The 70,169-nt window shown below is 46.8% G+C and overlaps 3 protein-coding genes and 1 long non-coding RNA gene across 12 annotated transcripts; all 4 read right to left on the reverse strand.

The window, feature by feature from the left end:
- Positions 1-5,921: 5,921 nt before the first annotated feature.
- Positions 5,922-33,835, reverse strand: Fam71f1 (family with sequence similarity 71 member F1). Of its 8 annotated transcripts, none has more exons than XM_040728696.1 (9): positions 31,396-33,833; positions 26,799-26,904; positions 25,599-25,992; positions 24,183-24,362; positions 20,898-21,150; positions 17,627-17,748; positions 13,805-13,848; positions 10,136-10,303; positions 5,922-6,360 (listed from the first exon to the last, which is right to left on the reverse strand). In XM_040728696.1, exons 3-9 carry the CDS (start codon positions 25,754-25,756, stop codon positions 6,278-6,280), a joined length of 1,008 nt encoding a protein of 335 aa, XP_040584630.1. In that variant the 5' UTR covers positions 25,757-25,992; positions 26,799-26,904; positions 31,396-33,833; the 3' UTR covers positions 5,922-6,277. The 8 variants fall into 8 exon arrangements, with proteins under 8 accessions (XP_040584630.1, XP_040584625.1, XP_040584629.1 ...); XM_040728691.1 differs by having other exon boundaries at positions 24,183-24,367; XM_040728695.1 differs by having other exon boundaries at positions 5,922-6,430; positions 24,183-24,367; positions 31,396-31,788.
- Positions 33,836-33,901: 66 nt separating this feature from the next.
- On the reverse strand, positions 33,902-35,472 carry LOC121133049. 2 transcript variants are annotated; one of them, XR_005869790.1, is made up of 3 exons: positions 35,061-35,472; positions 34,355-34,458; positions 33,902-34,254 (listed from the first exon to the last, which is right to left on the reverse strand). It is a non-coding gene; the product is annotated as an uncharacterized LOC121133049 (long non-coding RNA). The 2 variants fall into 2 exon arrangements; XR_005869791.1 differs by having other exon boundaries at positions 33,902-34,257.
- Positions 35,473-45,084: 9,612 nt separating this feature from the next.
- On the reverse strand, positions 45,085-54,680 carry Fam71f2 (family with sequence similarity 71 member F2). Its single transcript, XM_040728669.1, has 5 exons — positions 54,400-54,680; positions 51,613-51,794; positions 49,260-49,509; positions 47,860-47,978; positions 45,085-45,429 (listed from the first exon to the last, which is right to left on the reverse strand). Exons 1-5 carry the CDS (start codon positions 54,550-54,552, stop codon positions 45,240-45,242), a joined length of 894 nt encoding a protein of 297 aa, XP_040584603.1. The 5' UTR covers positions 54,553-54,680; the 3' UTR covers positions 45,085-45,239.
- Positions 54,681-60,685: 6,005 nt separating this feature from the next.
- Positions 60,686-63,379, reverse strand: Hilpda (hypoxia inducible lipid droplet associated). The gene is made up of 2 exons (XM_013119095.3): positions 63,215-63,379; positions 60,686-61,506 (listed from the first exon to the last, which is right to left on the reverse strand). The coding sequence occupies exon 2, from the start codon at positions 61,449-61,451 to the stop codon at positions 61,257-61,259; it is 195 nt and encodes a 64-aa protein (XP_012974549.1). The 5' UTR covers positions 61,452-61,506; positions 63,215-63,379; the 3' UTR covers positions 60,686-61,256.
- Positions 63,380-70,169: the final 6,790 nt, after the last annotated feature.

Raw genomic sequence — 70,169 nt, forward strand, 5'->3', positions numbered from 1 at the left:
CTCCCTTGATGTCATTGACCTTTACCACTTATCATTATACAGCAAGCCAAATGTTCTAGCTAGGTACATCTTATTCATAATGTGCCCCCCCAGCAGCAAACATGCGGTTACAAAATAAGAGATTTGAGCCCATTGATTAGTTCTTAACAATATGAGATCAGCTGAATATATTATGATGCCTAGAGTATTTCAGGTACATGCCAGTTTCTGAGTAATCTGTATATCGGCTTTATTATATGGATTACAGTTATAATCCTTTACTTTATAAGTTCTCAAAATATTGATTAATACCTAACTTTTTAACTAAGTTTCTTTGTTCTTCCTGGGAATTTCTAAATGTACTTCTTTAAGAGGAACTAGAAGTTTTAGATTCCTTTATTGATACTTTGATATTGGAAAATGATCTGAGTGGTCAGATCCTGGTGCCAGAGAAACGTCTGACCTATTTTTTTCCGTGTTCCTATAAGGTTTTTAATGTCTTTAAGAAACCATTTTCTTGGTTCTTACGTCCTTTGGAATATATTTCTCTCTTTTTGGTATTGAATAAGCAATAATCATTAACCTTAGTGAGTTTCTCTTGCTTATTCAGGATGACTACAAAGGCAGCCAGGGACAACTGGAGAAACTGGTTTCTGTAACAGATCAGAGAACTTGGGTTTTTCTGTAAAGGCTTTTGTTCCCAGAAAACTCAGTCATAATCATGACTAACAAGGCAGAACCAAGAGTTTCCATAAGAATATGCATAACAAACGTTAGAGAAGCCTGAAGCCCATGAGCTCCCTAAGGTCAGCACAGGAGTTTGCAATATTGTATCCATGGGTCCTTGCCAAATGGATTGTCTTGACCTTTAAGATTCCTTTGGTATAAATCATAAAATTTCCTCAGAAGGCTGTTTCATTTTGCTTATATGTATATTTTTAGGGATGATCACTTGGTATTGGACAATGGTTTTCGTGGATAATTCCCAGAGGAAACTAAGTCTTTCTCTCTCAGTAATTGTTAATTGCCTATAGTTCTTCATCCAGAGATGGGGCCCCATGAGATTTCCCAAAACCATGTTGGTATGTCAACTGGTGCCATTGTTAAAGCTTATCTAGATAGCTATTTTGTTGAAACCAAGTACTTTTTTTGTAAGAAAGATATTTTCAGAAATAGGTAAACCCCAGTTGAAAGTCAAAGCTTTAGTTAATTTTGACAATTTATTAGTACTGTTTTTCAATCTAATAGGCCAGATTTTATAAATAAATGTAAATATTTGTCCATTAAAATGACTTCCATGATCATTATGTAGTTAATAAGAATATAGGAATACCCCAAGTTACTGTTGAGGTGATGGATATCTAACAAGCAAAGGCTTTGTCCAGTAGGAAAACATAGAACATAAAAATAATCCCAGATTTTGAATGTCTAATTTAGTAAAAGGATAAAAACACAGCCCTTGCTTTTTGAAGCCATTTTTTTGTAAACATTAGTAAAATTAGACCAATACTTAGGAAAACTTTACCATTGCAAACAGGATCAAGCATTAATTTATCTCAGGCCATTGAATTTTGACCTTAAAGTTTCAGTAAACTTTATATTATACTCAATTTAGTTATAGCCATCCACTTTAAGTTTTATTCTCACAATCTTTCTACAATAAAATTCAATCTTCTAAAATTATTCTCATTCTTTTCCATTTTGGAAAAATCTTTGTTTTACCAAAGTCCTTTCTCAACTAAAGCATTTTTTCTTTAACTTTTTTAAATCAAAAATATATCTCTTATGTATAACATTATATCTTTTTCTGACTTAATGGGGTTTTTTGTACTTAGCCCATTATTGTTATTTAAAAAACAATTTTAATCAGATAATTTTCAATAAAACCACAAGAGTCTGTATCTAAAAGAAGAAAACATACACGGTGTCATAGTTAGCTTCAGCTATAAACTTGATACAACCCAGAGACACTTGGGAAGAGGGAACTCAGTTGAGATATTGCCTCCATCAAACTGGCCTTTGGGAATGTCTGTGTGGTATTTTAAAAACTGATAATTGATATAAGAGGTCTCAGTCTGCAGTGGGGAGTGCCACCCCAGACATGTGAACCTGAGCTGTTTAAGTGGCTGAGCCAAGCTAGTGAGAGTGCTCCTCCATGGTCTGCTTCAGTGCCTGTCTCCAGGTTCCTGCCCTGGCGTCACTCAATGATAGACTATAACCTATAGCCAAAAAAGTTGGTTTTGGTCAGTGTGTATCATAGCAACAGATAATCAATCTAGGATAGAAATTGATCCAATTAAAGCAGACTGCCCATTCATTATCTCTTGTTACCTAGGACTTCTGGTTTCCCATTCAAAGATTATCAAATTTATAATAGTAAATATTGCTAATTGAGGGAACTGTAAAACCAAGTTATTGTTGGTTAGCTCTCCTCATTTTTCCAAACTCAGTTGAAAGTCTGTAACTATCTCACAGAAAGCTGGCTGCAGTGTTGGATGGCATTTATCTAATGCTTCCTCCATTTTGGAAACATTGTTTCTCCTGAAAAATCCTAAACAGTGTGATATCTTGTGGATATCTGTTTTGGGTAAGAGTTATATTCTGCTTTGAGGATTAACTTTCTCAGATTTTACCGAGACCATCTTCTCCTGCTGCGTCTCAGGGTTACCCCAGATGTTTACAGAAATGGTAGCGTGCTCAAAACACTGGGTGATCAAACCCTTAGGTGTGTCTTTCTGGACATGCCAATACATTTCTTTCTGCTTCAGGAACAGGGTATGTTTGTTGAGTAGGCTAGAACAAAGTTGGGGGGAAACCTCTGTTGTAGGTCTCAGATGCTGTCTGATGATGCTCTCAGTTTTTGTCTGTGAAGCTAGGGAGGGTCACTTGCTGGGTCGCCAGCTGAGGAGGAAAGTCAATTGGTTGCTTCATGGGCTCTCTGAGTTAGCAAGTTTTGATCCCAGTATCTCACTCCCCTGGACACAGAAGTCCTGCCCCGCCTTGGCCTGAGCAGCTGGGCAGTGATTTTGGAGCCACAGTGAGTAGCTGGAACAGCAGTAGATTCAGGTACAGCCACCGTGCCCACGACTAAACAACACTTGCGGGAAGTTTTGACCATAAAGGGGCATTGGCTACCACTGACGGAGAGCTCATGAGGTGAGACTCAGGCGGGACTAAGGAGGTCTTAAACAGTAGAAAGGAAGGTGGACCCAATTGTGTGGTGTGTTGTTGTGCTATCTGGGGTAAATGGAAAGACTTCCAGGGGAAAAGTCATAAAATGGGTTATCGCCCTGGAAGTATGTCAGTGAAATCTGAACAGATAGTGAATGCTAGAGATTCCCCATGAATAAGGGCCTAGTTAGGAAGGGAAAGGAGATGGAAATGAACCCTTGTATACGAGAGAGATTTTTAAGAGAACAACAGTTGGCAGAGCACATGTCCAGCACTCAAAGGCCTGGGTTGAAGCTCTAGCGTTATACAAAATCAGGTGTGCTTGTACACTCCTGTGTGCAGAGACAGGCAGTTCAGAAATCAAGGTCATTCTCCTCTATATAGCAAGTTTGAGGCCAACCTAGGATACATAAGATCCTTTCTCAAAAACAAATAAAAGGTATAAAAACAATTTGTATGTAACACTTAAAACTGCATATATACTGATTTCACATATAATTTTAAAAATATAAAGAGATGGAAAGATGGTTCAGCGGGTAGGGGTCTTTGCATCCAGTCTGATAACCCGAGTTCAATCCCTGGAACTCACATAGTAAAAGAAGAAAAGCAACATCTGAAAGTTGTCCTCTGACCCCTTCATATGTGATGTGATTTGTGCACACACATAAGCTCACATACACAGAAAGGGTAAATAAATTGAAATAAATTTTAGAGTTTGTGACTTGGAAGAAATTAAGGTGGCACTCAAAAATTAAATGTTTGGGATACGACTGTAGCCCACTGGTAGAGTGCTTGCCTAGTACACATAACGCCCTGAGTTCAATACCCAGGTCAGCAAGATGAAGTCTTTAAAGAATGTCCCGACCTCTGGAAGATGAGGGGAGTGAGTAGTGTGGCATGGTGAGTAAAGGCAATGGAAAGAACAGAGGCTGGAGGAGATGCTCAGGACTCTGCCCAGGAGGCAGCTGGTGCAGCCCTTCTGAGAGACGGGCAAATTAAGGTCAACAAGAGCCCTGCAATTAGAAAGTTGCTAGTAGAAGAAAAGGACTTAGGAGTGACAATCTAAGAAGTGACACCACCAGGGCTGGAGAGATGGCTCAGAGGTTAAGAGCACTGGCTGTTCTTCCAGAGGTTCTGAGTTCAATTCCCAGCAACCACATGGTGGCTCAGAACCACCTATAACGATATGTGGTGCCCTCTGCTGGTGTGAAGGCATACATTCAGTACAGAACTCTATGTAATGTAATAAATAAATCTTTAAAAAGAAACGACACCACCGACTGTACTCAAGGCTCATTAGTCCATCTTGTCTCTGAAAACCACATGTCTGGTCTGCTGTGGGCAGGCATGATGGTTTTGACTGCAGAGGCCGATACCACCCTCTGGCCCCTCCTTACTCTGCTCCTGTGGTGTGACTGAACACTCCACACACGCTTGAAGTGTTTCCTGTGTGCCAGGCACTGCTCTGGACACCGAATGCAGCACTCAACGAAAGGGAGTAAATCCTGTCACAGTGCTTAATTCTGATCTGCAGGGGCAGGTGAGACAATCAGCATTTGAAAAGCAAAAGGGAGAGACATCAACGCGTCCAAAGGAGTGAAGTAAAGCTGAGGAGCAGCGAGGAGTGCTGAGAGTTTGACATGGGATGGCTAATTCATGGACAAAGACACGTCAAGCAGGCGTGTCCGTCTGTCAGGGCAGCCTAAAAGGAAGTGCGTCCGTGTTCCCAAGCCCGAGACAGTAGCAGACCTAGTAAGTTTGAACAAGAGGAAAACTCACTCTACCTGAACACTTTGTCTTCTAATCTGGAAAAATTGTTCCTAAGAGAGGGTGGAGATGTGATGTAACTCGGGCTGTGGAGTGCCTGCCTAGTATGCACAAGGCCTTGTGTTTGGTTCCTAGCACCAAGTAAACTGGAAGTAGCTGAAAATGCTTTTAATCCCAGCATCCATGAAGTGGATAGGTTAGACCCTATCTCTCTCTCTTCCTTCCCTTCTCCCTCCCTCCCTCCTTCCTCCCTCCCTCCTTCCTCCCTCCCTCCTCCCTCCCTCCCTCCTTCCTCCCTCCCTACCTCCCTCTCTCCCTTCTCCCTCCCTCCCTCCCTCCCTCCCTCCCTCCCTCCCTCCCTCCCTCCCTCTCTGTCTCTCTTTGAGATAGGGTTTCTCTGTATAGCCTTGTTGTAAAGGGAAGCCTTCCTGCCAGCCTGGTTCTAGAGCCGCATCAGTCCCAAATAAACACACAGGAGGCTATATTAATTATGAAGCTGTTGGCCTTGCTTGTTTCTTACTGGCTAGCTCTGACTTAAGTAATTACCCCGTAATTGTTAATCTAAGTATGTCTCTTACCGGAGAAGTTTCCGGGCTTCCTACCCCATGGCGTTACATCTTGACTCTCTGTGTTTCTCCTTCCCAGAGTCCTCCTCGACTCCTAGTCCCACCTATCTTGGTTCGCTATTGGCCAACAGTGCTTTATTGACATATACACAGGACTTCCTCCATCACCTTGTCTGTCCTAGAACTCACTTTGTAGACCAGGATGGCCTCAAACTCACAGAGATCCACCTGTCTCTGCCTCCTAAGTGCTAGGGTTAGAGGCATGTATTACCGCTGCCTGGAAGAGACCCTATTTCAAAATCCAAACCAAACAAAAGATTGTTCCTCAGCTTCCAACCCACGGGCAGGTGAACACTCCTGAACTGGGCAATAGGCAGAGGGAGGGGGATGAAGTTGTTGGGGAGCGCTCTGAGCAGAGAGGAAACCACACGTGTCTCCTTGGTTTATGGCTTTACTTTGAAATTAGATAAATAGACGCTTGGCAGGGCATCTCTCAGAGATGTGCTTCTTGTCTAGTTCTCTTCAGCTTTTCTCCCGGGTCTCTTCTGTTTCCTTGTGCTGTTACTTTTCTTTCTGCCTCTCTTCTCTGACTCCCTCCTGCCAGCCTCTGCGTCCTCTCCGGTTTGCTCGTGTCCACAACTCCGCTGGGCTTGCTTCCCTTGCACTGCTCTTCTGGCTCGTCTTTTGGAGAATCCATCCCAGGCTTCCTGCTCGGGCCCGTGGGATGCAGGTTGCTGTATTCTCAGGTGGTGGTGAGGATGCATGGAGAGGCTGACGAGGAGGAGGTGCTCCTATCAGTGCTGTGGTGACTCAGGTTTGCTCCTAGGGGCAATTTCCTCCTCGCTTCTGTCCAGATAGAGTCCCCTGAAACTAAATACTGAAGAGAAGTGCTGGTGTGGGCTGCATAAAGTCTCCCCAATGGGAAAGGATTCATCATATAGAGATTCCTGTGAGTGCCAGAGAGAAAAGTGGCCAATATCATATAGGTTACCAAAAAAACTCTTCTGAGAATGCATGGACACAATAATGGCTTTTGTCTCTGACAGCTCTCAACTGTATAGATGTCATTTCTTCTGATATATACAAATTAAACAAAGTTTAATTCACAGGTATGGTATGAGATTACCAACATGCCTAATAATGAAACCAAACAATTGTGATCTAACACAAGTTATGTGACTGTGGTTTATCTCTCAATAGTGGATCTCCATTTAATTTTTGGACTGCATTTGGTGGTGGCTAACTGAAACCATGGAAAGTGAGGGGTCAGTTGTTCTTGACATTTTAATTTTTAACTTCATTATGTGGATGGAGGGATAGGTGCATGTGAGTGCAGGTGTCTGGAGCTGGAGTTACAGGGAGTTGGGGGTCATCTGAGTACTGGGGACTAAATTCAGGTCCTCTGGAAGAGCGGTATGCATTCCTAACCCAGAGTGACTGCTCTGGCCCCTAGTTACATTTAAAACTTTTCAGTTATATTAATAAATGGTCTTTCACAAGAGTCTCATTGATGTTACTTCATATAATCATATTCATCTGATAGTATTTCATTGATAATACCTAAAATTGTGTTACATTTGCTTTGTGTGTATATTGTATGCAGACCATGAAATTAGAAAGGGATCATGGGAAGGCAGGAAGACATCCTGAGGAGAGATGGGACAATGGAGTACTGGTGACAGGAAAGTAGAAGAGAAAGACTGTTTGGGAAAGAGAGGGGGACAATGGGCATAGGGGAGGGCAGTAAAAGGGGGTGGGAGAACAAAGTATAACGACATCTACCTATGAAATGCCATAGCGACTGCTTGCACAGTGGCAGAATAGCCACTATGGTTTATCTGAGGGTGATCATTTCTAACGAAAAACAAGAAAAATGCCATAGTGAAAGCATAGCCTTGTGTGTTCGCTTAACATTTACTTTAAAAATAAGGGATTTTTTTACAAATACAAAAATAACTATTTTTATGATTTAGAAAAACAAATTAACCCACCTTCTTTGGAACTCTGTCAGACAGGGCATAGAAGGTACTTCCCAATGCTTGTGAGTAAGTGTAGGCCAGATGGGGGCCTTGGAGCATGGAAAGAGAAAGGCCGGGACCCCAGGAAGTTTGTCCTCACCCAGCCCTGCAGTCTAGCTCCTTCTCTCCCCCCCACCATTAACTAAGAAAACACCAGGAGCTCTAGGGGAGAAGGGAGGGAGGACCCACGGGAACTGTGGAACTCCAGGAGAAGGCCCCTCTGCCCCCCCACATCAGGAGAAGGCCCCTCTGCCCCCACACAGCAGGAGAAGGCCCCTCTGCCCCCACACATCAGGAGAAGGCCCCTCTGCCCCACACATCAGGAGAAGGCCCCTCTGCCCCCACACATCAGGAGAAGGCCCCTCTGCCCCCCCACATCAGGAGAAGGCCCCTCTGCCCCCCCACATCAGGAGAAGGCCCCTCTGCCCCCCCACACAGCAGGAGAAGGCCCCTCTGCCCCCACACAGCAGGAGAAGGCCCCTCTGCCCCCACACAGCAGGAGAAGGCCCCTCTGCCCCCCACATCAGGAGAAGGCCCCTCTGCCCCCCCACAGCAGGAGAAGGCCCCTCTGCCCCCCACACAGTAGGAGAAGGCCCCTCTGCCCCCCACATCAGGAGAAGGCCCCTCTGCCCCACACAGCAGGAGAAGGCCCCTCTGCCCCCCACAGCAGGAGAAGGCCCCTCTGCCCCCCACAGCAGGAGAAGGTCCCTCTGCCCCCCACATCAGGAGAAGGCCCCTCTGCCCCCCCACATCAGGAGAAGGCCCCTCTACCCCACACATCAGGAGAAGCCCCTCTACCCCACACAGCAGGAGAAGGCCCCTCTGCCCCCACATCAGGAGAAGGCCCCTCTGCCCCCCACACAGCAGGAGAAGGCCCCTCTGCCCCCACACAGCAGGGAGAAGGCCCCTCTGCCCCCACACAGCAGGAGAAGGCCCCTCTGCCCCCCCACCCAGCAGGAGAAGGCCCCTCTGCCCCCCACAGCAGGAGAAGGCCCCTCTGCCCCCACACACAGCAGGAGAAGACCCCTCTGCCCCCCCACATCAGGAGAAGGCCCCTCTACCCCACACAGCAGGAGAAGGCCCCTCTGCCCCCCCACAGCAGGAGAAGGCCCCTCTGCCCCCCCCACAGCAGGAGAAGGTCCCTCTGCCCCCCCACATCAGGAGAATGCCCCTTTGCCCCCCCACATCAGGAGAAGGCCCCTCTACCCCACACAGGAGAAGCCCCTCTACCCCACACAGCAGGAGAAGGCCCCTCTGCCCCCCCACAGCAGGAGAAGGCCCCTCTGCCCCCCACACAGCAGGAGAAGGCCCCTCTGCCCCCACACAGCAGGAGAAGGCCCCTCTGCCCCCACATCAGGAGAAGGCCCCTCTGCCCCCCCACATAGCAGGAGAAGGCCCCTCTCCCCCACACATCAGGAGAAGGCCCCTCTGCCCCCACACATCAGGAGAAGACCCCTCTACCCCACACAGCAGGAGAAGGCCCCTCTACCCCACACAGCAGGAGAAGCCCCTCTGCCCCCACACAGCAGGAGAAGGCCCCTCTGCCCCCACACACACACAGCAGAAGACCTCTCTGCCCCCCACATCAGGAGAAGGCCCCTCTGCCCCCACACATCAGGAGAAGACCCCTCTACCCCACACAGCAGGAGAAGCCCCTCTACCCCACACAGCAGGAGAAGACCCCTCTACCCCACACAGCAGGAGAAGGCCCCTCTACCCCACACAGCAGGAGAAGGCCCCTCTGCCCACCCCCACATCAGGAGAAGGCCCCTCTGCCCACCCCCCCACAGCAGGAGAAGGCCCCTCTACCCCACACATCAGGAGAAGCCCCTCTACCCCATACAGCAGGAGAAGGCCCCTCTGCCCCCCACAGCAGGAGAAGGCCCCTCTGCCCCCCACAGCAGGAGAAGGCCCCTCTGCCCCCACACAGCAGGAGAAGGCCCTCTGCCCCACACAGCAGGAGAAGCCCCTCTACCCCACACAGCAGGAGAAGACCCCTCTGCCCCACACAGCAGGAGAAGGCCCCTCTGCCCCACACAGCAGGAGAAGGCCCCTCTGCCCCCCACACAGCAGGAGAAGGCCCCTCTGCCCCCACACACAGCAGGAGAAGGCCCCTCTGCCCCCCACACAGCAGGAGAAGGCCCCTCTGCCCCCCCCAGCAGGAGAAGGCCCCTCTGCCCCACACAGCAGGAGAAGGCCCCTCTGCCCCCCACACAGCAGGAGAAGGCCCCTCTGCCCCACACAGCAGGAGAAGGCCCCTCTGCCCCCACACAGCAGGAGAAGGCCCCTCTGCCCCCCCACACACAGCAGGAGAAGGCCCCTCTGCCCCCACACACAGCAGGAGAAGCCCCTCTGTCCCCACAGCAGGAGAAGGCCCCTCTGCCCCTCACACAGCAGGAGAAGGCCCCAGTTCAGGAGCGCCCACTGGACAGTCTGCCCTTCAGTGTCACTTGTGGGGACTCTGGAGTCTCTGGAGATTCCAAACTTTAGAACTTCACTCACTGTGGCCGGCAGCCCATCCTCTATACACAGGATTTGGAATCACCCTGAGGGCCCTAGGACACGGCCCCAATTCTGAGCTTGAACTCCAGCCTGTCCCATGACATCACCAGATCAATCCCATCACCACCGTACCTCCAGTTAGGGACAGCCGTGGCCTGCTGGAGGCAGCCAGAGTGCCGAGGAGCGAGAGGGGTTGCGGCCCAGAGGGGTTCTCTCTTTCCCACTCTCCGTAAGTGAACGCATCCCTCCAACTGAGATCGCGGGTACAGGGGATACTGTCTTCACTGGGAGTAGTTTTCTCTAGTTAAGAAAAGGAATGCATTTGCACTATGGCTCACAGAGCACTCTGGAAGCTAATAGCCAATAGTTGTGGGGAGAGGAAGCTATTATACACAGACATGTCAGACAATTAACACATTCTTGTTTTCATTATTGGTGGCAAATCTCCCGCAATCCCCATTTTAGAGATAAGGACTCTGAGGTCCATAGAGGCTGATTACTTCACTAATGGCCACATTATGAGGTGGCAGTGTCAATATGAAAACTCAACCAAGCTCTCTCCAGAGTGGTTCTTAACCACTCCATCATGTTGAGCAGAGCGGTTCTTAACCACTACATCATGTTGAGTAAATGGTGAGAAACATTGTGGTTGGGACAGGTTAGCTGAGTAAATCTCCCCAAGGATATTCAGTCAGCTAAACTAACAGTGACCTGAAACCAGAAGAGCAAAGCCAGAGCCTATTAGACCCTTTGCCCCTGGCTATTCAAAATGTAACCCAAACCATGGCATCGGTTGGGATCATATTAGAAATGCCTGGCTTCAAGACCTTATGTCCAGGTCTAACAAATTAGAAATAGCATTTTAACAAGACCAAGGGTTGACTTGTGAGCCTGCTAATGGGGACACACAGGTGAACTTTGGGCCTCTGGTTGTCGAGGATGAGTTTGGACCCTATCCAATGCCTATCCACCTCAACTCTGTGCAGCCAAGGTTGGTCTTGCGCTCCAAATTCCTTCTCTCCCTGCCCCCCTCCCCAAGGGCTGGGATTAAAGGCATACACCGCAATGTCTAACTGCGAGTGCATGCATGTGTCCATGAGTGCCTCTGTGTGTGCACCTGTGTGAGTAGGTACAAGTGAATGGAGGTTCTGCCGGAGACCAGAGGCATCCGATCCCCCTCCTCCCTCTGGAGCTGGAGTTACAGATAGTTCTGAGCTACACAAAGTAGATGCTAGAAACCAAACTCAGATCTGGAAGGGCAATATGCATTCTCAACAACCGAGACAATTTCTGAAGCCCCACGGGTTCTGGTGGTCAAACTCAGGTCCCCATTCTTACAAGGCAAGTACTTTACTGAGTTATTTTCCTGCCCTTCTTTCCATCTTATTTTATTTTTAAATCTAGAAGTTCCAATAGAGGGTTTAGAGCATTGTTCAGTAGGAGACAGCAAGAGTCCCAAGAGCCTAGCATGCAACTTCTCTTTTCTACCTGGTCAAGGTACAGAGAACATCCCAGCATGGAGCACTAACATCAGCCTGAGAATATTCCAACATCAGATATCCTGAATTCCTTTTGGTGTTGTTTGAGGCTCCAGTAAGGTTCTCTGTAGTCCAGGCTATCCTGTAACTTGCCATTTAGACCAGGTTGACTTTAAACTCGAGGCATTTCTCCCAACTCAGTTTTCCAAGTACTGTGATGACAGGTACATACCACCACACCTGATTGGCTACCCTGAACTTCTAAGCCTTTTCCCTCCAGCGCTAGCACTCATTAGAAATATTCTTGAGCATTCTGCTTTCCTAACCTCGTAGAATATTTTCAAGTGTGTGTGCTTGTGAATGTGCTTGAATGTCATATAAAAACAGAAACATTGCTTGGCATCGTGTCAAAGGTCACGGCACGTGTGAAAGCAGTCACAGATGTGGAGGAAGTGAGGCCCAGCTCACCTGCCAGGGCTTAGGAGCTGGAAGCTTCCATCTCCATCTTCAGTCTGAATGCAGCCTCCCCTTCAGCACATCTGTCTCGCCCGCTAGGCTTTAGTGTATGCTGTACTTCCTTTTTACAGAGTATACTTAAAAATTCAAGCTGCACGGTGGTGGCACACTTCTTTAATCCCAGCGCTCGGGAGGCAGAGGCAGGCAGATCTCTGTGAGTTCAAGACCAGCCTGGCCTACAAAGAGAGTTCCAGGACAAGCTTCCAAAACCACAGAGAAACCCTGTTTTGAACCCCTCCCCCCAAAATATTCAGATTTGGGGCTTCTCTTGAAAAAAACATCAAGAGTATCCGGCAATACCAGGCTATGTGTCAGCATAGCAGCAGTTAATCAAGCTTTAGCTAAAACAGTCACTGTTTTGGTTGCCTCTGTCTCCACCACTCTAGATTGTCTTCTTAGTGTTGAAAACGGGGTCAGTTGCTACCAGCTTATTTTTTAGATTTACTTATTCCATTTTGTGTGTATGACTATTTTGCCTACATGTATGTCTGTATACCACATACATGCCTGCTGCCCATGGAGGCCAGAAGAGGGTGTCAGGTCTCCCGGGACTAGAGTTACATTCAGTTGTGAGCTGGGAATTGAACCTGGGTCCTCTGCAAGAGCAGAGAGTGTTCTTAACCACTGAACCATCTCTCCAACTCTGGCAACAGTTGTTTTAAATATCGTAAGAGTCAACCATTCCTTTTGCCCATATTCCCTCAGACCTTTATCCATTTATTCCACCTATAGATATATGAGTACGTAAAAAGCTCTGATTTGGATCCTAGCCCTTCTAAGATCTACAGTCTCCCCTACATTTCAGCATGCAGCGTGATGTGTGTGGCTGGCTGGCTCTGAGCCAGCGTGGAGAATTAATTTGTCAATGGTCTTAGGTCCACATATTTATTGAACTCCCATTGTGTCCCCAGCGCTGTGCTTGCGGCTGTAGATGACTTAGAGGCATGGCTGCAATTTAACACTCATTAAGAAATAAGCCTTAAGCCTATAAGAGAACCAGAGAAGAGTGTGAGAGGTTACGAGGACGAAAGGTAGGTCTTGGCGGGAACATGAGGTACAGGGTTTAGGACAGATGGATTTTAGAGTAGCTCCTCAGGGGAAGGAAGTGGGTGGGGGCATAGCTAAGCTATGAGGAAGCATGGTTGAAATTTGACTGAAACAGATGTGGCTGGAGTAGACATGGAATCCGGTGAGCAGGGAAGGTGGGGAAGCTGGTGAGGGACCACTTCCAGAAGACTCAGGGTAGATTAGAATTGGAAACGGAACCAGCTGCTGCTTCTGGAATTTTCTCACATGATCTCATGCGCCCCATCTCTCCTGGTCCTATCACATATGGCAATGACATGGAAGGAGTGAAGAACTCTACCTTTATTGCCTCTGGCACCCCAGCGTGCACCTTGAACGCTGTCTCGGAAGGAGGTTCTATAATTTTGGTGTGCACCCGTGTGACTCCATGCCCCCGAGGGAAGGCAGTGTGGCACTTAGAGAGCCTCTGGTGCAGGCTTCTGAACAAGTCAGTGGATCAAATGGATACTGCAGATGTCAGGGGGAAAGGACTGGCGAGGGTCATTTGTGGAACTGGAAATGAAGACCATAGAAATGTCTCAAAGAAACAGATGAGCAGGACTTGGTGTCAAACTGACTTTGGTGGCCAAAGAGCCCCAGAGAGATACCCACTGTGGCATGGGGATACTGTGGCACTCCTGATGGCATCCAGAAGGCCAGAGGGGGCATGGTGAAGGGACCTGAGTCCTATACCAAACAGCAGCCAGCTCTCCCTGGCTCGCACCCATGCGCCCTTGCTTACCTGAGCTGGTCGTGTTGATCTGCATCTCTTTGCTCCTCCTGGAACTCCAGTCATTTCAGGGTCAAGGAAACGAAGATCAAAAGTTAAAGAGAAAGAATATTGAACTCAAGTGGGTTTTGTTTGTTTTTTGGGTTTTTGTTTGTTTTGTTCTTTTGAGACACGGTCTGGTGGCTCTAAGGTTGGCCTCACACTCACTATGTAACTGATGATGACTCTGAACTCCTGACCCTTCTGCCTCTGAGCGCTGGAATTACAGGCATGCACCAGCATCCCTGGTTTATGGAGTGCTGCAGATCAAACCCAGGCTTCTTGAGTGCTGTGGCAAGCACTCTACAGTCATATTTCAAAGCTTATCCCTAGTTAGACTTTTCCTGATGCAAAAGATTTAGAGACAGATATAAATATGGAAAAGACCAGCTGTGGCTACACTGGGTGGGTGTGATGCATATTATGTTTCCAGAAGAGAAAGGGGAAAGGGAGGGGATGGAGGAGGAAGGGGCCAGAGCCCATGGCTCTGATTTGTCAGGGGAGGAGGGCTGTGACCCTCTCTTGGATCTTGCATCTCAGCCATGCATGCTATTTACTGTTTGGTGGCATGTCGCTGTTAATGAGCAAAGCCTGGTAGTGAGTGCAACCAGCCTGAATCTAAAGCATCATCCCCTGGGACTTTGTTCCAGAAAATCGAGGAAGCTAAATGTCTGTACACAGCAGCTACTGAGACAACAAGGAGATAGACGTGATACTCCTCCGCTTCTTTTCTTGAGTCTCCCTGGCCCATTTTACACATGCCAGTCCAGACCAGTTTAGCTGCTTATCTGGTCTCTCTGAGTCTCTTCTTCCCTTCCAGTGAATTGTCACAGCAACAGCTAGAGTGGCCTTTTCCAAATGTAAATTAGATGAAAGTACCTCCATGAGTAAATTGCAGCTCAGGCTCCCCTCCACTGAAGGTGCAACCTCCTCCACATGGCTCCTCAGGCCGTGCTTGGCCGGGCCTCTGCCTGATTCTCCATGGTCTCTGACTCAATGGTCTTCTTGCTCTTTCCCTAAACCCACCAAGTTTCTTCCTCTGGACAGAAAAGCCTCCGCCATTTGTTTCTTTAACCTGCCTGGCTCTCTACCTTCCCCCTTCTGTTTGTCTAGGACCTATTTCTCTTTCGGGGCTTAGCTCCCTCCAACTTTGCAGAATTAAAGGCTTGGAGATTGGAGGTAGACTCCCAGTAACCCACTTCCGTTTTTCCTTTCCAGATTAGCCTAGGTTGGCTTCAAACCCACAGGAATCTTCCTGCCCTAGCCTCCTGAGTATCGGGATTACAGGCAAGTACCCCCCATCTCAGCCTGAGAACACATAATTTTTGTCTCAGCCTCCCTTGCAGCTAATTTGGTTTGTGGGACTAAGTTACAGCCAGTAACAGCATGAGAGATATGCAAGAGGGTCTCTGGTGGTTTGAATGAGAAATACACACACACACACACTCTCTCTCTCTCTCTCTCTCTCTCTCTCTCTCTCTCTCTCTCTCTCTCTCTCTCTCTCTCCTCTCCCTCTCTCCTCTCCCTCTCCTCCTCTCTCCTCTCCCTCTCCTCTCTCCCTCTGTCTCCCCCTCCCTCTCAGAGGCTTGAGTATCTGAACATGCTGTCCCCAGTGGATGGCCCTGTTTGGAGAGGTTTAGGTACTCTTGTAGGAGGAAGTGTGTCACAGGAGGTGGGCATTGGGATTAAAAGCCTTGTCCACTTCCAGTTAGATCCTTCTGCTTTGTACTTGCATTTGAAAATGTGAGCTTCCTGTTTATGCTGCCATGCTTCCATGCCTGCCCCTAGCTGCTACGTCTCCTAGCCATGGTGGGCTCTTATTACTCTGCAGCCATAAGCCCAAATAAATCTCATTGTATATAAGCTGCCTTGGTCATGGTGTTTTATCACAACAATAGAAAAGTAGCTAATACAGTATCCTATAAATATTAAATTAGCTGGGGATTGTGGTCATGTCTATATTCCCAGTCAGGAAGACCCTGAATTCTGAACCAGCATAGCCTGTTTCAGAAAAAACAAAAAACCCAAAGAAGCCTGTTAAAGGTCTTCTCACTAGTTACTTAACAAGTTTCAGGCCTGCTGTGCTACAAAATCAGTGATTTAATAATTTGATACAGTTCAAAACTTGCTTCTGTATACCTTTGCTCTATTAGAATTCAGCATTAATTCAGAATATGATATTCTTTTGTTTTGTTTTATTTTTGTGTCTTTTGAGACAGGGGTTCAGTGTGTAGTTCTGGCTTTTCAGAGCTGGAACTCACTCTGTGGCCCAGACTGACCTTGAACTCACAGAGATCTATCTGCCTGCCTCTGCCTCCCCCAAAGATGTAAGCCACTATGATCCAGAATATGACATTCTATGTAAACATTTCTTAATTATAGTTTTATGTATGTTATATACAGTAACAATCTTTTGTACAAACTGTTCAACCTTTCTCAAGACAATTAGTAATACACATTAATGTTTATTGAGCTCTCAGTCACATCTGCTTCCTAATCTGACAAACAGCATGCTAAGTGCTTGATGCTTATGAGCTCACATAATCCCAACAGTATCCTGATGCAGCTGGTCTATGAGCCTTCAAACAGTAAGAGAGTACACTTTCTCTGGACCCTTTTGCTTGTCAGCTTACCTCAGCACTATTCGGTTTGCCTCTGGGCTACTCTAACTGGTTCCGATTATGGAAAAAACCCCTCCGTTTGGTTTGGTATGTAGCTGAGTGGTAGGCCCCTTGCTTAGGACACTTGAGGCCCTAAATTCAATTCCCAAGCCAGAGGGAGGGGCTATCTCTCTTCTGTGTGTCAGGAATGGTGGCACCCATTTTCTTGGAGGCAGGAGGATCAGGAATTCAAGATTATTCTTGATTGCACAGAGAATTTGAAGCCAATCTGGGCTACATGAGATCCTATATTTTTAAAAGTTCCTTCTTAGGCCAGGCGTTGGTGGTGCATGCCTTTAATTCCAGCACTGGGGAGGCAGAGGCAGGCGGATCTCTGTGAGTTTGAGACCAGCCTGGTCTACGGAGTGAGTTCCAGGATAGGCTCCAAAGCCACAGAGAAACCTTGTCTCTAAAAACAACAAAAAAATAATAAAACAAACAAACAAACAAACAAAAAAAGAGTTCCTTCATTTTTCTCTCCTGGTGATATTTACTAATTCATTTGTGGTTTTCCTTCTCTGCTTGTAACCCAGACTAATCTGAAACTCATTCTGTAGCCCAGGCTAGCCCCAACTTTGAAACCGTCTGCTTTCACAGTGCTGGAATGACAGATATGAGTCACCACACCCAGCTTCCTGTCTCTCATATCACACCAGATCATCTGTAAGTTCAGGGACATCTCCAGGCATGGAGAAGATAGGCCTGTACCCTGGAGCTTCCCAGGAGACTATACTTTAGGGACAACCTCAGGCGCTCTATAACGTCCAAACAGAAGCCCAGTCAATAGGGAAACGAACCCAGGACACGGCAGAGTTTAAAGCAATGTGGTTATGCCGCTATAGAATTAGATATTGGATCGGAATCTAGCTTTCATTCTTCCATGCCTGTTGCTAACTCATTGTTATTGCTGAAGAAGTGTTTTTGTTTCTGTATACTCCTCTGGAGTCAGGCCTACCTTGCTTGCTGTGTGGAGATAGAGACTAAGGCAATGGGAACTCCAAAAATTGTTCATAGACCAGGCACTGTGTGACAGTGTGTCACGTCCCTAACTGCTTCTTTACCTAGGGTCTCACTGCTGGTACCTTCCAGGCTAGGGAAAAGGGTAGTGCAGGCTAGCCTGATTTAAACCATGTACCTGTACTGTTTCTGCTGATGCAAGTCGGCAAAGATCTGCGAGAGCGCCTCACTCTCCCCCTGGGCCATCAGCTGCATGAGGCTCTCACTGGGCCGGGGACCTTTAGGTTTCTTCCGCGCTAACTATACGGAGAAAGAGCAAACAAAACAACACAGCAGGTTAAGACTTGGCCTCTCTGAGTTTTCTTAACACCAAACTCTAGACTCTGAAACATCAGGCCCCAACCTCTCCCATTAGGCAGCCAGACCAGCTGCTTATGGGAGCAGTTCTCTTTGTTGGTAGCTCAATGTCTGGTATCAATATCCTTTGGTACCTTAAAGATAAGGTCTTCATTGCACACTTGCCAACATAGATTTAGTATTATTAACTTGTTAAGATGAATTTTAATAGCTGATGCTACTTGTTTTTATACTTAAATGTATATATTATGGAAAGTAATATTTAAAAAACTAATTCCTCTAAGAAAAGTCCTATATGCAGTTGCTTTGTGGGTATGTAGTGCATTTGTACCTGTTTATGTGTGTATGTATGTACATGTAGGTGCACATGCACACTCATGAGCACACATACAGAGGCTACATGTCAACACAATGTTTTCAAACCTCGATCATTTCCCACCTGATAGTTTAAGACAAGCCTTTTGCTGGTCTGGCTCTCACTGACTCTGCCCAGTTGGCTGATCAGCAAGTTCCAGGGACCCTCCCCAAGGGGCCCGGGAAATACGGTCCACCTAAAGACATACTGGGAGATGGGGAGAATAATCACGCCATTAATAAAACAGTGTACTTTTACTTCCCAGAAGCCTCCCCACCCCCCACCATCCGTGGCTTGCAGAGCTTCCTGGTGAGGCCCACTCACTCTTCTGTGTTCTGCCGCAGAAAGTGCAACTTTTCCTTTTCTGTTTCTCTCGTAGGGAGAGATCTAGGTACCTGTGGTGCTGACCACGCCTGTTTTGGGCATGACCACAGGTGCGTACGGGCTGTGTGGAATGAAGGGCTGAGGAGAGGGGCACTTGCTCTCTTTCGGGGTTCCAGCCGGCTCTCTAAAGGCTGCGGAGACTAAAGTGGGTTTTCAGTTTCTCACGTAAGCAGTTTGCCACAATAAATAACCAACGGCATCCATAGTGCACTGTTATATTTCCTCTACAATCTCTTCTTCATGTATCACCAAAAGCCAAAGCTCAAAGCCAACACTCTGGGCTTTCTCACTGTTTCTTTGAGGACTCTGCCCCACAACCTGTTATTTATTTATTTACTTACTTACTTATTTATTTTGGTTTTTCAAGACAGGGTTTCTCTGTATTGTTTTGGAAGCTGTTGTCCTGGAACTCGCTCTGTAGATCAGGCTGGACTAGAACTCACAGAGATCCACCTGCCTCTGCCTCCTGAGTGCTGGGATTAAAGGCGTGTGCCACCAATGCCCAGCTGTTATTTATTTTTAATATGGGGAGTTTTATTGGGGGAAGGGAAGGGAGAGGAGAGTGAGAAAGAGACAGAGACAGACAGAAAGAAAGAGGGAAGGAGGAAGAGAGAAAACAACCTACTCTTAAGCAGTTTGCCAAACTTACATTGTTGAGCAAGCCTGATATCTTGGACCATAACTCAAAAGGCGTGAGTAAATGGATAATGAGAGCCTGTCTTAAACAGACACAACACCCTCCACAGTTCCAAGGCCATATTGTAGCTCAGGCCTGTAACCAAGCACTTGGAGCCTAAAGTAGGAGGATCTGGAGTTGTGGGACATCCTGGGTTCTAGAGCAGGATCCTTCCTCGAAACAAAACTCCCATGGTTACATTCACAAGAACACCACCAACAAAGAATTATGTAGGGATACTTTTAACAAAAGTCTGGCTGGTTTGGGAATTTAGCTCCTTGGTAGCATGCTTGCCAAGCAAGGGCAAGGCCCTGGGTTCAGTTCTCAGCTCTGAAAAAAGAGAAGAAAAAAAAAAAAAAGGAAAAGATAGCAAAAGGATGTCAATGAGCAAAGAACTTGATGTTCAGAATGCACGTGAAGCCAGAGGCACTATTTCATATATGAAACCCCAGAGCTCCTGCGGTGAGATGGGAACCAGAGACAGGAGACTCCACAGGAGGTCAAGGGCCAGTTAGCCTGGAGTGCACAGAGGAGGACAAGGGACCCTGTGGCAAGTAAGGAGGAAGATGAAGATTGACACCTGAGGATATCTGTGCCATGGCACATGTGTGTTTCACACACACACACACACACACACACACACACACGGTTGGGGGAGGGAGGGAGAGAGAAAGGGAGAGGGGAGGGGGAGAGATGGTAATAATAGAGAATGGAAAAGAAAACCTCCCACATGGGTTAGGGAGATGGCTCAGTGGGTAAATGTGCTTGTGAGAGAATTAGGATCTGGCCGGGCGTTGGTGGCGCACACCTTTAATCCCAGCACTCGGGAGGCAGAGACAGGTGGATCTCTGTGGGTTCGAGACCATCCTGGTCTACAGATCGAGTTCCAGGAGAGCCTCCAAAACAATACAGAGAAATCCTGTCTCGAAAACCAAAAACCAAAAACCAAAAACAAAACAAAACCAAAAAAGAATTAGGATCTGAGTTCAGATCCCTAGCATCCACATAGAGATCCATCCACAGCAGTGCACACCTCTAACCCTAGCACTGGGGGTGAAGAGTTGAGGAGCAGAGATAGGAGAACTGTTGGGGCTTGTTGACCCCAGCCTAGCAAAAATCCCTCAAGCTCCAGGTTCAGCAAAATACCCTATCTAAAAGGAATAAGGCAAAGAACAATAGAAGATTATACGTGAAGTTTTCCTCTGGCCTCTGCAAGCCCCCACAGTGTATACAGCCATCCAATACACATGCGTGTGCACACACTTGTATATCAGAAAAGTTTCTTTTGGCCTGGCATGGTAGAACAATGCCTGTAATCCTAGTACTTGGGAGCTGGAAAAAGGAGGCTCAGGATTTCAAGGCCAGCTTTGACTACATAAAGAGTTTGAACCCAGCATGGGCTACATGAGATCTATCTCAAAAAGTCAAACTAAAAAATCAAACAAAAAAACCAACAACAAACAAAAAAAACAAGCAAAAGCAAACCCTTTCCGTCTTGTTCATTTTCTGTGAATTGTGGTGATGGTTGGCAGTCGCACAACTGTGTTCCATATGTACTTAGGGTGCTTGGTGCTTACAAATGCTACCGTGTCGGGAAGAAAGTTAAAGCTGAGGGCACCTACTCAGGGCACTCAGCAGCAGCTCAAATCTGAAGGCTGGCAAAAGGAGATTTCTTACCCCAGACTTCCCACATGGGTTGCAGAGGCTCTTGGGTACCAGGCAGTGAGTGACAAGGATGCTAGGGTCCTTGGTGGTGATGGACAGACCCTTCTGCAGAATTTGAACCAGGCGGATCCAAAAAAGGAAGACAGTCTCAGGATGGTCAGGGTGGAGCTTTAGGAAGTAGATCTTCTCGGTGACTGTCCTCAACCTCAGGATGCGTTCATGGTGGTCACAGATCTGGAGCTCCACAAACTTCAAAGGGAGAATTCTAAGGATACAGAAGAAGACACCTGGACAGCCCCATCACTTTTGATGTGTCTCCCCAAGGGTGGAGGCTCTTAGGGGGAGGAAAGAGAGCTCTTGGCCAGTGGTGCTAGACCCTAGGGAAAGCAGAGCTCCCTGGTGCAGTTAATTAAGATGCAGACTTTCAAAGATAATCCCAAAGATTCAGATTCAACAGGTCTGGGCTGAGCCCTGGGACCTGCCTCTCTCACTCCGCCATGATTCTCATGCCAGTGTTCCCTGGGTCCTGTGCCACAGCTGTAGCTCAGGAGCAAGGCGGCCAAACACATGGGATTTGACATTCCCTTGAAAATACAAAGGAGCTGAGTCACCTGCACAGCTTGCTCATCCATTGTAATACTTCCATGGCTCCAAGGCTGCCCAAACAAGCTGGCTCAAGGACCTGACTTAGATCTAACATAACATTAGTCACCTGCGGCGGCGGGAGTACTTGCTACAGGTCTACCAACATCAGAATGGGGAGCTCTGCCATGAGGTAGCTTGGAGCGATGAAAGGGTCTCCTGGACTTCTGGTAACATCTAGAGATTCTTGAGATGATTTACATGTTGGATAAGGAGGCCTTTTGTGGCTTGCATGTCAAATGTCCCCAGAGGCTTATTAGTTTGAACACATGGTCCCCAGCTAATGGTGCCATTTTGAGAAGGTTATGGAACCTTTGGAAGGAGGAGCCTTGTTGAAGGAAATGCAGCACTGGGGTTTTATAGCCAGACCTTATTTCCTGTTCTCTGTTTCCGGTTTAGATGCAACACGATCAGCCAGTTTCCTGTTCTTGCCACCATGTCACCCCTTCCCTGCCACAGCAGGCTCTGTCTCCCTGAAACTTGAAGCCAAAATGAACCCTTTCTCTCCTAAGCTGCTTTTCATTGGGGCATTTTATCACAGCAACAGAAAGGAAAATGGAGCATCAGGAAGGGCCGTTCTACCCCAAACATCATGCTACTATACACTACAGCCCCAAGTGGGACTTAGGCAATTCATTTTACAGCCAGTGACTTGTGATACAGCAATCTAACTAGTTGCACACCCAGGACTGAAAAGAACATGCCTCTTCCCAGTAGCTCTCCAACTGCCAGGTCTCAGGGCCTCGTTAACGTCTTTACCAGAGGCTCAGAGGTTCCCTGCTAAAACAGAAGAGTGAAGCAAGTGTGCTTGGAGACTAGCCCCCACTCCTGTCCATGCAAAGCTTACTTTCGCACAAGATACTCTGTCCTTCCGGTGAAAGACCTGTCTGGTCTCACCTGACTTGTGTGTGTTATATGCAAGCGTGTTTGTCAGGTGTGAGCTTGCCCATGCATGTGCTTGTGTATGGAAGCCAGGGGTCAATGCCACTGTCTTCCTCCATTGCTGCCCACTATTTAAAAAAATGTTTGTGGAATGTAAAAAATGAATTAATTTAAAAAAAGAGAAAAGCAATGTTTGGTTTTTTGAGGCAAGGGTTCACTGTGTAGCCCTGGCTGTCCTGGAACTTACTATGTAGACCAGGCTGGCCTAGAACACACAGAGATCCACCTGCCTCTGCCTCCCCAGTGCTGGATTTAAAGGCATGTGTTATCATGTCCAGTTTGAAATTTTATTTTAATGTATTATTTGTGATGTGTGTGGGGATTTTGTGTGCATTATGGCTGTGCAGCACATGTGTGCAGTGCCCACCGAATCCAGAAGAATGTCTGATCCCCCGAGAATGGAGTCTCAGACAGTTGTTAATTGCTATGGAAGAGGAGCCAGTGCTCTTAACCAGTGATCCACCTGTCCAGCCTCAACCATCCTTTTAAAGGGACAGTTTAAGAAAGAAAAGGAGCCCTTGTTTGGTCAGAGGCAATCATGGTGACTCATAACTGTAACTCCTGTTCCGGAGGATCTGACACCTTCTTCTGACCTCCACAGGCACACACAGGGCACACAGATGTACAAGCAGGCAAAAATTCACATGCACAAAACAAAATTAATAGATTTTTTTAAAGGGGCACTCAAGAGGAAGGAAGTGGGCTAGTGAGTTGGGAGGACAGTCACTCAAAACCCACCAAAATTATCCAGACATTTCTCACTGAACCCAGAGCTTACGGTTTTTCATTTGGCTAGACTAGCTGGCTGGTCCCTAGGATCCACCTCTCCTCCTTCTCCTCTTCATCCTGTTCCTGGCGTTACAGCATGCATCATACTTGGCTTTCTGCATGGGCGCTGATGATCCAAACTCAGATGCTCACGCACGTCATGCCATTTTCCCACGAGACATCTATTCTCCAGCCCCCACCTATCTGTGTATGTGTGTTTTGGGGGAGGTATATGTACATGTGTATGCACAAGCATATGGAGGTCAGAGGTTAACTCCAAGTCTCATTCCTTGAGTGTTATCCACCTTGTTTTTGTTTGCTTGTTTTTGTTTCATTTTCATCGGAGTCTCTCACTAACCCTGGAACTTACTAGTTAGGCTAGGTTGGGTGGCCAGCAAACCCTAAGAATCCACCCATCAATACCTCCCAGTGCTGGGATTACACATGTGTACCACTATAACCTTCCTTCCTTCCTTCCTTCCTTCCTTCCTTCCTCTTCCCCCTCCTCTCCCTCCCTCCCTTCCTTCCTTTCTAACATGGGTTCTGGGGATAAAGCTCAGGTCTCCTCATGTTTGCATAACAGGAACTTTACTGATTGAACTCACTCCCCAGCCCCCAGCCCCCAGCCTCCAGGCCCCCAGCCCCCCCCCCCGCGCGCCTTATCTCAGGGTACTATAATCTAGAGCAGTTAGTAACTGAGTAACATAGTGCATGTTTGGAATCCAGGCACTCAGGAGGAAGAGGCAGCTAGATCAAGAGTTCAAGGCTAGCTTTGACTGAATAGTGGGTTCACGGCCAGCCTGGGCTATAAAAGATTTTGTTTAAAACTAAACTCCAGTTAATGTCACTGCAATGACTTCTCAGTTCCTCCTCATCTTGAGTTCCCACCTCAGCCTGCCCTTTACCCCCCTCATCCCATCCCCCATTCCCATCTGTGCTGCTTACCTCTTCAGGATGATGCTCGGGGCTGTGGATGGTCTGTTCCATGTCTGGCTCTGCCCGTGATGCCATTTGACTCTGGCCATGAGGAGGACGTTGGGAAGGGGTAGGCAAGGCACAGAGGAGGTCACCCCAAGAGCCAGCGTGTTGGAGGCTTTGTAGATTTCTTTCCAATGCCTGCTCCTTCTGACCTGCAATGCAGCCCCCAGGCCCAGCCTGAGCATTTGGCAAAAGCCCCAAGATGTTTTAGCCAAGTTGCTTCACTCAGAACTAATTTTTGCTTTTGATAGCTCTTGATGGCCTTAGAACTTGCTAAGTAGATTAGAACCAGAGAACAAAGGTCTTTTTGCCTCTGCGTCCTAAGTCCTGGGAATAAAGGACTGTAGCCACTTACCTTCTTTGTGGGAGGAAGGCTATGCTGTGTTGAGTGTTTAGCTGTGCCCTTGGCCTCTGTCCCCTGGATGCCCATAGCAAACTCCCACCTAAATTCTGACAACTGAAAATGTCCTCAGATATTGCCAAATGTTCCTTGGAAATGAGGGCTTAATCATTGCTTTTTGACAAGTATTCTAACCTGTATTGGTTTTAAAACTCTAGTGAGTTTTATGGGTGTTTAAAAAATTTTTTAGCTATTTAAACAAGACAAAACGAAACAAAACTGGGTCTTACTCTACAGCCCAGGCTAGACTCATTTTCAAGCGTGTCCTCCTGCCTCAGCCTCCTGAGTGCTGGGATTACAGGCATGAGCTGCCACTCGGATTTCTCTAATAGAATTTACAGGACCTACTGTTAACACAAGAGCAACAGTGACCTAGGAGTTCCTTAGCGTCCACTTTGTGTCTGTGGATCCTCCCTTGACAGCTTCCTGGCCTTGTTTTGAAAACAGTCGTCTTTGTGGTCCTTCCATTGATTTTAGGTTCTGTCTGGTGTAAGGGGAGCCCAGGCCAGGAGATAAAAGCACACAGAGGGCCCCCTAGACCATGTACTTGCTTGCTGTGTTTAAACGGACTTGTACAGGTCACGTGCACAATGGCACCTCCCCGCTAGTGAGCAGACGCTGGACTCTGAGCCCAGGCTTCTGAGTCCCGAGGTCCTATTCTTTGCCAACCAGTACTTGTGTTCCTAGTCCTCCAAGGCCATCTCCTTATACCACCTTCACTTGGTGTCAGGTGACAGACCGGAAAGTGGAATAAATTAGGGTTCCAGTGCCCAATCCTGCACTCAGCCCAGGATGCCTGACCTTCCTGGTTGGGTGTAGGCTTACAGGAGAAACCCTGATCAGCCTTGTGTCTCAGGCCCTCCAGCTCTCCTGCCGGAGTTTATCTTCCACCGCAGTTCTAAGGATAACTCTTTTGGTCCCATCTTAGGACTAGGTTTAGAGGGACCGAGGAGTGCTGGCTGTTCTGAGGCACCCAAGAGTACCTGGACAAAGTTGCTTTCAAACACCACGGAGTTGGGAAACAGGTTGAACTCTGGAGAATGAACCATCTGGCACAGAAGTCCTTCCTCCACACCCAGGCCCACTCCTGGGTTCGGCTCCCCATCCACAGGCAAGAGGCCCCTGAATTTTTCCCAGGCATTCAAGGAAGGGAAGGTTGGATAAGATCTTATAACTTTTACAGTCTTCTTCGAATTCCACCAAGGCTTTCTAGGTGGAACTGATGTCATCATGTCTGCACATGCTCAGGGGCCCTCGGCACAGTTGTCCTGGGATCTGTTTCTTCCCTTCTGACCATGGGCAGCTGGCCAAGGCCTGGGGGGCAGCCAGTCAGCTCACAATGATGAATGGATGACATCATGAAAAACCACAGCAGGCCTGCAAGAAAGGGAAGCAGGGGAGCCTCCCATTTCCTCCTGAGCCTGTATTTGCTCACTTAGGCACTGACATCCCAAGTCCTTCTCTGGGGCCTACATGGAACAGTCACAGAACTTGCTGGGAAAGCCTGAGGCAGGCAGGAAGTGAGGACTGTTAGGAAGTTCTGCTACTGTCCAGAAGGAAGACCTTTCCTGACTCTCAATCATCTCTCGTGTGTGTGTGTGTGTGTGTGTGTGTGTGTGTGTGTGTGTGTTTTACTGGGGATTGAACCCAGGGCCCCAACACATGCTGTACCAGCCGCCCTACCGCCAAGCTATATCCCCAGCTCACACAGGACTTGAACTTGCCATTTTTCTGCCTCAGTTCCTGACATTACACAGGCCTGCAGCATGAGGTTCAAGCTCCCCCCTTTACTTTCATTTGATTGATTGATGATTGTGTGTGCACACATGAGTGAGACTGTCACTGCACATATGAAAGTCAGAAAACAATTATGGGAATCATAATTCTCCCGCTCCACCATACAGGGTCTTCAGATCAAACTCAGATCATCAGGCTTGGTGTTAGGTATATGCCTCTATCTGCTACAGCATCTCACCGCTGAGCAATCTTGCTGGCTTTCTCTCTTGGTGCAAATTATCCTCAACGATGGGAAGATCTGATGTCTATTCAGAACTGATGTTCGGAGCCTCACATGATATAATCCGCCACCCCACCACCACACATCTTGGCTTAGTATGACATCAGCCCACCTCCCACACCCTGCTTAGCATGACATAAGCCCCCACCCCAGTACCCTGACTCACATGCAAGAACCATTTCTGCTTCTAGGAGAGCTGCTGGTGCCTGCTCTCTGCCTGCTGTGGCTGGCTGGTTGCAGTTGCAGGATTTTTTCCCCTTAGGAAGTCAAAACTAAAGGAGCAGGAGAGGTAATTAGTCTCTTACAACAAGGCTGGCTGTTGGAGGGTACCAGCTGGGAGGGACAGCACCATAGCCTCATCTCAGCGATAGAGTATCTCCCCAAGAACCAGAGGAATAAAAAAAATCTGAATTCTGCACCTGGGGTGGATCAAAAAACCAAGCAGGCTGACAACCATTCAAAGTTAGTTTAAAGAGAAATAGTATTCTAACTTGGACAAAATTCTAGGATTTGTTAATGTGTCACTGTCAAGGTCAAATGTGATAAATTTAGAAAAATGGTTTAGCAATCAGATATACAAAGGTCAGGCCTAGATATTATTCCTGTATTTCATTATAAAGAGGCTGAGCATCATGAGGCTCTCCTGGTCTGGTTCCATCAGCCCTCCCCTGGTCACGAGGCTACACCCGCCCAACCACCTGTTACAACTCCCGGGAGAGCAAGGAGATGTCCAACTCACATTCCTCTTTTTCTTTTGCTTACTATGTGAGGGAAAGTGCCCGCCCCCTGTAAGATTCTCTAAGGATGGGGTCATAGACCACGCCCTGTGATTTGCATTCCCCTGGAAACCAAAACCATGGTACGAAGTGATGGTTGTTAATAAGCTGTGCTCCCTTTCCAGTTAGTACTTAGCCAAATCACAGCCTGCTGAGCTAATTCAGGGCTGGGCAAATGTAACCATCGAGACATCCCAAAGACAACTGGGGTGTTCTTTTCCAACTAGGGACACTAAGTCGGCTTCTGTGGTGTCCCTTGACCTTCAGTGGAAGGAGGATTTTGCACTGGTCTAGAATGAAAATTATGACAACACTTTTTGGCTAAACAATTGTGTAAGTGTTTCAAGGTGTCTAATCTTCTTGTTCCCACCATCTTCCAACACCATGTAACGTACCCCAATTCTTCCACTTCTTTCTGTTAAACACAACATTGTTTACAATTATGAAAAGGAATGAAGAAAGAGAAACCAAAGAAATAACCTCAATTTGAAAGAAATTCTTTTAGACATACTTAGTATATCTATTTGATGTTCATTTCTGTAGTATGGAATTACTGACATTTACTTGGACATATGCCATGTGGAATAAAGAGTACATTGTGTGACTTTTCTTACAACTAGGTAAGGTTATGTGACTAATCTATTGAAAGACACATAAGCTCAAGTAAAATTTCTGTGAGGAATTATTTGAGGGAGAAGACAGCCCTCTTTCCTACTCCCTATTCTCATCTCCCTTCCAACCCCCCAACACTGAAATAAAACTTCCATTCCAATCCTGAACTTTGAATTTTTATTAAGGGATTTTTTTTACATGTACTTATTATTTTGTATGTGGGTGTATCTGTGGGGTACTGTAGCACACTTGTGAAGGCTGGAGGGAGCCTGCTCTCTTCCGCCACCATGTGGGGCCCAGGGACTGAGACTGTAGCAAACTGAACCATCTCCACAGCCCAAATTCGGATTTTTAAAGTTAGATTGAGTCAAACCTAAAACTGGCTGGTGCTACCAACATAAAACTCCTATTCGTCTTCAGGAACAATTTTACAGCAAATGATAGTGCTATTTGCCAATAGTTGTAGGTGATAAGGAAAATGAAGTTTAATTTGCAGGCTATCTGAACCTTAGTGTGACAAACTTGTGACTTCTGGGGAGTGTCACTGTTTCCTTCAGCGCTAGAAAATGCTGCTTCTGTGTTCCCGTGTGTAAGGTGGTGCTAGTGTTACATACTCATCATTCTTTGAATATCTGATGACGGTAGCTGTGGTGGCTCCAGGAGGGACATGTTCAAAGTGACCAGAATTTCTGGGTGTCCGTGACAGTGCTGGACCCAGGCTTTGTGCTTCTTAAAGCTTCTATGTAAAGGTTTCTCTTGTTCCTTCCTTTCTCTTTCTCTTTCTCTCTCTCTCTCTCTCTCTCTCTCTCTCTCTCTCTCTCTCTCACTTTCTCTGTCTGTCTGTCTGGTCTACCTGCCTTCCTTCTCTTTCTGGCTATCTTAAAGCTTCTATGTAAAGGTTTCTCTTGTTCCTTCCTTTGTCTTCCTCTTTCTCTTTCTGTCTGTCTGTCTGCTCTGCCTGCCTTCCTTCTCTTTCTTTCTGTCTATCTTAAAGCTTGCTATGTAAAGGTTTCTCTTGTTCCTTCCTTTTTCTTTCTCTTTCTTTTCTCTCTTTCACTTTCTCTTTCTGTCTGTCTGGTCTACCTGCCTTCCTTCTCTTTCTTTCTTTTCTTCCTGTCTGTCGATCTCTGCTCTGTCTGTCTTCCTTCCTCCTTTCCTTCCTTTCTATTTTCTTTCAAGACAGAGTATGACTATGTAGCTTTGGCTGTCCTGGAACTCACTCCGTAGACCAGGTTGTCCTCAAATTCACAAAGATCTACCTGCCTCTGCCTTCCAAGTGCTGGGATTAAGGGTGTGCGTCACTAAATCCTGAAAGAATGTTTTAAAGGTTAGGTCGAGGGAGCATGGAGTTGGTGTTTACTGGGAACAGAATTTCTGTTTAGGGTACATTGCAAGTGAGTCACTTTTGGAGAGCGATGGTTTTTGATGGCTGCACCACTGTGAATATGAGTAATTTCACTGTGCTGTGCCAAAAAGGTTAAAATGGAATCTATCATTAGTGCTATTATTTTAACTATAAAAAGATACCTGGACTTTAAAAGATAAAGTAAACCCCCCACAAAAGTATGACCCCAAATCACCCCAGGCTGGTGGGTATGACTCTCAGTGAAGAATTCTAACAAGTGTGATGCTTGGCTTTTGTTTTCAGTACACAAAAAGATTATTTAAAAATTTTTCAGACAAGATTACATTCTGGCCAGGTTGCCCTGGACCTCTTCATGTAGCCAATTGAGCTTGAGACTTGGCAGTCTTTCTGCCTCAGTCTCCCAAGTTCTGAGATTACAGGAGTAAGCTAACATGTGTAGCTCTAAAACAGATATATTTCTAGATGTCCAGAGGTCCCAGCATGCCCATGTGAATGAGGAACTAACTTAAGCTTAAGCATCATGACCTTTGGGGTCAGCCTGCTCCCTTTAAATGTGTCACAATTGAAAACATCCTTTCTTTCACAAGCAGTACATAGACTCTATAGAATATTAGAAAACACAAAGCTCTTCATGTCTATGTGTGAGCGTGCAAGTGTGCATGCATGAGCTCACATGTGTATGTGTGTACACATGTGCATCTATGTTGTATTGGGGATTTAATTCAGTTCCTTGCAAATACTAGGTAAATGATCTATCACTAAATTACATCTCCAGTCTTTAGACAATAAAAAAGCCCAGAATAGTCCAAATTTTTGGAGAACATTATAATAACTATGTATTGTATGTATGAGTATACATATGTGTAAAACCAAAATACTATATTGAGGCTTTAGTTTTGGTTTTGGTTTGAAATGCAGTCCTAGGTAGTCAGACTGGCTTGAACTTACTATGTTGAGGATGACCTTGAACTTTTGACTCTCTGGGCTCTGGCTCCCGCATACTGAGACTAACAGGCATATCTACCATAACTGATTTCATACTCTATTGTTTCACAACTTTTTTAATCACTTGTTTCATTTAGTCAACAGTATGTTTGTGTTCACATATTTTCATCTAATCTCACCTGAGGGTACATTGCAATTTCCCAAAGCAACTAAAACTATTGTTGCATCTGGCTTGTCCAAATCAGTATCTAACCCAAGAGTTCACCTTTCTCTTCCTTTATTTTTATCTAGTAAAGTTTCTTTCTTAGCATACTGAGCTGGGTGGTGGTGGTGCACGCCTTTAATTCCAGCACCTGGGAGGCAGAGACAGGCAGATCTCTGTGAGTTCGAGGCCAGCCTGGTCTAGGGAGTGAGTTCCAGAACCGCTAGGGCTGTGACACAGAGAAACCCTGTCTTGAAAAACCAAAATAAAATAATGATGATGATGGTGATGATGGAACCAGAATAAGATGGGAAGAGAAAAAAGAAGAAACAGAAGAAAGGTTAATTCCAGCACCTGGGAGGCAGAGACAGGCAGATCTCTGTGAGTTCGAGGCCAGCCTGGTCTAGGGAGTGAGTTCCAGGACAGCTAGGATTGTGACACAGAGAAACCCTGTCTTGAAAAACCAAAATAAAATAATGATGATGATGATGATGATGATGTGATGATGATGATGGAACCAGAATAAGATGGGAAGAGAAAAAGGAAGAAACAGAAGAAAGAAAAACTTAAATTCTCAAAGTCACATAAGAAGCTGAAGCTGGCGTAATAGAAAAATGAGTCAGTGGTATGGATGACAGACTTTCGAACATCCCACAGATGGCCTCAGAGGGGTTGGAGAGACACAGTGACCGGAAGGACATCACCTAGTGTGACAGTTATGTTGACCCAGCATGGCTAGCACTCTTTTGAAGAGAAAAATGAATACAGCTGGACAAAAGTAGACAAAAATAGGAGCAACAGCAAAAAGCTATTTCTGAAACTAAACAAGACCCACTCGGTATGGCAACACAACAGGACTTACCATATTCAGGAGACTGAGTAAATATGCCAGAGAGGCAAGAATGGCTTTGAGAAACTCTGAATAACTGGAATAAAAAGAGAAGCAGCCTACTGTAAATATCCAGAGAGATAAAGCCGGCAGTCTACTGAGCAAAGAAGACAGGATGACCTCAGACTTCTCAGTACTTTTAGATGACACAAGACAATGGAACCGTGGAGAAAGAATGTTGAGGAGAAAAGAATGTAGCCCCAAAATTCTATGGACAGCCTGAGGTTCATTCAATTGTAGTGGTAGCAAAAATAATCTTCAGACTTTAAACACACTAAAGTAAGTGATCATATAAGCTAATTGAAAAAAAATTAGTTGACCTACTTGCTAGCGGTATAGTTGTAAAATGTGGATATTAGAAATAAAATTTAAAATAAAGACATAAATATGTATTGGTAAAGAGGAATAACGGTAGTGAAATAAAATATCATTTAGAATATAGCCAAGCACCCCCTATATCTAGTGATTAAACAAAAACAGTTTTTAATTTTTCTCTCACAAAGATAGGTAGTCCAAAGCTGGCGTATTGTCTCTGCTGTGGGGCTTCTTTTCCGAGCCTCCAGGTGGCTATGCTGGCTCCTGTCATTACATTTGCATTCTGATCAGGGAGAAGAGGGAAAGGAAAGGGAAGGGAGAATGCAGACATTCCTTCTATATGGATGGCATAATCACTTTCACTCCCATTCTATTGGTCAGAATTCAGACACGTGGCCACACCCACATACAAGGAAGGCTGGGAAAGAAGCTAGTATGCAGGTGGCCAGGAACCCACCTAGGACTAAGGATATAATTACTTATGGATGAAACATAGCTGTGGGCAATTAGTCCCCGTGAAGACAGCATGTCACAGAATGACACCTGACTCATATATGAAGAGAGTAATGTTTAGTTTTGTTTAGGCTGGCCTTGAACCTGAGATCTGCCTGCCACAACCTCACCAGTGTTAGGATTATAGGTGCACATCACTATGCTTGGCTAATAATTTCTTAAAAGATGAATTATTATTTATGTGTGTGTGCCTGTGTGAATTTATGTATACCATATGTGCGCTTTTATTGTCTGCCGGATTTTCCCATCATATCATTCTTTTTTCCTCCGCAAGTCAGTAAGAATTTCTGGAAGACATTCCTGGTTGCATGCATACTCAGATCTTCAGTAAGCTACTTCTACTCGGTAGTCTCAGGCACAGTGAAAAAGTTCCTTCCTGGACCAACCACCACTCAGTTGGTGCAAGTAATGCATTTCTATTTTTATCACCCTTCTACTAATAGCCAGCCCCTTACCCCCCAGAAACTTTGTAGTTTTATCCATCAGCACCTGTCCACCCATTCATCATCAGTACAGGTCACAGCTCCCAGTTTTATTCAAGGGGTCACAATTCATCCCTACTGTTACTTGCTTGAAAAACAAACGGTCCCAGACCTGACCAGTGGTGGTACCACCAGGCTGGCCTCTGTGTTTTGTTCTTTTGATTTGTCCCAATCTTTCAAAAAAAATTTTTGGAGCATTCCCTCTTTCTGAGAAGTGCCTGGTGGCACACATCTATAATCCCAGCACTACAGAGGCTAAGGAAGAAAAATCAGGAGTTCAAGGCTCTCCTTGAGATCTGTCTGAACAACAAGGGGTTAAACCAAGAGGGCTTTGATCTAATAAAAGGATTATTCCATTGGGGGACTCACAATTTGATGGCATTATTGCAAAGTGGTAAAAACTAGGAGGTAGGGCCTGCTGGAGGACGCAGGTCATGCGTAGTAGGGGAGGTGAGGGACGGGGCCCTGGAAGACTCCTCTGCAGTCCTGTTTCGTACGAGCATACCTCCTCTGTAGTCCTGTTGCATATGAGCATACCTCCTCTGTAGTCCTGTTTCCCACGAGCATACCTCCTCTGTAGTCCTGTTTCGTACGAGCATACCTCCTCTGTAGTCCTGTTGCATACGAGCATACCTCCTCTGTAGTCCTGTTTCGTACGAGCATACCTCCTCTGTAGTCCTGTTTCGTACGAGCATACCTCCTCTGTAGTCCTGTTTCCCACGAGCATACCTCCTCTGTAGTCCTGTTTCCCACAAGCATACCTCCTCTGTAGTCCTGTTTCGTAAGAGCATACCTCCTCTGTAGTCCTGTTTCCCACGAGCATACCTCCTCTGTAGTCCTGTTTCCCACAAGCATACCTCCTCTGTAGTCCTGTTTCCCACAAGCATACCTCCTCTGTAGTCCTGTTTCCCACGAGCATACCTCCTCTGTAGTCCTGTTTCCCACGAGCATACCTCCTCTGTAGTCCTGTTGCATACGAGCATACCTCCTCTGTAGTCCTGTTGCATACGAGCATACCTCCTCTGTAGTCCTGTTTCGTACGAGCATACCTCCTCTGTAGTCCTGTTTCCCACGAGCATACCTCCTCTGTAGTCCTGTTGCATACGAGCATACCTCCTCTGTAGTCCTGTTTGCATACGAGCATACCTCCTCTGTAGTCCTGTTTCCTACGAGCATACCTCCTCTGTAGTCCTGTTTCCCACGAGCATACCTCCTCTGTAGTCCTGTTGCATACGAGCATACCTCCTCTGTAGTCCTGTTTCCTATGAGCATACCTCCTCTGTAGTCCTGTTTCGTATGAGCATACCTCCTCTGTAGTCCTGTTGCATACAAGCATACCTCCTCTGTAGTCCTGTTGCATACAAGCATACCTCCTCTGTAGTCCTGTTGCATACAAGCATACCTCCTCTGTAGTCCTATTTCATATGAGCATACCTCCTCTGTAGTCCTGTTTCGTACGAGCATACCTCCTCTGTAGTCCTGTTTCGTCTGCTTTGTCCAGTCACCCTCCAGTCCTCTTGGTCTGCTTTTTGTTTGGGTATTTTGTAATTATGAAAAGGCTGACTAACAATGTTTACATTTTTCACACAAAGCAGGGGGCTGGTGGTTAGAGCATGGCTGACCTTCTAGCGTATTCCAGTTCAATTCCACATCCACATGGTGACTCACAGCTGTCTGGAATTCCGGCTTCAGGGATCCACTGTCCTCTTCTGGGACCCCCTGGGCACTGCACACACGGCACACGTAACACAGGCGAAACACCCATTGACATAAAATCATCTTTAAAATGTATTCAAACTTTAAAGGAACACAAACATCTCAGAACATTCTTTTGGTTTAATTCAGTTGGCATCTCATTAGCAGAACGGAGTGAAGAATGCCTAGGCAAACTTGCCCTGGTTGCCCTGGCGTGTTGCAGTAATAACTACAGAAACAAAGACTTTGGGAGCAGGGTCCTTTAGAGCATTGGTTCTCAACCTGTGGGTCTCAACCCCTTGACAAACCTGTATCTCCAAAACATAGCAAATTTACAGTTATGAAGTAGCAATGACGATACCTTTGTGGTTGGGGGTCACCACAACATGAGGAACTGTACCCAAGGGCCACAGCATTAGGGAGGTTGAGAGCCACTGCTCTAGAGAATGCCTATCGATGTAGAAGACAGCCTCAGTTATGCCTTGCTGTACGAGGATGCAAAGACACGGGTGACACAGATAGCAGCTCGTGAGCAGCTCCAGGGGCTCAGCTGGAGGGAGCTAAGGTTGGATGGCGAAGAAGCACTGGACCCTGACCCCATGGGCAGGAAAGGAGTACAGGGACAGCCCTCACCTTCAGTGACAGCCCAGAAGAGACAGATGGGGACCAGGCTGGGGTGACTAGATCAGGACAGAACCCGCGAGTGGCTCTGAGGAAGGCGCACAGAAGAGCTGAGATTGTTCTTAGAAGATGGAGCCAGCAGAGCCTTGCTGGCCCGAGAGCCCAGAGCAAGCTCTGGCACGAGCTGAGCTAAGGAGCCCAGAGGAGTAGTTCCAGTGGGGGAGAGGGAGGAGTAGGAAGATGTGGAGTTGATGACTCAGTGAGCAGAGACTCGGGGAAGGGCAGGCCAGTCTGCCAACATGATGGCTTTCAGTCTTGTTCCACTAAGTCTACTTTTTATGACAATCATTTTGTCTTACCCTTTCATGGTGATCAGAATCTACTTGTACATATACATGAAAATATGCCGCTCCAACTGTACCGTAAAAGAAAATCCATAATAACATACGCCAGTATGTGAATGCTCCAAGTGACTCTACTAGAAGTCATGGAATAGAATCAGAAATGAATCTATCTAGAAGACAGAAATTACCAAGGCAGACTCAAAGCTGTACTGAGGCTAGGGATATGGTTCAGTTGGTTGAGGGCTTGCATAGCAGGCTGAAGCCCTGTGCTGATAGACTAAGCATGGTTGTGCTGTCATCCCAGAACTCATGAGGCAGAGTAGGTGAACGAGAAGTTCAGGGTCATTCTCAGATGCATAGAGAATTTGGCGTTAGCCTGAGCTATATGAGACCCAGTTTTGTTTTGGTTTAAGGATAGATTGGATTTGCTACTCAAAACCAATAAAGTTCCATAACAGACTGATAGCTGAGGCTCAAAATAGTCGAGTGAGTGTCATTGTCTTAGTTAGGGTTACTATCTGGTCATGAAACACCATGACCAAAGCAACTCGGGGAGGGATTCATTTCACTCGCAGTTCCATGTAACAGTTCATCATCAAGGAAGTCAGGACAAGAACTCTAAACAGGGCAGGAACTTGGAAGTAGAAGCTGATGCAGAGGCCATGGAAGAGGGTTTGCTCCTCATGACTCACTCAGCCAGCTTTCTTACAGAACCCAGGACCAGAAGCCCAGGGAGTGGTCCCATCCACAATGGGCTGGTCCCTCCTGCATCAATCACTAATTTTAAAAATGCCCTGTAGGCTTGCCTAGAGTACCACCTCATGGTTCCCTCTTCCCTGCTGATCTTAGTTTGTGTCAAGTAGACATAAAACAAGCTCAGTACAGTCTTCATTGTTAAATTAATACGATGTTTGGGTTAGCAGACTCCACTGAGGGGCCTACACGCCCTGGTGTTGTGCCACTTGGTGGCGTGTTTGGTTTGCTTTATGATTTTTTCTCTTGGTTTAGAGGCTGCACAAGAATCTACTAATTTTTTTTTTTTTTTTTGGTTTTTCGAGACAGGGTTTCTGTAGCTTTGGAGGCTGTCCTGGAACTCACTTTGTAGACCAGGCTGGCCTCGAACTCACAGAGATCCGCCTGCCTCTGCCTCCCGAGTGCTGGGATTAAAGGCGTGCACCACCAACGCCCGGCCGAATCTACTAATATTTTAATTATCATCTGCAGCTCCAAGCCCCCCAGTCAGTGCCCTGCCTGTCACTCAGGTTGAGACCTGGAAAGCCCCTGCTTTGCTGGGGTCTTGATGTGTAGGTTTAAACTAAGTCTCTATCATTCTATTTACCACCAAAACCTGGAAGTCAGATGTGGGGTGAATCCTGCTAGATCAGAGGAGGTGAGAAGCAACCAGCTGACCTTGATTTTGTCTGGAGACCCGGACTCCTCACTTGTCCTAAAACCAAAAGAAGTGCCAAAAGCTAGTCCCACCCTTTGCTTCCTTTTTGTCTTCTCTATCCAAATTTCTGACTTCTCTGTGGCTAATTCTGGTCAGCTAGTGGCTGGCTCCTCCCCCTGATTCAAGGTTAACTTTCTTAACAGTCTTGGAGTATCACAGTGCGATCACATATCCTGCAACGGCTTTAGATGGTATTGTAAAAATGTGTAGGATGGGTTTGCAATTTACAGGAAGAGATAGCAATTCCAGCAATCTCCTTATATTTGGTTCCTATTTCTTGGGCTTAATCTGAGAAGACGAGCAGGAAGAGTAGGGCCTAGGGAGAGTGGGCTTCTGCATTTTTCACTGGTACAGTTCTTCAGGGAGACTCTGGGGTTAGGAAGGGCAGTATCAGAGTTTTGTCTGTACGTGCTAGACAGAGGCTGGCTGAAACTGAGTCATCTGGGTGAAGGGTAGAGAGGACCAGGATCCCAGTCCTCACCAGTGCTGACTCTACTCAGCCTGTACCTGCTGAAGACTGGTGTCCATGGCTCGCCTGTCTCTCGGGTGCATTAGCCCAGAAGAGCACTGGCCCTACCATCTGCTGGACCTGGAGACTTACCAGCTGCCCACAGTACAGACCCGTGCTCTCCTGGTGGTCCTGGGCTTTGCTTTTTTCACTTGTGGAATACAGTTATTAGCAATAGAGATCGAATGCCATTATGAGACTTTTGATGGTGGATGTGGAGACACTTTCAAAACTGCCAAATGCAGGGCTGGTGAGACAACTCAGCAGGTAAAGACACTTGACACACACACTTGACAACATGAGTTTGATTCCTGGAACTCACAAACTAGGAGAAGGCAACTGATTCCTGCAAGCTGTCCTCTGACTTCCAACACATGCATTATGACATCTGTACACACACACTGGATGATGGCACACACCTTTGCTTCCAGCATCTGGGAGGCAGAGGCAGGTAGATCTGTGAGTTTAATGCCAGTCTAGTCTACATAACAAGTTCCAGGTCACCCAGAGCTACATAGCAAGATTATGTCTCAAAACAAAGAAACAAAAACCAAAACCAAATGCACACAATAAATAAGTACATATTTAAAAAGAATGGCAAGCATTTGCAATTGCAATGTCCTGAGTATGTGTGTGAAAGCATCCCAAGACATTAAGTACTATATTACTACTGCATCTGGTCCTTGAATGGCATCCAGGGGAAGGACAGGTGTGATGAAAATTCATTTTATTCTTTGTCCAGGGCAATGTGCTTGAACACTTTAATGGGGCAATAAAGCCCCACTTAAGATAAATTGTCTGTGTCATTCCTTTGTGTGCTATCAGAAGGTAGGATGCCTTCAGATATTCTGGCAATTATTAATATCTCAGGACAGTGTTTTGTTTGAGCATAATTCAAAATTTAATTTTATTGATAGTTAATGAAAACCAATATCTGCATCTGTGGCAAGACAAAGCAATGGATTTATTTGTTCTAAGTCAGGTAGGAATCAAAGTCAGTGAAAACCAGGAAAGCCCTCTTTGAGATTATCTCTAGATTTCTGCATCTGTGGCTGCTTTCATGTCAGTAATCTTCAAGTAATTCATTCAAGTAATTCAAGTCACTACTCCCATAAATTAGTGACCATAGCCTTAATAATCCCAATTGCTTACTTTATTTATATTTTATTATATTTATTTGTGTGCGATTTTATTACACTTATGTGTGTGTGTGCATGTGTGTGTGCATGTGTGTGCATGTATGCGTGCGTGCATTCGTGTGTGTGCGTGCGTGCGTGTGTGTGTGTGTGTGTGTGTGTGTGTGTGTGTGTGTGTGTGTGTATGTGGTCAGAGGACAGCTTGTCATAGCCAGCTCTGCAGTTCTCTCCTTCCACCAGTCCCGGGGATTAAACTCGGGCCTCAGACTTGACAGCAGTACCTTTTCCCACTAAGTCACCTCTCCAGCCTTTATATGATGACGCCATTGTTGCTCCCCCTTTGTAAACCGTGGTTTTCAGTTGCTCCAGCCTGGTCCCCTGTGACCTGTGCTAAAATAGTTCAAGAGGTGAATGCGGGGCATGGGAGCCTTAGTGGGCCCCTTGGAGGGTGAGGGGCAGGGGGTGGACGACATTGGGCAGAACTTACATGGAAGGGAGATGTATTAGAAAGGGAGTGGGGGAAGGAAGGGGAAGGGAGAGAAGAAAGAGAAAGAGAGGGGGCAGAGAGAAAAGAGAGAGAAGGGGGGAGAGACAGAACAGGCAGGAAAAGAGAGAGGGCAGGTGGGTGGAGTTTGCCTCTTAAAGGGCCAGGGTACTTAAACCTGCCATGTGCAGAGCAGTGAGAGGTGGGGTGAGGTTTGCCTGGATTGCAGTAGCTTGTTTCTGCAAATCAGTGACCCACAGTTCTGGGTGATCCATTGTGAACCTTGGCTGGTGGAGGACATGGATCAAAACTGCCCATTTCTCTGCATTTGGTGTTACCAGATACCCACTCCATTCTCTGCATTTGGTGTTACCAGATGCCCACTCCATTTTCTGCATTTGGTGTTACCAGATACCCACTCCATTCTCTGCATTTGGTGTTACCAGATGCCCACTCCATTCTATGCATTTGGTGTTACCAGATGCCCACTCCGCTCTCCACTGTCTCATTAACACCAGGGAAGCAAGCCAGTAAGCAGCACTCCTTCATGGGCTCTGCATCAGCTCCTGACTCCAGGATTCCACAGTTTGAGTTCCTGTCCTGACTTCCTTCAGTAATGAACATCAATGCTGAAGTGTAAGCTGAATAAACCCTTTCCTCCCCAACTTGCAATAGAAACCATTACTATGATAGCTCTCAGACTTCTCAGAGTTCTGCTGAATATGGCATTTAAGATGTTTAACTAAAAAAAAATGTTTCCCGCCGGGTGGTGGTGGCATACGCCTTTAATCCCAGCACTCGGGAGGCAGAGGCAGGCGGATCTCTGTGCCTCCGAAACAATACAGAGAAACCCTGTCTCATAAAAACCAAAAAAAAATGTTTCCCATGACAGACAAAACTACTAACTCCCAGAGGCAGCCCTTACGCCTCTTCCAAAGAAGACAATAGGGCACAAGCCTATAGTAACTCTAACCATTGGGCAGAAACTGCCTCATGCCTTGCCTACTGCCAGGATCCTGCTCAAACTGTGAACAAGGTCACTGGAGAATTGACTGTCCCTCTTTGCCACCAAGGAAAGCCACTCTCAAGTTTTTCATGCACAAATAAGTCTGTTAGATCTGAGACTGGCAGCTAAAGGCCAAGCTACCCTCTGTGGTAATGAAAGGCTTAACGCTGTCCTGTGTGACGGCCTGTGAAAGACCAATGGCCTCTACCCTCAAGACCATCATGAAGGAGCCTGAGGCAACCATCCAGGTAATTATGTCTCTGTCATTTTTAATTGATAGAGGCCATTTGGATTATATGTCATGCTCAAATTTATCCTCAGATCACTGATGATATTGATGTCTAACTGTAGCAATAATTGCTCCTCAGTGACCAACCACCTGGTAAATTAGATAAAAAAATGAAGTTTATAGTCAGGCAGTGGTAATGCACACCTTTAATCCTAGCACTTGGGAGGCAGAAGCAGGTGATCTCTGTGAGTCTGATGTCAGCCTGGTCTACAGAGTGAGTTCTAGGACAGCCAGGGATACACAGAGAAATCCTGTCTCAAAAAGAAAAGAAAAGAGAAAGAAAGAAAGAAAAGAAAAAAAAAGAAAGGAGGGAAGGAAGAAAGAAAATAAAAATAAATTTATAAAGGTTTTGAGGGTCTAGGAAAATGATTTAGGATGCAAGTTGTAAAGGTCTGAGGAGGTGAAATCTTAAATAAGTTACAAGAGTCTAAGAAAGTAACAGAAGGTATATAAAGGTCTGAGGATATGAAATCTTAAGTTGTGGGGGTCTGAGAAGGTGATTTAAAGTGTGTAAATGTAAGTCATAAAAGTCTAAGAGAATGATTCAATATATATACATACATACATACATATATATTTGCATATATATATCACTTTTAAAAGTGTATCGGATCTCTTTCCCTCTTTTGTTTTGTTTCATTTTTTGAGACAGAGTTTCTCTGTGGCTTTGTCCTGGAGTTTGCTGTGTAGACCAGGCTGGCCTCGAACTCACAGAGATCCGCCTGCCTCTGCCTCCCGAGTGCTGTGATTAAAGGCGTGCACCACCACTGCCCGACCTCTTCATAATGTTCTTTTCCTCTATTGTTACATTAAGATTTCAAAAGTTCAAGATTTTGACATAATGGAGCTAAGATTTTCCCCTAAACTCCTGAACTTTACCTTCTGTTCCTAGTCTACATTTGTTTCATCAAATTTCCAATCAGCCAAAAATTGAAAACTGCTCCAAACACACCAGCCTCAAAACTCAAAAAGTGGGCCTTCAAAACTAGCAAATACTAAAAAAAAAAAAGACTAGCAAATACTGGACTCAATGAAAACTGCTTGAATCCCAGCTTTGGACCAGCGTTACAGATGCCCCAAAGCTACCTGAATTTCACTAGCTCCAGATGGTCCACCAAAACCTGGACAGCAAACCAGATGTACCTGTCCCCTCCTGGTCTTTGTCTGACATTCCAGCTTTCCTGGGCCTGACAGCAATGCCCTATTTCAGCTGAGAAGCAGTTACAGAAAAACAGCATCACCCCTTATCATTAACAAAAGGTGGATCTCTGTGAGTTCAAGGCCAGCTTGGTCTACAGAGCGAGTTCAGAATAGCCAAGGCTGCACAGAGGAACCCTGTCTTGAAACAAACCAAAACAAACAAAACAACTCCCCCTGAATTCTTCCCTTAACCCCTTCTCAAGGCAATCTCAAATTAGGCTCAGGGATTGTTGTCCTGCTAGCTGTAATCCATAAATCTTTTAATTATAATTGGCCTTTTCCCAGGGGTCACAAACTCCATAACAGTTTTTCTAGCTAACACACATCATTCTGATGAATTCCTTTGGTTAGAGTGAAAGTTAGCTTCTCTTTTGTGTATCTGATTTCAAAATGGCATCTGTTCTTAGAGTTCATAGTTCCTCTAAGGAGACAGACATGGAAGAAATAACTATAATATGATTAGGAATGCTACAATCCTATGCATACGTGAACCATACTAGTAGCAAGAACTCCATCACCAGTATCTTGGAAGGTATAGGAAAAGCAAGGAAATGAATATTGGATGGAGTGAACATGTATGAAATGCCTAGGCAGTATTTAAAAACAATTCAAATTTAGGAATCCACCCACAAGGAAGGTGGCATGATGGATACATAAGACTCCGTGGAACTGGCAAACAGAGAGCCTGTGGTTATTATCGAGGTGTCAGTCATTTCAAGTCAAAGAGTTTTGTTTTGTGAAGAAGGAAGTTCTGGCAGGTATGTACATGCTTCAGAAAGGTTGCTCTGTTAGACATGTGTCAGAGGAATGGTTAGAGAAAAGATCACAAGCTCATCCAAAGGGTGGGCTGCAGCCGGGCATGTAACACATGCCTGTAATCCCAGAACCTGGGAGCCAGCAACAGTTTGAAGCCAGATCTGTCTCTATCTGTTTCAAGACAACCAGCATTGCCAGGCGTTGGTGGCGCACGCCTTTAATCCCAGCACTCGGGAGGCAGAGGCAGGCGGATCTCTGTAAATTCGAGACCAGCCTGGACTACCAAGCGAGTTCCAGGACAGCCTCCAAAGCCACAGAGAAACCCTGTCTCGAAAAACCAAAAAAAAAAAAAGACAACCAGCATTACACAGAGACACCCTGTCAAAAACAAACATACATACAAATGTTGTAAGCTTTGGAATTAAACAGACTGAGTTAAAATGCTGGCTACGTACTCCCTGTGTGACCTCAAATAATCTGTCTGGCGTCATCACTCACAAAATGCGCTAAGGAGTATCTGTCTCTTGTGGCCTGAGTGAGAGAGCTTTGGGAAAACCATAGCAGAGTAATTGCATACAGTGGGTATCCAATGATGTCATCTGCTAACATTGTGGTGATAGTAGAGTTTGACCAATGGGATTACCACTGCAGGTCAAGTGAGTGGTGTCTTCTGCTAATGTTATGGTGATAGTAGAGTTTGACCAATGGGATTACCACTGCAGGTCAAGTGAGTGGTGTCTTCTGCTAATGTTATGGTGATAGTAGAGTTTGACCAATGGGATTACCACTGCAGGTCAAGTGAGAACTGAAAGAAACATAAACCCAGATAATGGAAGTGAGGATGGAAACTGGGTGTGGTGGCTCATACTTGTAATTCTAGGAGACAGGAGAATTGCCGTGAGCTCAAGCGACAGAGTGAGACTTTGTTTTTAAAAATGGAGTGAAGATAAGCATTCTTTAAGTGTTCGTGAGTGCAGGGTGTCATACGATTCCCACAAGGAGGATTTTGAGAGTTAAATATATATATTAAATATTAACAATGATACTGAACAGGCATACACTGGGAAGTATTGTCACTCTTTATTATTAGTCTCACGTGGGTTCAGCTTCTAGATGTTTAACAGCAAATGTCTGCTCTAGCTTACCTTCTATTGCAGTGATAATGCCATGACCAAAAGCAATTCAGGAAGAACACAGTTCATTTCAGCTTACACTTTATCATCAATGGAAGCCAAAGCAGGAACTGAAGCAGAGGCCATGGGGAAATGCTACTTACCGGCTTGTTCCGTACGGCTTACTCAGCCTGCTTTCTTATACAACCTGCTAAAGGGTGGCACCACCCACAGTGGGCTGGGCTCTCCCACGTCAATCATTAATCAATAAAATGCTCCACGGGGAGAAAAAATGCACCATAGGCCCATCTGATGGAGGCATTGTCTTGGCTTGTGTCAAGTTGACAAGAAACTAAGTAGCACAATGTCCAAAGGAAATTTGGTTTGCTTATGCTTTCCATGGAGGGAGGAAGAAAGCACAGACATTAGATGTCATCTCAGTATCTTGTATAATCCAATCTTGCCATGATTTACTTCTCAGATTAACCAAGCCTTCCCAGGAAGGGGTAACCATGCTTTCCCCTGGCATCACACACGATGAGACATACGAACAGGCAGGTCCTCTAACTTTTATTTAGGGACTGAGTGGCAAAAATGTCATGTCAATACTAATGGCCTTCCTTTGTCTTTAAAACAGAGTTCAGTAGCTGCCCTAAGTTGTCTCCAAGGACAGGAAACTTGTCCTTTTCTCTTGTTCTCTGAATGAGCTCAACACCACACACCAAACAGGGCACCAAACATAAATACTTATTTGATGTTTTTCTGTTGGCTTAGCAATTGCATATGAATCTACTGATATTTTAATTATTGTCTGCATCCCAGGACCCTGAATTCAGCAACCAGCCTGGCCCAGCTCTGCCACAGCCGCCATATGTCAGTTTAAACGTCATTATTGTTCTATTTACCAACAAAGACTAGGAAGTCAGATGTCGGAGAAGTCAAGAAGCAACCAGCTGACTTTGCTTTTTGGCCAGAGACAAGGCAAGTAACGAACCTCTTCCCTTGTCCCATAGCCAAAAAGAAGCTAAAATTCTAATCCCTGCCCTTCCCGTGTTTCCTGTCTATCTAAATCACTTGTTTCTCTATGGCTAATTCCAGTCAGCTAGTCACTGGCTCTGCCCCTTGATTCAAGGTAAACTTTATTGATGTCTGGAATGTCACCAAACTCACTACAAATTATGGTGGTGTACTCCAGGTGAATAGTCCTAATTGTCCAGGAGGTGGGAGCAGCTTTCATTATTCCCTGCACAACTAGAGATATTTGCTCAGAAATCTGCAAGACACACGGTCTCCCATCTTACTTTCCCTAAGTCCCAGGAGGGAACAGTCAAGACAGTCAGAACTCCTTTGATAGGGAGTCACCACCTCTCTTATCAGAAGCCACATTTCCATTAGTAACCCAAGGGCATGCTGTTGGGCTTTTACCCTAACACAGGTTGTTGAGTGATGAACCCCCTTGAATTCTTACTTGAAATGCATGAGGTTATCTCCTAGCTGGTTGCCATCATGCTCAGGATTTCTGTATACCAGAGTCCTGTCTCTGCCTCCCACCGTCTCTTTGACAACGGAAGTTAGAGCTCCCTCCTTTGCACTGGATGGCTTTGCTTGGCTTAGATGCTTGGATTTTCAACTGGGCAGGCGATGTCTTCCGTCATATCTATTTTCCTGAGGAATGAGTGGCGGATTCCGAGCCAGCCCTTAGCCAGTTGTCCAAACACAACTCCCCCAAACACAAGCCGCAACAACAAGCATTCCATTGGAGGTTTATTGGTGGAAGTAGAGGAGCATCTTGGCATAAGCACCATCTCTTCTCTCCCATGGTTACTTGGTCCACCGTGGGAAGCAGCAATATACGAGGCAGAGCAAACTAATAGGAGACAGGGCTGACACCCATCCTGGCCAGGTGTTAGGGTCCCAAAAAGTTCTCTCCTAGGGAGCTGGCTACAGGAACCTGGAGGAAGTTTTCATTTGGGTCCTCTTGTTCCCAGAGGCTGTGGGTCAAAGTAGCTCTCATGGGCATATTAACTGACGATGCCACCAGTGGGGGTGTCTTGCAGGTGTTGGAGTTGTCTGTTTCTGGAGTAATATCAGTGTGTCTGTGGGAGTCCAAAGATTTCCAGGTCATAGAAAGCAACAGAAAAGAAAGAAAACGTGGTTAGCCTCCACTTAAGGGCTCCAAAAAATGGCTCAGCTATTAAGAACACTTGCTACTCTTCTAGAGGACCTAAGCTTGGTTCCAGTACCTATATGGCATCTTACAATTGTCTATGACTCCAGTTCTAGGGGATCTGATGTCCTCTCCTGGTCCCCACAGGCACTACAGGCAAAATACCCATACACATTTAAAAAAATCAGGCTGGAGAGATGGCTCAGAGTTTAAGAGCATGGACTATTCTTCCAGAGGTCCTGAGTTCAATTCCCAGCAACCACATAACTCTCTAAATTGAGATCTGGTTCCCTCTTCTGGCATGCAGACATACATGTAGGCAGAACACTATGTATGTAATAAATAAATCTTTTTAAAAAGACCTACTTAAACAAACTATTTTTTAAAGGCTGAAGAGGGATTCACTAGTTAAGAATAAATACTTCTCTGCCAGAGGCCAGTCCAAGTTACACAGTGAGTCTTTGTCTCAGAAAAAAAAGAAAACAAACAAAAACAAACCATGTAGGACCTGATGGTGCATGACTTCAATCTCAGCACTGAAGAGGCAGAGGCAAGCAGATCTTTGTAAGTTCAAGGCTAACCTGGTCTACAAAGTGAGTCCCAACCCAGCCAAGAGCTAAACAGTGAGACACTTGTCTCAAAACCAAAACCAAAACAATACAGGAGTCTATTAATCCTGTACTTGGAAAGTGGGGGTGGGAGAGATCAGTAGTTCCAGTCATCTCCTGTCTTAAAAAAGACAAAAACAAGACGGGCAATGGTGGCGCACACCTTTAATCCCAGCACTCGTGAGGCAGAGGCAGGCGGATCTCTGTGAGTTCGAGGCCGGGCTGGTCCGACAGCCTCCAAAACAATACAGAGAAACCCTGTCTGGTAAAAAAACAAAACAAAACAAAACAAAAAAACCCTACAAAATAACCCAAGAAAGCTCCTATGAGAAAAAAATCAACTTAAATCATTAGGAAATGGAAAAAGAAGGGGATGACCCCACCTCCCACTAGGAAAAATAATGAAATATTTTTATGATCTCATGTATATGAGTATTTTGTTTTCATGTGTGCCTGTTCCTCACTTGTGTGCCTGGTGACAGAGGAGGTCAGAAGAGTGCATTGGATCCCTTGAAACTAGAGTTACAGACAGTTGTGAACCACCATGTGGGTGCTGGGAATTGAGCTTGAACCCTCAGGAAGAGTAGCCAGTGCTCTTAACCATTGAGCCATCTTTCCAGCTCCAAAGAAAGGAGGCTGAGGCAGGAGGATTACAGAAAGTTCAAGCCTATTCAGAGTCGCAGGGTAAAACCCTGAGTCAAGCAAAATAAAGCAGGGGCAGCCCTGGGGTGGAGGTCAATGGGTAGTCTTTGGCTAGCATGCATGAAACCCTGGGTTCCAACCCTAGCAGGAGGCAGGAGGATGAAGAGTTCGAGGTCACCCTTAATTATACAGTGAGTTTGAGGTCATCCAGGATGACAAGAAGCTCGTGGAGGGGAGGAGGAGAGGGGCCAGGTTGAGGGTCTCAAGAAGGCATGTATGATCAGGCATTGAGTATTTTAATTTCACAAGTGAGGTTGGTTTTGCAATCTGAAAGGACCAGCTTTTCTTATTCTAAAAGGGCACTATATTCTATAGAGACTGTCCAGAGAGGCAATAACAACAACAACAACAAACTCCTCCTGCTGGAAACAAAATCACAAATTAAGAAAAATTATGTTGCTGGCAGTGTATGCCTTATACTTGCCCTGCACATGGGAGTTCAGACTGTGGCTGCTTGTAAGGGAATTAGTTGAAACTTGGAGATAGGAGTTGTCTTTGGTCACTGTTCATTTTACACAAGAGGTAGAAAAGACACATCAGAGGCTTGCCCAAGAGGCCTTTGTGAGCTGGGATTATCCAGTCAGTAGCTGACTGACTTTTTGTCATTGTTTGGTTGTTTTTTGTTTTGTTTTGTTTTTTGAGACAAGGGTTCTCTGTGTAGCTTTGGAGCCTGTCCTGGCACCCTAATAGACCAAGCTGACCTTGAACTCACAGAGGTCAGCTTGCTTCTGCCTCCTGAGTGCTGGAATTAAAGGTGTGCACCACCACCACACGGCTGCTGCTTTTTTATATCCTAACTCACATTTCTTTGAGTTAATTTACCCATTTTTAATTCTTTTTATTGTGTATCTGCCATTTGGAAGCTGGAATTATCTATGGAATGAACAGAACCTGTTTTCAAGCATAAGCTTGCAACCAAGTTTAGGGACAAAGTCATATGGCTGACTGTCTAGAATAGAAAGGACTAGAGCTGGCTGGGTAGAGGGCATCATAGCCCCATGAATGCAGGCTGGGCTGAGGGATACTGGAGCTGACAGCAGAGGACTCACCCGTCTCCTGTGAGCTGGTGTCTTTTTGAGAGTCCTAAGAGGCTGCTGCTGGTCCGCTCAGCTGCCAGCAGCATTATGGTCTCGCTAGCCTGGGAGGATGACGGCAGGCTGCTTTCAGGCTGTGTGGGGAAATACAGGTCAGAGGGCTCTGTGACAGCTGAGCGTCTGTGCTCTCCCTGGCAGGGCTTGCAGCAATTTGTGGGACTGACTTCAGTTTCACACAACAGGCCGAAGAACATTAAGTCACAATATTGCTGGGCCAGTAATGGGAACCTCTAGCAAGAGCATACCTTCTCTGATGTGCTGTGGAGGCCATGCTCTCCAGAGGGCCATAAATGGACCCTAGAGCAGCTGGTCTCTAAGAGCTGCGATTCCCGAAACTCCAAAACACACACCTTCACGAATGCAGGGAAAGATATCAGCTTTAAGATCTCACATTTGGAGCTATCATCTACCAAGCTTTCCTCCTGTGCTTCTGCACTGGGCAGGTCTGGGAAGACCTTACACCCCAAGGGAGCTCAGCATAGTGGTGTGTGCTTGCAAGCCCAGCATTCGGGAGGCTAAGGCAGGGGCCAGCTGAAAGCATGAGGGAGACCTGGGCTACACTGGGAATTCCAGCCCAGCCTAAGATACCAAGAGAGACCTGTGTCAGCAATAGCACACACATACACTAAATAAATAAATGACAGGTAAATATAAGAAGACAATAGCTCAGTGATAGAGCAGATAGAACACTGGTCTAGCATCGAGCATGCTGGCTGCCCTGCTTCTACCCACAAGAAGAGGGGAAGGCAGGAAAATCATGAGCTTGAGGCCAGCCTGGGCTATGTAGTGGGATCCCTTCTTTACAAAGACACAAAAAAGGATAAGTTTATAAATACACATGTAACTGTGTTCAATTTACCAAAAATTAGGGATGTCCTTTACCTCTCCTATTAAGAGTCACTCAAATGCATTCTACTGTGGTAAGGCAATGATTTCTTAATAAGGAAAAGTGCCCATGATAGAATATAATTTTTAAAAATATTGACACCATTGTTTTCAGTAACATACATACTTGCCCCTAAGATCCAGGGGGATTGGTTCCAGGATGAAACGTCTAATACTAAAATCCACCATACTCAAATCCCTTATTCAAAAGGCACAGCTTTTGTGCATGTCTCACATAACACAATACTATGCAAACAGCTGCTCCATTGTATTGGAGAGGGAACAATATTTTTTTCCTGAATATTTCTGATCCAAGGTATTGAGTGGATTCATAGATGAGGGACGTGTATGTATGAAACGCCAAGTGTCCATTTGCATGTGTGAACATTCTATGTGTATGAATATGTACAAAAAATACACCTCTGTTCATTCCTCTGCAGACAGTGGGGGTGGGGAGTGTCCCTACTTACTGTTGTTTCAGTGGAGGAGTTGGGTATCTTGGGCACTAGGCAGTGAGTGAACTGGATCCTCGGGTCTTTGGTGGTGATAGACAGACCTTTCTGTAAAATTTTCACCAGGCGGATCCAGAACTGAAACACAGCCTGTGGATGTTTCTCGTGGAGCCTCAGGTAGTAGATCTTCTCAGTCACCGTCCTAACCCGAAGGATGCGTTGGGCCCGGTCATAGATTTGTAGCTCCACGTACTTCAGGGGCAGGATCCTGGGCACAATCGGCAAATTTGTGTGTTGGTGCCTTTCGCTGCTGCCTAGAGGGTGCTGAGAGGATAGAGCTCCTGCTCTGAGGGTGGGAACTGATTCCCCTCTGATTATTTGCAGGATCTTTGTTCCTTAGTAAAGACTTGGCATGGCAGTATATGCCTAAATCCTGACACTTGGGAACTGAGAGCCTGAGCTACATAACTTTGTCTCAAAAAATATTAAATAAAAATAGTCTGTCCCATCAGTCACCACTATTGCTATTGTGCATAATATCTCAAGTCTCATAAATCCCTTGAAGAAGGAAAGATAAATATTATTAATTATGCGTTTCAGACTTTGTAACAGAGGTTGGGGAAGTATGGTGAGTTAATGGGGGAGGTGACTCGGTAGATTAAAGCACTTGTGCAAGCACGATGACCAGAGTTTGAATCCCCAGCACTCATGTTTAAAAAGAAAAAGGTCAGGCATTGTCACACGGGCCTGTGATCTCAGGGCTAAATGCGGTAGATCCTAGGAGCTCAGTACCAGCCAGCCTAGTCAAGCCGGTGAGATATAGCTTCATGGGATATAGCATAATATGACAAAGTGGGACACCCAACACGTCCTCTGGCCTTGCACTCTGACATGAACACACACATGCTTGCACCTATCCAATATCACGCATGCGCACGCACATACACACACACACACACACACACACACACACACACACACACACACAGTGAGAAAGGCACAGTGATGATCCAAGCACTTGGGAGGCTAGTTAAGAGGATTAAGCATTTAAAGCCACCCTCAGCTAACCAGTGTAAGGCAAGCATAAAATGCAGGAGAACATGTTTTAGAAAACAAAACCCAACTTAAAAAGTTCAAGGTTTGCTCAAGTTGAAATCTTTGCAAGTAGGAATTGGAACAAAGATTTCTTAACTCATTTCTAAGCCCTTCCCTCCATCTTTGATTCCTTGAATCAATGAGTGAGAAAGGTGGGTGTCTTGTATATATTGAGGCCTTGTGGTTTTCTGTCCTTTTCTTTGATCCTCCATCTCCATCGCCCATGTTCTGGGATGAAAAGTCTGTGCCATCATGCTCAGTTTATACAGTGCTGGGGATCAACCTAGGGCTCTGTGTGTGCTAGGCTTGCATGCTACTGACTGACCTACATCATTAATCTTTTCTTTTTCTTCTTTTTAAATATTTAGTGTGTGTGTGTGTGTGTGTGTGTGTGTGTGTGTGTGTGTATGCCCCATCTTTGGAAGTTCAAAGTTACAGGTGGTTGTAAGCCACCTGACGTAGGTGCTGGGAACTGAACTCAGGACTTCAGGAAGAGCAGCAAGTCTCTTACCCACTGAGTCTCCCAGTGTCCCCACTCTTTTCTGAGACAGGCTCACCACGCTGGGATTTGCATTATCTGTTTTCAATCTCAATGGCTCATAGCCCTACTCGATTTTAATATCTCCATCTTTGGGATGGTGAGATGGCTCCAAAGGTAAAGGTACTTGTTGTTAACTCTAATGACATGAGATCAATCCCCAGAACCCACATAGCAGAAAGAGAGAAGCAACTCCTAAATGTTAACTCATACACACACACACACAGAGAGAGAGAGACAGACAGACAGACAGAGAGAGATAGATAGAGAGACAAAGAGACAGAGATAGAGATAAACAGAGACAGAGACAGAAATAGAGAGAGAGACAGACAGGAAAGAAAAAACAGGAAACATTTCATTAGCCCTTGTCTTTAAAAAGAAAATATCTTCTCTTTGAAAAATCCCCCACATCTACACTGACAAAATACACAGAAGCCAAGACTGTCATTCTGTGAGTTCTAGGACAGCCTGATGTATATAATGGTTCCAGGCACGCCAGGGTTACATAGGGAGACCGTGGCAAAGATCCACAGACACTGAGCTGGAGACAGGAACTGCGTTGCATCCCGCTCTGAAGCACTGGTTGCAAAAGACACTGAGTAAACGTGCATTAAGTCAACCGGGGATGAACTCTGCAGTGCTTATGAAGAGCATCGCCCTTTCTTCCCAGCTGAAACCTGCCTGCACAGTATGCATGTGCCTGTCAATCATCCTACAGCCCTCCCTCCCAGCCTTTACCTGCTGAGAGTGATGACGGGGGCACCAGGTGTGCTACAGGTGGAAAATGGACCATGAGGCCAGGTGACGTTGGCCATCAGGAGGACATTGGGGAGCGGCAAGGATGGCACTGAAGAGGTCACCCCAACGATCATAGTGGCAGATCTTTCATAGGCATCCATCCAGTTTCCTTGCTTAGTGACCTGGAAACCAACCCCAGACACATGGGTCAGAAAGAGATGACAGATGGGTGGAAGGACACAGCTATGGGACCACTTCTGCTTGGTGAGCTAGACCGTTACCTACTGCTGGTCCCTTTCATTGGTCTCCGCAGACATAGTCTGTGGACAACAACAACCCTGTGTAGTACTGCTTTGCACAGAGAAACACATCTAACTTTGAAAAGATGCACCAGTCACTTGGGTAGGAGTGAGAGTTGAGGCAGGAAAACCAGGACTTCGAGCTCACTTTTGGTTTCATATGGAATTACATGGCAGCCTGAACTACATGAGACTCTGTCTCAAAACAACAAACAAACAAAAACTAGAAAGATGCTTGTGAGAATAAAAGCTGGGTGGCACTGGAAATTTTACCTTTCCCTCCCTGGGCCAGAGAAATCAGCATAGTTTTCTAATGGAAGGGAAGGGAAGGGAAGGGAAGGGAAGGGAAGGGAAGGGAAGGGAAGGAAGGGAAGGGAAGGGAAGGGAAAGGAAGGGAAGGGAAAGGAAGGGAAGGGAAAGGAAGGGAAGGGAAGGGAAGGGAAGACAGTTCTACAAGAGGAAGAGAGTAGACTGGAAAGGCCCAGCAAACTCAGGCGGAAGGAGGTTGGAGAGCTTCCCTCACATAAGAGAGGGCAGCTTGTTGCAGGGTCTTAAACATCAGAAGGACCTCTTCTGCATCCCAAAGTAGCTGGGGACAGTGACAGGGCAGGGACAGTGGATGCCCAGCATAGGGGCATTGTCTCTGCTCACACCAGAAAAGCACTAGAGCTGTGACCACTAAGGAGACGTAGATGACATGTAGAGATGTCTGTGTTCCCAGGACCAGCGTTCTCCCAGTGTTCTAGACTCTGCGGTCTGACAACTGTACATCCCATGTGGGAACTGGGGGACAAGGGGAAACCCCAAGGAGGACTGAAATTGACTCCTCCCAGCCTGACTAGATAGTGCTTCAAGAAAAATGGATTCTAGCCAGGCAGTGGTGGCGCACGCCTTTAGTCCCAGTACGTGGGAGGCAGAGGCAGGAGGATCTATGTGAGCTCAAGTCCAGCCTGGTCTACATAGTGAGTTCCAGGACTACCAGGAGTATGCAGAGAAACCCTGTCTCAAAAACAAACAAACAAAAAATCTGATTGGAGGAGAGAAAAAGAAGTAACATTTCTTAGAGCCCATGCTATGAAATAGAATCGGTAGTCCCCACAAAACAGAGGACAGTATTCACTGAAAGTAAGTTCTCAATGCATGCTGGGAACTAGTCCTGCTTTGGGGTGGCCATAGGGTGGCAGTGATGTAGAGACCAGGGGAGAGAGGACCAAGTGGGTCTCTCTTGGGTCACGTCGAGCCCACTCAGAGAGTCTCAATATCGTCAATGTTAGATCATGCAGAACAAAGTAAGGGAGCAAATCCACTGCCAAGATAGCATGCATAAAGAGAGATGACTAGAAACTGAAATGGCCTGGATTCCGTATTACTGCTCCCCCCCCTACCAGGCTTGCTAGTTCATCCCCCAGGAACATAGGTGTCTACCTGGGGCAGTACAGGAAAATGGAGTATCAGGAACCTTGAACATAGTTTTCCCAAACTGGGACCATGGAGGGAAGTAGCTTATTGCAGTGAGAGCCTCAAATTTAATCCTAGACCCACCTGGAAAGGTTCCCACCTTCTCCCCTAAAGCTCCCCGGCTCAGCTCTTACCCACTTGTAACCAGTCTCTCCACCTTAACCTGGGTGCCTTAAAGGCCCTCTGCCTGCTACCTCAGCAATACCCACAAAGAGTGACCGAGGGGACCCTGATGTCTGGCACACCGTTCTCAACTGCCAAAGTCCAGCGAACATGCCCTGGGTGTCTGTAATCACACATTGCTGGTCCAAATGGTCTTGGATAGAGCTTGCTTAGACAGTTACCATTGATAATGGTTGAATGGATCTCCTTGTACACCTTGAGGCTCCTTTCAGGGCTAAAGAAACAGCTCGGCCATTAAGAGAGTTTACTGCTCTGACAGAGGACCTGGAGCTCAGTTCCCAGCCTCCCAATCAGACAGTTCACAGTCGTCCCGGGGATCTGATGCCACCTTCTGGCCTCTCAGCATACTGTATTCATGTGCACAGGTACACATAATTACACATACTTAAAATTTAAATAAACAAATATTTCCAAAAGAAAAAAAAACACCCCACAATGTTTCAAAGCTCTTAAATTGAGCGTACTGACATACACCTTTAATCCCAGCGCTCAGGAGGCAGAGGCTAGAAGATCTCTAAGAGTCTGAGGCCAGTGTGGTCTTCATAGCTCTAGGTCAGCCAAGGCTACACAGTGAGACCCTGTCTCAAAATAAATGGACGACAGCAAAAACGCAAAACAAGCAGATAAACAACCTCTTTTCTTGTACCAGAACTTCTTAACTCTTTGCTAGAAGTCTGCAGGGAATTCCCTCACACAAAGGAAAGTGACCTTGGAACCTAGACCTCTGGTTTCCTCTGGCTTCGGGGCCTCCCTGGTCCTCAGGACCTTCAGCATCCATCTTCTAGCTAACCTGTGGGAGCAGGCTGTGGAAAGGGGACCACTCTCATCCCTGAGATGCAGGCGGTACCTGGATAAAGGTGCTCTCAAACACCACCGAGTCAGAGAACAAGTTGAATTCTGGAGAATGAATTAGTTGACAAAGAAGGCCATCTTCTACTCCAAGTTCCACTCCAGGGCCCGGGTCCCTGACCGCAGGAGGGAGGCCCCTAATTTTACTCATTGGTTCTTAAAAAGAATGGGCTGGGGAACATCTCTGGGGCTCCACACAGACCCAGCCCAACTCCAAGGTGTTGGTGGGACCGCTGCTCCCCCCACCTCCCCAGCTCCGGTTCCCTGCTTATGGTTGACCATGTCCACCAGAGCAGGGAGGGCCTGTCAGCTCACAATGGCAGGAGTGACATCAAGGCAAGGGAGAAGAGGGTCTGAAGAGGGTGTACAGGGCTGTGTGCTGACTGCAATCCAGCAGTAGGATCCCAGATTCGAAACACATGCCCGCCTTTACCCCAAGCAGGGCGAGAATGACCCTCCCAGGACAGCGAGCTGGCCAGGCAAGCTGGGAAAAGGTCTCTGGGGAAATCACAGGCTTTGATCTTCTCCCATCACTGGAAGCCACACGCAAAAGCTCTTTGTTAAGTTCAAATTGTTTACCTAAAGTCAGGCACTGGGGACCTGCGGGATGGCTCAGCAGGTAAAAGGGCTTTAGCCAAGCCTGAGGGTCAGCATTTGATCCCTGAGACCCACCTGATAGAAGGAAAGAACTGATTCCATCAAGTTCTCCTCGGACCTCCCCTCCCTCCGCATGCAGTTTCATGCAGGTGCTCAAACTCTCTTTCTCTCTCTCTCTCTCTCTCTCTCTCTCTCTCTCTCTCTCTCTCTCTCTCTCTCTCTCTCTCTCTCTCTCCCTCCCCTTCCCCCTCGTTCTCACATACACACACACACTCACACACACACAAAACACACACACTCGCACACACTAAAAAATAACTAAATGTGATTAATAACTAAAGTTGAACTCTGACCTGACAGGGAAGGGAGAATGGAAGGGTGGGAAGAAGGGAATTCATTTTTTCTATCTCATCCTATGGGGAAAATGAAATTTAAAATAATAATAATAACCAGGTTGTTATTTATTTATAAAGAGTGAGCAAAGGAAGAAGCAGTGACTTGGCGGTGTGTCTGTTGAAGCCAGCTGGAAGTGGGCCACCAACAGAGCTGGCTGGGCGGGAATGTGCCCCTGAGGCATCAGGTACTTGGGAGGCTGAGGCAGGAGCATTGTTTGAACCCAGGAGTTTGAGGCCAGCTTAAATCCCATTTAGAAGCTTAATGAAAAAATATGGACCATTTCATGAATCTGTCAGGGACCATACTGGTCTCTTTTGTTTTTTTCCAACCATGCTGCTGAAGTGAACCCTAGAAAAACATTTTTGGGGGGACTTCAAAATATTTATAAACACTTTCTTTTCATTATATTATTGAGACAGAGTCTCACTATGTAGCCCTGGCTGCCCTGGAATTGAGTATGCTAGGACTAAAGCGTGTGTAAACTATCTCCCACCCCCCCAGCTCCCCCCTCCCCCGCCCCCTCACTCCCCCAGCCCCCCCACCCCTTCACCCCCTACTCCCCACCCCCCACCCCGGCTCTCAGTGTGCTTTGTTTTTTGTTTGTTTTCTGAGACAGGGTTTCTCTGTACTGTTTTGGAGGCTGTCCTGGAACTCACTCTAGACCAGGCTGGCCCTGAACTCACAGAGATCCACCTGCCTCTGCCTCCCTAGTGCTGGGATTAAAGGTGTGCATCACCAATGCCTGGCTGTTTTTTGTTTTTTGAGACAGGATTTCCTCTATGTAGCTTTGGAGCCTGTCCTGGGACTTGCTGGCCTTAAATTCACGAGACCCGACTGCTTCTGCCTCCCGAGTGCTGGGATTAAAGGCGTGTGCCGCCACCACCTAGCTCTGTGTGTGTGTGTGTGGGGGGGTGTTCTTAAGTGGGGTGTAGCCTGCACGTGGCATCTGTGGAGCTCAGGACAGCCCTCGGTGTTGGTCCTTACCCTTTCTTCCTGAGACCAGGTCTCTTTGTACTGTGTACCCCAGGTTAGGTAGACCAGCAAGCTTCTTCCAGTTCTCCTGGACCTTGGGAATCGCAGAAACACCTACTACTGCTTATGAATGAGATAAAGAGTCTTTACCCACCCAGCCACTCCCCAGCTCCCAAAGCTTATCTGAATTGTCTATTCACAGGCTAGCCTTATGCTATGCTAAATGTTGAAGGTTTACAGAACTGATCAGATTAATTGGAAAATAATTTCCTCTTTCTTCCTTCTCCCCCGCGCCCCACCTCCTGCCTCTTCTAGTATATGGTGTAATATTCCCTTCTTCCTCAGCGTCCACTAGATGGCAGTAGAGTTCAGGCCTCCAGTTAACATCTAAAACTTGGTGGCTGGAGTTTTCCAAATGTGCTGTGCCTTGGCTCATCACCACATCCTTGCTCACGGGTTCCCACCACAGACTGATACGTTCTTTCCAAATTCAGCAGGCCCCCAGATCTCTTCATTTTAGCTGGTCCCAGGACAAGATTGTAACCCTGCCTGCTACTCAAGAGGCAGAGGCAAGGGGATCACAAACTTATGGCCTACTTAGGTACATCGACACGGCTACACTGTAAGATGGTCCTCTGACAGCCACACAAGGCACGCACATGCCACGCCCCACACAGGAACACACACACAGACACACTTATCACACACAGGAAACTATGGGGGGGGGAGGATCAGAACAGGCTCTCCATTAACACCCACCTCCAAATAGCTTCCTGTGTGGCTGTCCTATATAAATATTTCTTTCACAGGATTATTATGAGGTTTTTAAACCTTCTTTCCCCTCTAATATCTTATGCATTATTGGAGGAGGCCTGTGGGGATGGGGTCAGAATTCTGTAGGTTCTGTGTGCAATGTACTGGTCCACCTAGGCTGCTACATTGCAGTAGCATGGCAACCCCTACCCCTCAACCTCTATAACTTTGCACACAATAAAGGTTGTTGCAAAGTTATAGAGGTTGATTTCCCAATCTCCAGGGGTCAGTTGAGGCTCCTCTCTGTGGCATCTTCACTCCAGGGCCTACACCAATGGAGAAGTTCCATACAGGTCAAGTTTAGTTCCTGAAGCATGGGGGCGGGGGGTGCAGAGCTTCCACTATGGGAATCAGTCCTTACAAGTTCCAGAGCTAATTGAGCAGAATTAGTTACATGACTTCATTGAACCACAAGGGGTCAGCAGTGAGCTTCTAGCCAGGAGTCGCATTCACCTACAATCCCAGTGCCAGAGGCTGAGGCAAGATTGCTGTGTTTGAGTCCATTCTGGACCACACAGTGAGACCGTCTCAAAACAAAGGAGTGCAGGACTATTTGGAGAATACAATGACTACTAGTGGCTTTCCTGGTAGATAATTACTCAACTCACATCTCTCCTTCAGGTAGGTCACCCTTACCTTATCTTCCTTCAAAGGAAAAAAAATTAAAATTCCATTACCCGCCACATCAAGTCCAAACTTAACAAGCTCTGGGTGAGGTACAAGTTTCTCTACCGGCGTGACAGAGCTACATGTATGCCATGCTTCCACACATCTAACATGGGAGGCCAGGTTAACAGCGTCTGCAGACAAGGGGAAACGGGGGCGGGCGGGATTCAAATTAGTCCATCAAGATAAGTGATCAATAGATATTTATCAGGGAAGCGGTGACACAAATAGTAAATGACCAGCCGGGCGTTGGTGGCGCACACCTTTAATCCCAGCACTCAGGAGGCAGAGGCAGGCGGATCTCTGTGAGTTCGAGGCCAGCCTGGCCTACAGAGTGAGTTCCAGGACAGCCTCCAAAGCCACAGAGAAACCTTGTCTCGAAAAACCAAAAAAAAAAAAAAACACAAAAAACAAACAAACAAACAAAAAATAGTAAATGACCACAAGATGTAGTCTCCATTCTTTAGCAGCTTTCACCACAAGAGAGCGAGCCAGACCTCTTCTACCATATAAGCCACGCCCATAGGGTGTGTCCACCATGGAAAAGTTCGCTGGCAAAGGGGGACACTACAGTTGTGGAGCACCAACCAGCAGGAGTGGTGTGGGCACCTTCCCCTGGAGGAAGGGGTGTATTGTTTAGGTAACTGTTTCCTTTTGGGAATTCAGGTCTTGCTACAATATAACTTAGTATGTCCTTGACTGATTTTAAAAAATGTAATTAAGCCGGGCGTTGGTGGCGCACGCCTTTAATCCCAGCACTCGGGAGGCAGAGGCAGGCGAATCTCTGTGAGTTCGAGACCAGCCTGGACTACCAAGCGAGTTCCAGGACAGCCTCCAAAGCCACAGAGAAACCCTGTCTCGAAAAACCAAAAAAAAAAAAAAATGTAATTAGCTGGGCACCATAGTGCTTACCTGTAATCCAGACTAAAGCAGGAGGGTTGTCAAGAGTTCAAAGTCAGCACAGACTACATAGCAAAACCCTGTCTCTAAATGTACATGTGTGCACATGAAGCCAACAAACACTGATCTGTGTGACATGTGACATTAGCTTGCATGGACGTCAGGTGTGCGCTTGGTTTCTAGTTATATTTTTTACTTGTACATTTACTTATTTAAGGGAGGGGGGGCACATTTGTGAATGTCAAAGAATAAATTACAGGAGTTGGCTCAAGAATAAATTACAGGAGTTGGCTCTCACCTTCCATCATGTGGGTCCTGGGGACCAAATTCAAGTCATCAGGCTAGGCAGCAAGAGCTTTTACCCACCGAGTTATCTTGCCAGACGTCTAATTACTTTAATTTCCTTCTGTGTGGGGGGGGGGTGGGGTGGGGGAGGGATACCCACGCCACAGTACATGTGTAAACTTCAGAGGACAACTCAGGTCATCTAACTTTACCTGCTAATACATCACACCAGCCCTCTAAACACATCGACAGTACTACCCTAATGAAACCAACTCTGTAATCTCATCAATGCACAGAAACAGATGTGACGACATATCTTTTTTTTTTTTTAAAGAGACAGGGTTTCTCTATATTGTTTTGGAGGCTGTCGGACCAGCCCAGCCTTGAACTCACAGAGATCCTCCTGCCTCTGCCTCCCAAGTGCTGGGATTAAAGGTGTGCGCCTGGGATGGGGAAGTTTGGCAATACACTGACCACCACACAGCCACAGACAAAATGAATCCCTAAACCGGGCTTATCACTTGGCTGCATTAAGAATACCCAGGAGCCCGGCGGTGGTGGCGCATGCCTTTAATCCCAGCACTCGGGAGGCAGAGGCAGGCCTGTGAGCTCGAGGGTAAATCGAATTCATAAAACAATGTACGCAGAGATGAGAATACGTAGATATGTAGCTTGAGGCAAAGTGAGCACTTTCATATGCAGGGCAGGGAATGGAGTGGTGGAATCAAGCCTCTTTGTCACGATGTCACACACCTTTAATCCCAGCACTTGAGGCAGAAGGGACCCTGTGAATGAGGCCAGTCGGGGTCACTAGTCCAAGCTCTCCCAATACATACTGCAGGATGTAGACCATTAGTAGCTGACTTACGTTGACAACAAACAAACGGCCACACCAGGGGATAAGACAATGAAGAGAACAGAATAGCCAAGCCTGCTGGAACGCTCGTCCTCTTTTAGACTCAAGGGCGGGCTGGGAGCAGGCATTTTTCTTAGAGATGGGTCAGTCCCAAGAAGACTGAATGGTCATCTGGGAATTAATGCAACAACTCTGTCTTGGATACGAGTCTCTTAAGTAAATTACATACTATCTACAAAGAACCCAAGCGGATCCTAACATATACCTACTCTGAGTTACTTATAATACCTAATACAATAGAAATACTATAGTTGCTCTATCTTATTGTTTAGGGAGAAACATGACAAGAAAAATGTCTTATCATGGACAAAAATGGTTCATCATGGACATAATTTTAAAAAAATGTAGCCTGGCGTTGGTGGCACACGCCTTTAATCCCAGCACTCTGGAGGCAGAAGCAGGCGGATCTCTGTAAGTTCGAGACCAGCCTGGACTACCAAGCGAGTTCCAGGACAGCTTCCAAAGCCACAGAGAAACACTGTCTCGAAAAACCAAAAAAAAAAAAGTATTTTCAGGCCAGGGGGTGGTGGCCCACACCCTTAATCCCAGCACACAGGAGGCGGAGGCAGAGGCAGGCGGATCTCTGAGGACAGCGTGGTCTACACAGTGACCTCCGGGATAGCCAGGGCTGCATACTGAAGCCCTGTCTCATAAATAGATAAATAAGGTTTACTCAAGAATCTAGGATTTAAACTTTTCCTTACTCATTTCAAGGGTAGACACGTCAACATGACACAAATTACAAACATACATATTCACATTTATTGCAATTGAAAAATTCATTGAAGCCACATGGTGGCTGGATCTCCCACACCCTGAGCAGGGCTTATCATCTCTTAGTCTTCTTTAGACATTATATACAAACACATTCAAACTACATAGGAGAAAGAACTTGATGTACAACTGAGATCTGCACACTGGGTATCCCAAATTCTTCTCCTTACAGCCAACCCACAGCCTTAACTGCTGTCCTAACAGCTCCTATGGAAGACTCAGTACCAAACCAACCATAAAATACTTATGTCCAAGAGTCCTCAGCTGAAACTGGTACACCGCCATCTCAGAGCCACACCCTGAGGGCAGCAAAGCCTGTGGCAAACATCGGAGAGCCAGATTCCATCCTACAACCAGACAACCCACTCACATTAATTAGGCCCTTTTCCAGGGCAAGGAACATCCAAAACGAAGGCCCTTCCAGGCCTAGTAACAGTTCTTTGGAGACACGGATGCTGCCTCTTCGGAAATGGAACACTTGGTTGGACATGCTCAAGTTAGTGTATCGAAGTCTGGCTGAAGCCTGGAGGGAGGCTTTACTGCACTCCTCTAGATGGGTGGTCTGGAAGGCCTTTGGGAGGCTCGGTGTTGGCTAGCTGACCTCTGGTGATCCAGGGGCTCCCAGGCAATGGGTTCTCCAACAAGCCCTCCAGTGACTCCATCAGTCTAACAAAGACGGACAGCAGGGTCAGTACAACCCCCAGCAGATAGAGGTTCAACATATACTTCATGGCTGCAATGCCAGCTCCTTTGCAGGGAGGTAGAGCTGCGTTTTGCTTCAAGATCCTGTGAAGAGAAAGCAAGGGTCTATTCTATCATTTGGTCTCTAGGAATGTGTATGCATCCTTCATCCCATTTTCCTGGGAGCAAGAAAGGCCCAAATGGGCTGCAGAGATGGTTCAGAGGTTAAGAGCACCCACTGCTCTTCCAGAGGCCCTGAGTTCAATTCCCAGGCTCACAACCATCTGTAATGAGACCTGGTGCCCTCTTCTGTCATGCAGACAGAACAATGTGTACATAATAAATCTTTAAAAAAAAAAAAGGCCCAAGAATTTTGCACTGCACACTCCACAGCTGAAGAACAAACCACGTTTCGATAATTTCTTTCCCTCTTCTCGCTCTCTCCAGCAGCCTGCTCTGTAGCCCAGGCTAGCCTCACACCTGAAGAAATGCTCTTGTTCATGCCTCAAGTGCTGGGGATTAGAGGTACGCCCCACACATCCAGCTACTTTTACTTCTCTTGAAGGCCATTACTACCAAGAGCAATGAACAAACTCTATGTTGCAGTGCCCGTACTTACCTTCACATAAGGGGCAGATGGGAATATAAGAAAATTGTGCTGGAGAGATGGGGCTCATGGCTGAGGATTCGGCAGCCACATGGCAGCTCACAATCATCTGCAACTCCAGTTCCAGAGGAGGATATGACACCATCTCTGGCCTCTACAGGCACCATACACCCATTATGCACAGCAAACATGCAGGCAAAATGCATATGTATTTTTATACATATATATATTTTTTTTTAAAGAAAATGTTAGATGTGGCTGGTGCATGCCTGGGCTACACAGAGAGCTAAAACCCAGCCTGGGCAACTTAGTGAGACCATGATTCAAAAGGTGCAAAAAGAGAGCTGAGCCAGGTAGTGGCGCTTCAGGCCTTTAATTCGAACACTCGGAGACAGGCAGTCAGATTTCTAAGGCCAGCCTGGTCTGCAGAGCGAGTTCTAAGACATCCAGGGCTACACAGAGAAACCCTGTCTCAGGAAAAGAAATAAAGAGGCTGAAACTATAACTCAAGTGTAGAGAGCTTGCCTAGCATGCTGTAGCACTCACAAGAATAGAACATGCCCTAGATAAAGCAATCTGTATTATTAGTCTGCTGTATCACACATTTGATTATTGTAAAATCCTTGAAAGTCAATATAAATATAAGTAAGAATGGCAAAGGCCTGTAATCCCAGCTATGAAGGAGGCCGAGGCAGAAGGAATTCATGTTTAAGGTTGGCCCGAGCTACAGAGAGTATTAGAAGCTACTTTGGGGGATTTAGTGAAGCCTTGTCTCAAAGTAGCCATAAGGGCTGGTAATACAGCCCAGTGGTTTAAGCCTTAGCACATACAAAATTCTAGGTTCAATCCCTAGTACTTCAAAACAGAAAGCAGCAACTACGAAAAAACTGAAAGTTAAATCAAGTTAATTTGTCCAAACATACTTGAAGGCTTTCTGGAAGGTACTTAGGGCCACGCAGTCGTCCTACAGACAAGAAGAGGGGCAGTTACGACACAACACTCTAATAGCTACATTAGAAAGGGAAAGATAAGGGTGCTTTAGGCACGCATGGTGGGCGAGCACAGGCGGCCTTCGGGGTTCATAGATCGGGCCAAGCAGAGAGAAGAGCGGGAGACACAGCCTTAAAAGGGAGCGCAGGCAGCCCGACCGTGGGGCGAGGGACCCAGGACTCGGCCTCCAGCCTGAGGAGACCCCGCGTCAGTTACCTCAGGAGGAAGAGACGGCTGATCGCTGTCCCAGCAGGTCGTGCAGGCGTAAGGAGGAAGGTCCCCGGAGTCGCAGCGTGGAAGCTCCACGCAGGCACTGCTCCGGATACAAATAAGTAGCCGAGAGAAACCGACGCCTCGAGGCCCCGCCCACTGCGGCCGAGGCCCCGCCCTCGGGGACCGCGCGTGCGCACCGAAGCCGCCGACACGCTTCTGCTGTGCACGTCCGCTGCTCGCCCTGCCCCTGCGTCATCTGGAGCGGGCACCGCGGATTTCCCAGGGAGTCGCGGGAAGCACGCGGCTTGCGGTTGACTCACTGCTGTCCAGAATGGGTTTGGCGCGAGGATCTACCCCGGCCGCCCGCCTTCTAGAAAACCAGCAGCCGAAAGGCGCCTTTACCCCACCCTCCCCGTCACCATCCTTGCAGCGACACCGCTCGGGGCGGGTAGTGGGTGAAAGCCCGGCAGGGGTTCTCTTTGAACTGGTTCTTACTGTGTAGCCCGGGCTGGCCTCGAACCCTTCCGAGTGAAAGTGAAATAGTCTCCTGGCATTGGTCTTGGTTCTTAACGGCGTTTGGGCAAATTACCTTGCCCTCAGTGGCTCCTGGATACCTTTGGTTTTCTTTCATTTAAAATAAACTACTTGCTTTTGAAAGTGCCTCCAGTGCGAACTAGAGAGGGAGGGGGTCATGGTCCAGGCTTCGTACCTGGACACTGACCTGCTTTACTAGGTATCTGCCAGCCCTAGCCAAGACAATGCAGACAGGTTGTCCCAAAAGGGGGAGCTCAGAGAAGATTCTGGGGAGGCCGAGAGTGGGAAAGCTCCCCCCTCCAATTACGGGGAGTTGTAACTGAACAAACACACGGGGAAGTTTGTGGGTGGCTCCTGCGCCTTCTCGGGGTGAAGATCGGGGATCCCTTGATCTCTAGGATTGGTGAGTCAGCGTGCCCGGGCAAGAGCAGCTCGGTCTGGGGGAGAAGCCCTCACTTCTAAGCTTAAACAGAGCGGAAGGGAGGAAGCGACTCCCGCCGTGACCTTTCCCCTACTTTCCAGGATGTCTGGTCTGTCTCAAAGGGGGCGGGGATACCCGGAAGAAGAGAGACGTGCTGGCCTGCAGAGATCCGTGGACGCAACTTTCCCAAGCAACCCATCAATTTTGGTTCATCATCAAACACAGCGTCTGTGCCCTTTTACCCAGAATTCCTCTTCTGGGAGTTATCCCTCAGGTGAACTCCCACCTGTGGAGAGAGAGAATGGAATTATCGTCGTACTATACTCAGTTGAGAAGGACTGAGAAAGCCCCAACAGAAACTGGTTATATAAATCATGGGGCTTTCTTACTGGGATTGCCGTAAGCCAGGAAAAGAAAGGGCGGTCTGCACACACTTACACAGTCTTCCCTCCACAGTATCTTGTTAAGAAACGGTAAGTCCGGGGCCGGGGAAGATGGCTCAGTGGTTAAGAGCACTGATCACTCTTTCAGAGGACCTAGGTTCAATTCCTAGCATCCACATGACAGCTCACAACTGTCTGTAATTCCATTTCCAGAGTACCTGACACCCACAGCAAAGCACCAACGCAAATAAAATAAAAATTAGTAAATTAAAAAAAATAGAAAGTAGCTGGGAATGTAGAGTGTTTAACTTTATCCCACTCCTTGTGAGTTGGATACTGGGCTACAAGCAACACTGTCTCAGCCGGGAGTTGGCATACGCCTTTAATCCCAGCACTCGGGAGGCAGAGGCAGGCGGATCTCTGTGAGTTCGAGACCAGCCTGGACTACCAAGCGAGTTCCAGGACAGCCTCCAAAGCCACAGAGAAGCCGGGCGTTGGTGGCGCACGCCTTTAATCCCAGCACTCGGGAGGCAGAGGCAGGCGGATCTCTGTGAGTTCGAGACCAGCCTGGACTACCAAGTGAGTTCCAGGACAGCCTCCAAAGCCACAGAGAAACCCTGTCTCGAAAAACCAAAAAAAAAAAAAAAAAAAAGCAACACTGTCTCAAAACAACTGGACTTTAATCCTAGACCTTGGGCAGGGGCAAGCCATCTCTGGTCTGCAAAGCAAAGGACTTTCGTGAATAGCAGGGCTACACACAGAAAAACTAAATAACCACTGGTATATGCTATAAAATCGATGAAACTTGAAAACATGCTAACTACAAGAAACCAGCCTTGAGACTGGAGGCTCAGTAGTTAAGAGCACTGTCTGCTCTTCAGAGAACCCAGGCTCAGTTCCCAGCATTGACGTTGAGGCTCACAACTAGCAGTGTCTGACCTCACCCAGCATGAAGTTGAAGTTGTGTCCCTTCCGTGTCCCCCACTCTCCCCACTCCCCGTCCCCGCCCCGTGGGTGATGAAATGTTCTGAAATTAGTGGTGATAGTTGCACAAATTTGTGAATGCACTCAAAACCACTGAAATATATGCATCAGCTGAAATTTAGACTGGGAATGTAGCTTTGTTGGCAGAGTGTTTGCCTTGAATGCTCAAGTCCTAGATTCAATCCCCAGCATTGACTGTGATGGTGCTTGCCTGGAATTCCAATAATTGGGTGGAGGATCAAATTCTCAGGGTCATGTTTCTGATATACAACAAGTTTGAAAGCAACTTGGGAGATATGGGACTTTATCTCTCTCTCAAACACACACACACACACACACACACCAGAAACCGCAGTTTGTTGCATGCATTATATCTGAGTAAAGTCAGACTTTTAACTTTTGAGCCAGGGTCTTGCCAGTCTTAAACTCTCCATCTTCTTCAGTCTCCCAAATGTTGTGATTATAGGCATAGGTTACCCATCTCCAACAAGAACATTATTTGTTTTTAAAAGAGAATAAGTTAAGGACATCTTCAGATAAACAAAAACAGAGAAACCACCATAGGCTTTTACAAGGGAAATTTCTGATGCATTTAAGGAAGAAAAAAACTAAGGCCAAAAGGAAATGAGCTGCCGCCACAAGAGGAGTGGTCAAATATTTAGAAAACACATGGGTCTATCTAAATAAATTATGGTGAGCCCAAACTATTTTTAATAATAATGATTAGTGTGGGAGAGTAAAAATAAGATGAGCTAAGAAAACCCTGGTAGACATTTAAGATGGGAACAGGAAACTGGGTGTGGTGCTGAATGCCTGCGACCCTGGCACTGGATGGGGTGAGGCGGGAGGGCCAGTTGTGTGTCAGCTTCAACTGTGCAATGAGTTCAAAGCCAGCCTAGGCTACTGGAGCCTTCTGACTTGGTTAATCTTGATCATTAGCTTGCTGGGGTTTAGAATCACCATGGAAACCACTCCTGGGAAAGTCTGCAAGGGCATCTCTAGATTAGGTTAATTATAGTGGGGGTCCTGGACTCAGAGAGAAGAGAACTGAGCACCGGCATCCATGCAGTGTACCAGCTGCCTCATGCGGCTGCTGCGGGCCTTTCCCATCCTGCCTTGATGGACTGGCAACCTCAGAGTCTACACCAAAACAAGCCCTTCCAAGTTGCCTTTGTCAGGATACTTTATTACAGCAATAGAAAAGCAACTATGGGCACTCGGTTTCACAATGGCTTTTGTCAGGATATTTAATTACAGTATTAGGAAAGAAACTTTGTATCTCTCAGTGAGCATGGGGGAAGGCCTCAGGCAACAGAGAGAAAGTTGAGCCAGTGTTTTGGCATGTCAGAAACCCTCCCGGGCTCCCCTACTTGGCTTCCCTTTGTCTTGACAGTGCCCAACACCACCAAGCCCACCTCACATTTGTTTGTCAACTGTTTTCTCCCACAAGATGGTAGCTCTGTGAGAATGAGGATTTGTATTGTTCTGAAAATTGCTTCATACCTAAACCCAGAACAATGCCAGGCAAACAGCAGGTGCTTGTGTATTTGCTGAGTGAATCATTTTGTATAAAAGACCAGCTGCTAAAATACTGTCAGTGTTTGTTTTGGTGTGGATTTTGTTGTTGTTGCTGTTACGGTTTTCTGTTGTTGTTGTTGTTTAGGTTTTTCAAGACTGAGTCTCACTCTACAGCCCAGAGCAGCCTGAAACTCACCATATAGTGTAGCCTGGCCTTGAACTCATATCAGTCTTCCTGCTTCAACCTCCCAAGGGCTGGGGTTATAGGTGTGAACCGGTACACCCAGCTTTATCAGTATTTATTATACAATTTAACAGTGATCCTCTCTGGGTCTATACGATGATAATTTATCTTCCAATTTTTTCCCCACTGGTATTTGCTACAGTTATGATCTTGGAAAAAATTAAAGTTTACTAATATTTTGTAAGTTTTCTGCCTGAGCTCCTTATCGCCCCCCTCCCACCCCGTGATGTTGTGGGTATTGGACCAAGGCCTTGCACGCACTGGGCAAACAATCTACCACTGAGTTCCACGCTTATGTCTGCCTTAAGTCTTGACCCAGTTTTTCCGTCCCAACTAGTGTTGTTTTTCCTTCACTGCATGAAACAGATGCTGTGGAGAACCAGGGGAAGGGCATCCAGAGGAATCGATGAAAGATGGGCAGAGGGCGCCCAATGCAAACAGTGACTTCTCTGGCCTATCTGGGTCAGTAGCCTCAATCCAGAATCCGGTGCTTTTGCAACTAAACACAGAGCTGAGGCAAGTCACTCCTCCAGGCCTCCGGTTCCTCATCAGAGCAGCTTGTTGTAAAGTTAGGGTTCCTTGTAGCACGACGGGCTTGTAGGGAAAAGGGACCAGTCAAAGAAACACACCCTGAGCAGAGCCAAAGAAACACACTTTGGCCCTGCAACCAGAACCAAAGAAATGTACCCTGACCCTAAAACCAGTGCCAAAGGAACACACTTTGTCCCTGGAATCAGAGTCAGTGAAAGAAATGTACCCTGGCCCTAAAATTGGAGCCAAAAGGCTAAAAAGGACCAGAGAAAGAAACACACTTTGGCCCTGAAACCAGAGCCAAATCTGACCCTAATCCTGTGTAAAAAAGTAACCAATCCCGGAGCAGAGCTCTAGCCAATCTGAGCTCAGCACTGAAATCGGACCAATCCCTACCCTGGAAAAACTTCCCCAACCCCAGGAACCCCTATATAAACCCTGTGTATGTTCAGCTTGGCTGGTCCAGCTGTCTTCCAATAAACACCTTTGGATGAGCTTCGGGTGAAGATCTTCTTTTGCGGCTGCGACAGAGCAAAGGCGACCCTGGGCAGAGCAGAGCAGAGCGAGCAGAGGCGACCCTGGGCAGAGCAGAGCAGAGCAGAGCGAGCAGCGCTGTAACACTTGCCCGGGAAACCTTCCTTGGCAGAGCGGAGTTGTTACACTCTGCTCCCGCCCGGCTCCCTGCTCTCCGCTCGGCTCTCCAGGAGCAGAGCTGAACTGTAGCAACTTCGCCCGAGAAACCTCCTGCGGAGCAAAACTGCTACACTAGGCGAACATCCCCAGCTGGAAGACCCTGTCCTGCCGGAGCGGAGCTGACACACCGGAGAAGCCTTTCTCTGAGGCAAGGCTGTAAGCTGCCAAGCTTACTGCAACCTGTGGTGGTCCTTGGCTCCCGAGCTCCAGGATACCTTTCTACCTGAGCTGTGTAACACTCAGTATCCTTGGCTCCCGAGCTCCAGGATACCTTTCCACCTGAGCTGTGTAACACTGGGTATTCTGTGACTCCCGAGTGCCAGAATACCTGACCCACCTCCTGTTCCATCCTGTCCTGACCCATCCCGACGAAACGCTTACATTTGGTGCCGAAACCCGGGATAGGCTCTCCTGGTGCCTGTGCTCCCTTTCATGGTCTGAGCCGCACTGGGATCCTATCCCTCATCTTCAGTCTACCCGTGACTTGGATAGGCTCTCCTGGTGCCTGTGCTCCCCTTCGTGGTCTGAGCCGCACTGGGACCCTATCTCTCATCTCCAGTTGGCCTGCAGCAGACTCGCCTTCCAGCTCACCAATCGCTTGACACTACATCCACCATCAACGATTGGGTAAGTCTCCCCTTCAGCTCCCTAAGTCAGGGATACTTGTAGAGACGGAGGTACCCCAGCCAAGGCCCTTAAGGCTACAGCTGACCCTCCTCACCTTACCCCAGCCTACCACCCTTGAAATTGCAATCCTGCAGTTTCCTTAGGCCCCACCGGGTCATTGCGTCCCTTCCTGACCTCCTCCCTTGGAGCTGGCTGTCGTTGCACAGCTCCTCTAGGCCCTTGCGGCTTCTACGATTCCAATCCTGACCCTTTCCTTTGGATGAGACCCTTTTAGAGCTCGGTTTCCGTCTACGCCTTCTGGCCTCTAGAAAAGCCCTGGTACCAGGCGCCGAGTCTCTTCTGGCTTAGCCGGGCTAAGCCTGACCCCCGTTGAGTTGGGTGACGACCCTCTGAACGGCTTGGTCCTCTTTCGGTGGTCCTCCCTGAGTCCTGGGGACGCCCTTGACTACAGGCTGCAGTGACCTTTTCCTTCTCATCCATGGGAACCGTGTCATCCGTACCCTCCCATTCCCCCTTGGGATGCCTCCTAGAAAACCTCAAGTCTCTACACCTGACACCTGAACTAAAGGGTTCTAAACTTATTCGCTTTTGCAATAAAATTTGGCCTAAATACCATTTAGATAATCAGTCCAAATGGCCACGTAATGGCACCCTCGATCCCAATATTATTCGGGACCTTTACAACTACTGTGAGCGATTGGAGAAATGGAAGGAGATTTTCTATGTCCAGGCTTTCTCTCTGCTACGCTCCAAGCCTTCTCTCTGTGCCTCATGCTCTCCCACTCAACTCCTTTTGGCTAGGAAGTCTGAACAAGATGATCCCTCTACTACTTTTGATCCAGCCAATGAGCCTTCTCCCCGTCGAACAAAACCCTCAGCTCCCCCTCTTGTGCTGGCCCCTCCGATTTCCCTTCCTCCCTCTTCAGTGACAAGTCACCCTAGTCAGCATTCACTGGCACCCTCCTTCAGCTCACCACCAACAGTCCCTAGTCCTCCCACTACTCGGTCCCGCTCCACTAAGGG

The sequence above is a fragment of the Mesocricetus auratus genome, unplaced genomic scaffold (assembly GCF_017639785.1).
Source record: "Mesocricetus auratus isolate SY011 unplaced genomic scaffold, BCM_Maur_2.0 Super-Scaffold_100019, whole genome shotgun sequence".
NCBI classification, from domain to species: Eukaryota; Metazoa; Chordata; class Mammalia; order Rodentia; family Cricetidae; genus Mesocricetus; species Mesocricetus auratus.

Bases quoted from the DNA above. Each gene is read 5' to 3' on its own strand.
- Fam71f1 (XM_040728691.1), bottom strand. From the start codon at position 25,847: ATGATGACATCAGTTCCACCTAGAAAGCCTTGGTGGAATTCGAAGAAG. The intron at 21,151-24,182 runs GTAAGCAGCACA...CTGTATCCTTAG, and splicing joins CCGAGCATCATCCTGAAGAG to AATTCTCCCTTTGAAGTTTG. The intron at 10,304-13,804 runs GTAAGCAAGGGC...TTTCTTAACTAG, and splicing joins GATCAACACGACCAGCTCAG to AGAAAACTACTCCCAGTGAA.
- Fam71f2 (XM_040728669.1), bottom strand. From the start codon at position 54,552: ATGAGTAAAATTAGGGGCCTCCCTCCTGCGGTCAGGGACCCGGGCCCT. The intron at 49,510-51,612 runs GTAAAGGCTGGG...GATTGTGCCCAG, and splicing joins CCCGTCATCACTCTCAGCAG to GATCCTGCCCCTGAAGTACG. The intron at 47,979-49,259 runs GTAAGTAGGGAC...TTCCCCACACAG, and splicing joins ACTCCTCCACTGAAACAACA to CCTGAAAGCAGCCTGCCGTC.
- Hilpda (XM_013119095.3), bottom strand. From the start codon at position 61,451: ATGAAGTATATGTTGAACCTCTATCTGCTGGGGGTTGTACTGACCCTG.